Source organism: Podarcis bocagei (genome assembly GCF_964188305.1).
Source record: "Podarcis bocagei genome assembly, chromosome: 4".
Lineage (NCBI taxonomy): Eukaryota > Metazoa > Chordata > Lepidosauria > Squamata > Lacertidae > Podarcis > Podarcis bocagei.
Genome location: NC_138128.1, coordinates 52,292,650 through 52,349,537, shown reverse-complemented (window position 1 = coordinate 52,349,537; position 56,888 = coordinate 52,292,650). Strand labels below are relative to the sequence as shown.

The 56,888-nt window shown below is 39.9% G+C and overlaps 2 protein-coding genes across 3 annotated transcripts; one reads left to right on the top strand and one right to left on the bottom strand.

The window, feature by feature from the left end:
- Positions 1–597: 597 nt before the first annotated feature.
- On the bottom strand, positions 598–31,214 carry NHLRC2 (NHL repeat containing 2). Of its 2 annotated transcripts, none has more exons than XM_081192909.1 (11): positions 31,010–31,214; positions 28,442–28,594; positions 20,829–21,284; positions 20,107–20,228; positions 18,353–18,482; positions 7,350–7,449; positions 6,475–6,706; positions 6,002–6,124; positions 4,531–4,740; positions 2,047–2,272; positions 598–1,316 (listed from the first exon to the last, which is right to left on the bottom strand). In XM_081192909.1, exons 1-11 carry the CDS (start codon positions 31,173–31,175, stop codon positions 1,060–1,062), a joined length of 2,175 nt encoding a protein of 724 aa, XP_081049035.1. In that variant the 5' UTR covers positions 31,176–31,214; the 3' UTR covers positions 598–1,059. The 2 variants fall into 2 exon arrangements, with proteins under 2 accessions (XP_081049035.1, XP_081049036.1); XM_081192910.1 differs by lacking the exon at positions 31,010–31,214 and adding an exon at positions 30,683–30,981.
- A 408-nt stretch (positions 31,215–31,622) lies between these two features.
- DCLRE1A (DNA cross-link repair 1A) lies at positions 31,623–52,120 on the top strand. The gene is made up of 10 exons (XM_081192873.1): positions 31,623–31,738; positions 33,508–34,283; positions 36,082–37,611; positions 38,899–39,032; positions 40,027–40,145; positions 40,301–40,444; positions 41,540–41,685; positions 48,266–48,420; positions 49,507–49,648; positions 51,093–52,120. Exons 2-10 carry the CDS (start codon positions 33,827–33,829, stop codon positions 51,257–51,259), a joined length of 2,994 nt encoding a protein of 997 aa, XP_081048999.1. The 5' UTR covers positions 31,623–31,738; positions 33,508–33,826; the 3' UTR covers positions 51,260–52,120.
- Positions 52,121–56,888: the final 4,768 nt, after the last annotated feature.

Below are 56,888 nucleotides of genomic sequence, written 5' to 3'. Positions count from 1 at the left end.
CTCCAGCAACTAGTAATTTTGGTGAACAATGATTTTAATGGCCTCTTGGAAGAACTTGAGTATTATTAACAAATCAATGATAATGATGCCCCAAGACTTTCAAAGTAACATATAAATCTAAGTGATGCTATCAAAAACTGAAATGCCTTTTGTAAAGCATAAAGGTGCTAAGGAAACATGTCCATAGCTTTGAATAAAGTCTGGCATAGATACAAAGTGTGGTCAATGTCCATTTGGTTTTAACACAGCACTGCCAAAAATCTGAACAAGAAATCTTAATATAAGGAAATAATAAAATAATTAGCCTAAAATAATTAAATACTGAAGCTTTCGCCATTATATGTGAATAGACATGGCAGTTAGCGAAAAAAATACAGAATGCCACTGCTAAGTAGATAGGTAATAGAAAACAAACATGGACCTCTCATAAATTGTTATCCAGAAAACATAAGGCATAAGTTAGTTTTATATAACTGAGCTTATTTGCATAAAAAATATGCCTAGCTCACTTTAGGATCATTTCAGAATACACCAGTTCCTTAAATACAAAATATTATGGGGAAAACATAGTGTTTTTAATCAAGAAAAATATATATCCACATTTCAACCATTTATTCCAGGAGAAAAATACACTTAGGCTTTTGTTTAGCTCCAAATGAATCTGACCATACTTAATAGCAAATTTCTTATATGATATTACAGTATTGGGCTCCTTGTTAAGATTATCCACTATTCACACAATGACCCAAACCCACTTCTGCATTTATTGCTTATGCTGCAAGAAATAAAGGACTAGAATTTTATTACACTTTGCATGATTCAGCACAATGTATTTCTACTTCATCTGATCACACTTATCAGAGTTATTTCCCACAAGCTTTCAAGGTGAACTTGGCACCAAACTACATGTCTAAATTTGTTACACTCTGCTGGAAGACCAGAAGTGAAAAGGTGGGGGAAGGGGAAAATCGCAAATCAACAAACAATTTATTCCTCTTTTAAAAGTAGGCAGTAGTAAATAAAACATAAATAAGTGCTTTTTCATTTGCTTTGGCTTAGTTAAAATGCATATATAAGCTCAATCAGAGATGTTCTACCTTGGCTTGAATTAGCTATGTGGAAAGTCTGGTTGAATGAGACTCCTTTCATCATGCAGGCACTGCTGTCCTTGCTACAGTAATAGAGGCACGCTTTGATTGACAGTACAACTTCAGATGATAGGCAGTTCATGGGTATTCGCAATGGGATTATAGGCTGTTTACAAATGTCCTCAATTTCTCCGTATGTGTCCTGTTCATGAAGCAGCCATTCACTGCCTAGAAAAAAAGGTATCCCGTCACTATGTTACGAGTTTTATCTTAATTTGAATGATGTCTTTTCTTCTTTTGTGAGACCTCAATCATAAAATAATATTTTGGTAAGCAAAATATGTGGGCTGGGATTCAAAGAATCAAGAACAGAAGGGGAGAAAGCACCAGTGCTGTTCTTTTGCACACTTTTTGCAATGGAATATGAGAACATATAAGTGTTACAGTATAAGAAACAGTGAATATGGAAAAGATGGGCTGTGGGGTATAAACCCTAGTGGTCCATAAATGTCTTTATAATGAGCCTGTACAAAGTCTTACAAAAGAATTTAAGCAAATCTAGAAACTCCCCCAGATCTAGGGTCACCTTCCTCACCCAGTGCTCTTCTGCTTTGTCAAAAACGGGGTTTTTTGTGAGCGGGAGAAACTTTCCGCTAGCAGAAGGGCACCATTGGATCCAGTCCTAAACTGGCAATTTATCTGAAACATTAGAAGATAACATTATGGCCCATAACAATTCTGATGATGAAACGACAGCAATTTCATCTTGAATGAAAGCAAATAGGTCTGACCAGAATCTGGTTTTATCCAATACGTATGGGATCTTTTACGTTAAATCTACAAAACTATTACACAGAAAAGCTACATAGTGATTTACCTTTTTTGACATAGCCTACTGATTTCAAAATAAATGTACTGTGATAGATATTTACACTAAAAAGCAACTGAGGCCCCTTACCTTCTGATGTGAGAAACCATGAACTGGGCGCTTCTTCAGTCAGCTTGGTATTTGGAGGAAGGCTGAGTTTCAGTGCAAACTGAAGTGCCTGGCCAGGGCTCACAGTCAGTGAAGGTAGCTGAAGATTTGGAGCAGATTTAGGCAGCTTTGGTAATTTTGTCTTATCAGTCTTTTGCACAGATGGACCATCCTGAATGTCTCCGGTGTTGGCATTCTGGAGAGGTAGCTATCAAAGAAACAGAAAGGAAAGTTCATTTGTTTTGAAGTATAATGTCATATTATAAGACTTGGAAAAGTCACAGCCAACAGTTTGATATTGTTACTGTACAGAAAATATAATAATAACAACCACTGTGAAATCTACCAAACTTCCTCATGCCTGATGCCTTATTTCAGAGAACCAAGGCCAAGAACAGGTGCCACACTCCATTACAACGCCTGGGAAAACTTCTGATAGGCAGTGAGAATGCATAAGTTGAGCTGGATTCCCAACACTATAAAGCAGCCTTTCTCAGTCTTGGGCTCCCAGATGTTGTTGGACCACAATTCCCATCATCCCTGGCTAGCAGGACCAGTGGAAAGGAGGATGGTAACTGTAGTCCAACAACATCTGGAGGCCACCAAGATGGCTACCCCTTCAAATACTGTTTTTTTCTTTATCTTAAGATGACATGAACAATGTTTTAAACAAAAGCTGCTTGTTACAAATTACTATAAAGGAGATTTTAAAGAATCTGGCACAGTTTATACTTTTCCAGTGTATTTGTCAGCTTTCATGTCAAACAAACGAGTAAATAAATATTACTTCTCTTGGCAGTTTTGACTTGTTTAGATGCAAATGCTTTATAGTCTAAACAGATACTTAGCTCCATTAGTTCAAGAAAATTCACTTGAATTTGTTAAGGAATTTGTTAAGGAAGTATCAGTAGCAGCTGATGAGTGTCATATGGATAAATACATTCCTTTGAATAGTTTTACCGTACAAAATTTTATTTATAAAAATATTCATAAACTACTCACTCGTATATCATGACAGTGTACAACAATATATAGAAGTATATAAAACAAAACCCAAATTATCAGAAAAATAACTGGCACAACTTGGAAAAAATACTTGTATGTAAGTAAGGCAGAGTCAAAACCTGAAGGTGGCTGTAATATTGGCTATAGTTCTTTATGTGAAGTACACTGAACAGTGTTATTTGTTTATCTCCCATGTTAAAAGCTGGATTAATTTATTTAAACCAAAGCAAATTGAAATAAGTTTGTCATTGATGCTTCTTCATATGTTTCCTAAACAATGATGGAAATCTGATAACTTTACCAGAGGATAAGGGTTGGAAACCTGATCCTCATCCTAGAAACTATGTGACAAATTCATGCCTATCAGTAATCTTGTAGGACCAGAGTTGTTGTATGGTGTTAATATCCCAGCCCTATGCAAAAGCTGGTATGTGCAAGGCCATCGAGAAATTAATGAAAGTTAAAAGGTGGTAATTAAGTTTAACTCAGAGTAGACCCACTGAAAGTAATGGACCAAACATAGCATGTTCATTCATTTTAATGAGTCTACTCTGAGTAAGCCTTAACTTTCACCCTATGATGACTAATTCTGCCTTGGACAAGTCTTATATTGCTGTTTCTGGGTATCTGTTGTGGTGTCCAGACTTTGGTTCCAGACGGGTTGTACTTCCTATGAAGGAACAAGTGTGCTGCTTTGGAGTTTTGCTAGATCCAGTCTTTTCTTTTTTCTTTGAAGTGGCAAGGAGAGCTGGCAATGTTGAAGACTTTATTCTTAAGTTCCCAGATTTCACTGGGAAAGTGAAGTTCTAGTACTAGATCAAGACCATTATGAGCTGGACATGAATGTCAGTGAGAAAATGGCCTAGTTAGTAATGGGGATGGGAAGGAGCAATTCCTGAGTTCAGTATCATGAGAACTGGTGTAATTCCTATGTTTTTAGAAGAAAGCACCTGATCTGCAGGAGTCTGTTAACTTACTGTGCCAAGCTCAGAAGGCCTATTTATTTGATAAATAGTTTGAAGCACTTTATCTCATTTATTTTCACAAGCGGGACCTATTATTTCCATTTTACTGGGGGAGGAGGCCACAGACATCAAGCAGAGAGAATACATGGTGCTTAATGCTGCTCTTTAGACTGAGACTTGAATCAGGTCTCCTATATCCAAGTTGAACAGTGCAATGAAAGCTGAAGTTTCTGTATCTCTGCTTACTCTAATTGCACTAGTGTCCTTTCCAACCTCTTAAAACAGATGGAACATTTATTTTAAGCCTAACAGGATATCCTTAACACAAAAGCTGTTCAGTTTGCCAGATCATTATAAAACACTATGAGAATGCATTTACTGCTATGCTTTATGCTATCTGGGCAGTAGCATTAGGATATCTGATGAAAGATGACCCAACTATAATAACTTATCCCAAGTTGAAAGTCCCAGATAAAGTTCTATAAAGGTGGCTTACCAGTGAAACAATTTTGGTTTCCAAATCTAGCACTTTAATCTGATGATTGTTTGTGTCTGCAACATAGAGCAAACAACCTCCGTCTTCAACACACAGGCCTCCGGGTTCATTGAAAGTTGAGGAAGTGAAGCTGGAACCGATGACATTGCTTGCTTCTCCTGTACCTGCCAATGTAGCACAATTCTTCATCTTGGGATCTACAAATTTAATCTAGACAAAAGCAAAGCACGAGGAACTTTGTAAATAATAAAACAGAACCGTGTACTTATTTTTACTATACTACTGATGATAAAATTCTGAAGAAAGTAAAGTAGGGAACAGTGTCACAATTAGAGAAAATGCTGCCTGCCTGTCTTGCCTTCACAGAGTGGGAGCTTGTATTTCTAGTATCAAGAAGTGTGGTTTGTTTCACTCCCAACATACTATGATCTGTAGACAAGGTTTATTCTTGACTTACTGACTGTGGCTTGTTGGGACCAAAACAAACAACGACTCCTGGTTCAGACATAATGCTAACTCAGAGTTCATTGTTGTTTCCTCTCAATATGAGCAGGGAGGACCAAAACAACCAAGTCAGGCATGTTCATGGTATACCAGCAACTAACATATACAATGAAGTGTAAACTGGGCCACTGAACAAACTTCTTGCTTGCTACAGCATTACAGGCCAGTAATAATTAAGATATTCAAGTGTTATTTATTAGCAGTATGAGGGATTTGACATACTCATAAAGTCACTGTCTTAAGTGTTTATGAAAAAGATACTATTAATAAGTGACTCCCAAAATTTCTGAAAGAAAAGAAGTGACAAAATGCAAGCCCTTTTCATGTTTCTTGAAGATGTGCCATTTTTTGTCAAACCATTTTTTATCTAAGTGCATATGACTGCGCCAGCTATCTCTGACATGTTTTACAGGGCTTTCTGCAGCCATCATTACCATAGATCTGGATCACCACATCAGTAATATCTACAAGTGACCCATGTTTACAATGACTCAGCAGCTTTTTATTCACAAGACTAAGTACACAGCTGAAAGAGCTTGGGTTTGCATCATCAGGCACACCTAGGGAAGAGGGAATGCATTTTTTCAGTCATCTGTGCAATTGTCCAGAACTTTCTCAGTAAACATTAGAAAATAAATTAGCCAGCCACCTTCTACCACTCTGTCCACGGCTTTATTGCTTTTAGGTGTCACAAATCTGATTCTCGACTTTGGACTTGTCTTGGGGGTCCATATAAGCAAATGGGAATACAGTCTTAGCACCTTTATTGCCTCTCCATATAATCAAAAGCATCTTCCACAAAAAAGCAGAAGTTGACAAAAAATCAACTGTTATAACATACATAAATGAATTATAATTTGTTTCTTAACTCCAACTAACAGTTTACTGAATACCTAAAACTTAACTTTGTAGTAGTGTTGGTGAAATGAAACTCAGGCAGTTTTAAATAATGCACCAGCAGGCTCACCTTATGATTATAGGAATCTGCAACATAAAGGAGATTTCTTTTCTTGTCCCAGGTTACTCCTAAGGGATGCTGTAGCTTTGCATTTATTCCAGCTCCATCAATATCACCAAAGGCAAATAAATTCTTTTTTCAAAAGCATATATATATAAATACAGAGAGAGAATTATACAATTATTAAATTGGTTCAATTAGCGCAAATAAACTTAAGATTTTCGCTGAACATGATGGATCTTCAAACTATCAATTAAAAGCACAATAAAAGCATTAGCAGTTAAATCAGCTATATGAAGTGAACATTTTGGAATGACAGGGAAGGAGCACTATCACAGTGATCAAGTCTATATTAACAATTGCTATAATAACTTTTATAAGACATGAAGAGTCATACAAAATAAGCTTACACACCACATCCCTGCTGGGCATCTTGTTAGATCAAACTTGAGTAGGAACAGGAACAAACAGCAAGAACTTACCATTGGGTCTCTTTCTCCTCCTACAAGGTGTTTCACAGCTCCATCTTTCAGAGAAATGGTGCGCAGAGTGCTGCTTTCACTGTCTGCTACAAAAAGGTAGTTCCAAGGCTCTTCAGCAGCAACAGTCAGACCAGAAGGCTGGGCAAAGCCTGCTTTATGGGGATATGCATTATTTCGGTTCTCTTCATTTCCGCTCCCAGCAAACCGAAGGCAGGTTCCTTTTTTCAAGTCACTAAAGGGGAGAAATGGGCATTTCCATGGGTCTGACCTTGTTAATTGAACAAGCAGCCTGTTTCCCCCCTATACTATCACTTACTGTAAATAACTTGGATACTTAAAGGGGAAAATCTTCATTTTTTGCTTTTTACTCATTTTGAGGTAATCAGTTTTCTTTCCTGCCTCAAATGTTTCATTGGGAAAACAAGCAGGCCTTGTCCCCTTTTACCTCTGGCTATGCTTTTCTAGGTATACTAAGCAAAAAATACTGACCAACAAATACATTTGCTTCGGTGGAAGCAAGAGCGTTTATGAACCAAGTGCTGATTGATCAGAACTGTTTGGATAATGAAGTGAAATGTAAATACAGAAAAGTACAGCAAGATATGATGCCTAATATTTATCGCATTTATATCTCACCTTCTTCTGTAGGAGCTCACGGTTCTCCTCCTCTTCATTTAATCCCTACAATCCTGTTGTTAGACTGAGATGTAGTGACTGGTTCAAGGTCACCCACTGATCTTCATGGTCAACTGAGGATTTGAACCTTCATCTCTCAGGTCTTATTCTGACACTCGAACCGCACCTAGTAAGTCTACACATTCCACCCACCAATTATTGGCCTGGTGTTTCTAAACATGTTTAACATTCTAGCTTACCTTCCTTTTGGTAGTTTTCCACATTCTAACATGAGTGCCCAGATTTGATGTGTTCCTGCCATGGCAATCCACAGAACATCATCTTCATGAGTTGATGAAACTATAAAAAAGGATTAACATTGGATGAGCCCTTGTTGGAAGGTCTTCTCACATTTTTCATTAAAAAACAACAACCACCCAGCCCAATACTTTTCGAATATTCAGCCATTCAGTAAGATAACATAATCATATGTTGGTATTATTGAATGTACAGGGGGAAATGGAATAAATATAAGAATTGAAGGGGAAATGGTAAAAAAAGGTATAAGTTTTGTTCATAAGAGGCTCGTGCTTTTCAGAGGCAAGTCGATAAAAACAACAACTGCCAAAACAAAAACGAGTACACAATGGTATTTAACATTGTGGAAGATGTGGAAAATATATAATGAAAATTAATTTGTAAATCTGTGTGGCATATGGTAAACACTCAGAATTCAGAAATCTTTGCAAACTCTTTGCCACACATTTATTACTTATTAAATTTATACCTCAACCTTCCTCCCAAAAGAGCCCAGGGCTGCAAACACACAAGCAACAAAACAATTCCAATATATAAAAACAATTCCAATACAGAAACCATCTGGAAATGAGCTCTCCTTAAACTCTTGTTGAAGGAGGAAGGTCTTCAGCAGGCACTGAAAAGACAACTGGGATGGTGCCTAATATTCAATGGGAAGGGATTTCAAAATAGGTGTCATGACACTGTATTGGGCAGAATGGGCCTCCTGATAAGATGATATCTGCAGTGACTGATTTGGCATCTAAGATATGAGACAATATTTCACTACAGAAACCTAAATGTTTATGTCACACAGGTTCAAAAGCACAAATATAGAAAGTTCTAGTCAGAAATTGCATCATCTGTCAAAGCTTGGTAAAATGTGTCATTCAATAGCAGAACTAAGAAGAAAACCACTCTTCTTAGAAGCACAATTTCCTTTTCCCCTGTGGGGCGTGTACAGGAAAAGGAAGGGAGAGAAAGTCATTATAATTTCCTCTGGAAACCTAGGTCAAAACCTCCACAGTCTTTCTTGGCCAGTAAAAGCAATGACATGAGCCAATAGGACGAGATACGGAAAGAGAAAGGTACTTTGTACTAACTTAATTCTGTTATGCATAACTTCAAAGTCTTTAAATACAAAAAGTTCTTCTTTGAGTATTACACCTCCAGCACCTATCTGCATTGGACAATGAAGTTCAATATACCCAAAATATTAATCTTTGCTGGATCAATCTCAACTAAAAAAAATCCAATAGATTCTAAAGCCATTTCCCATTGTTTAGGCTATATGAATCATTCTAATTTTCTATTGCACACCTCTATTAAGATCCTGAACTTCTATCTTACAAAGATCCAATAAGCATTTATAAAGAGCAGTTATGGGTTCAGGATCCTTCCTTTCCTGAACAACACAGGATTTCCCCCTGAAAGGTGATGAACACATTTATTTATAATAATGCTTCATTTGAAAGCAGAGTGCATTCTGGTGGACACTTTTAGGAACTAACATTTGGGCTTGATAACTGAAATACTGCTGCATAGTGCTGCAATCCTATGCACCCTGGCTTGAAAATACAGTCCACTAAAAATCAGCACAGCTTTTTTTTCCAAATAAACATGCATAAAGATTGAGATGTCAGTGTATTTTATTTCCCCCCCAAATTTTATTGATGTAAACTTTCTCTTCAAAAGGTCAGTTAGTGCTGTGGTGTCACATGCAAAAGTACAGTAGACACATTTTATGTAAAGTAAGCATGCTTAAAATTCAATGAACATAAAAGAAAACAATTCAGTGGTTTTACTCTTTGATCACATATGGAATGCTAACTAAGATACGCTTTTCTCTTCTTCAACTCTCAGCTAATCAGGCAAAACCAGGGGTGTGCCAACAGAGAAAGATCCATAGCATTGCCGGTTTCGATTCAAACTGGCAATGCAAAGGAACGTATTTCCTTTGTGGGCACAGCGCAAGCTGTGCTTGCAGACGAACAACCTTTGTATTGCCAGCTAGAATTCAAGCTGGAGATGCAAAATAACATTTTTGCTTAAAGCAAGCCCTGCTTTGTGGGGTAGGCAAGAGACATGGTTGCTAAGGAAAAACTGGGAGTCTTAAAAGTGCACTCCCAGCTGTTCCTTGGCAAGCAAGGCTTGCTGTAACTGCCTATCAGCAAGTCTGCTTGGGCAGAGAATGATTGTGCTTTGGAGTTTACGATCAGGAACTTCGTAGCACAGCCGAACCTCACCCCAAATGGAGTTCCCTCTAAGCACTGATCAACTAACTGGTCCTGGCAGCAAGTCTCACTTGCTCCCAACTGATTCTTTCCAGCCATGCCACTTCCTGTACAACACCTGGCATCACAGGTGATGTCAGGAATGGGGCAGGTAGGCATCGTTTGGGGAAAGCGGTCTTACAGACCAAACTGGAATCTGCGCTAGGCCTAATCTGATCTATGGGCCAGAGGTTTTCTATCCTTGGGCTAAACTGAATGCTCTAAATTTTTAATACAACTAAGGCTACCTCAAATTATATTTTATCTTGAATGAGATTTATGGTAACGATATTATATGCAGAAGATATTTACCTACTTGATTTCCCTGTACAGCAGGGATGGTCAATTTTCTATGAAAACGGATGCCACATTATTCCAAACAGCTGTCAGGTCTATAAAAAAGTTGGCAGTTGGAATCTGATAGGTATGCAGCACGTGCACTCAGTCATAACACTGTACTGGACACAAATATGTCATTAAAAACTGCTTGAGGGGCTGTATCTAAGCCACAGACTGCCAGCTGACAATCCCTGCTCTAGAGGAAAAACAAACAAAAGAGAGGAAGACAAACTTGCCAGTTTATAGGCATGATCTAACATCTGTTCCAATTACCAATCAAAATGTCACAGGATCTCGATAAATACAATTATGAGGCTCTATAAACTATATTTGTAAAATAAAGGTGCCTATTTTGCACAATGGAAGATATTTGCGATCTTTACAGAGATTAAAAAAACAAAGTTGCCCCCTTTTTTTGTAAGCACTACACTCAATACAGCACAAAGGTGCCCAGTATTTCATTATTTTATAGCACAACGTAGGATTGCAGTACGTGCTATTCTTCTACCGGTTGCTTTAAAATAAGATAAAAATACTGTCACACAGTCATTATGGGCTGTCTTGCAACTCCTGTAGGTTGTTATTGGTGAACAATATTACCACACACGCAGGTCCCACTTTCTGAACACTTGCTATGTGAAAGTTCACTAATCCAAGCCTCATTATATGCATGGCTGATTCAGATATCTGAACAGCCAGAGTCTGCACACATTTTGTGATTATTTTGTGCTTTGCTCGTTGGTGGCAGCCTTTTTTGGCCAGAAACCATGCAGGGAGGGAGTGGGGAGGTTGGACAAATCAGGGAACAGAAGAGCTGGACAAATCAGTTATTCTTTTGTCTCTACAGTGGACCCTCTGGATATGAATTTAATTTGTTCTGGGGGTCCAAGTGCACACCAAAAGATTTGTATCCAGAGGCACCGCTTCTGCGCACACACACGGTGCGATAGAGCGCTTCTGCGCATGCGAAGTACTTCCGGGTTTGCCACTTTTGCAACTTGAAGTTTATGTTACTCGAGAGTAACGTAACCCGAGGGTCTACTGTATTTTGCTTGTTGGCAGCAGTCATTTAAGGAAGAAACCATGGAGGGACAGGGGAGAGAGATTGGACAAATCAGAGTTTAGAAATGTTTCCATTGTTTACACCTTCCTACAGCTCTCCAAATACAAATCATGGATATTTCTTTTCACTTATAAAAATTCTCCCCCCTCCCTGTAATTTTGGGATTTTTTGCTGTATAGAAATTTATATCTATTGCAATATAGCACTGAGGTACAGAAAATTGTAACATACACCTGGCCTAGGAAGTGTTAAGATAATTAAAAACATTGTTCAGATTTCTAGGCAGATTGTTAAATATGCATGTCAAGATAAAAAATCATTGTATTTTAGATTTTATGGAAGCATTTTAAATACAAAGTAGTGTCTTTCCATAAAAAATGGCTATGTAGTAATAAAAAATTAGTCAGATCTTCCTCTAAGAAAATTACTTCTGCAAGAGATCCTAGAAAGAGTACATTTCCTACTATATTTCCTGAGAGATTTTGGAACAAAAAGGAGTCTTTTGTGACTTAAAACATGCATTCCATCACAAGAAGTGACGCAAATAACATTTTAAAAAATCAAACAGAAAACGGAAACTTGTATGGCTTTTGTCACTGAGCAAAGAAAGAAAAAGAAACTGTATTTAATATGTGCTATATTAAAGGAAGGAATGAAGGAAAAACAATTACTATATATAGCTGTACCTCCTCAAATATTTTATAAAACACTCATTGTATTCCACAGTTCTGAACAGAGTTATATTGAGATTCTCACTGCTTTTATAATCACATGCAGGATATGGCAAAGACTAAGGCCTTACTATATCACAACAGCCATTAATAGTCCAAAAATCCGGGAAATAATTGGTTTTGCTCAATGTCTACAAAACAAGAACTAAAATACATAAGTATTTTATATAGTCTCCCTTAGTTTAAACAATAAGCTTATTACAAAATAGTTTCATCTGGCCCATGAGCAAGGAATGTTATTTTTTAATCTAAAGTGGACATACGGCAGATTTTTTTTTTAATACAACAGATGAGCCTTATTGAAAAATCCCAGAGGAAACCAAAATATTATACTTAAACATGTCTCTCACTATGCTAGTAGAATCCCCAGTTACACTTTACAATCCTTCTATGGATTTACCTAAAGCACTTTTACTATGAAACAGCTACTCTAATAAAAATAATAAAGTAATTCCTTCACTTTTATGCAGTTAAACTCCACATTCCAGCTAAGGAGTAGTTTCAAAGCAACAGCTTATCCTTATTAGGGAATATACATTCTCATTCTCAGTGCTGTTTGCAGTATCAAAGCATTTTATTTTTGCTTTGCGATTACAGCTCCACTGTAAAGATGAAACAACAATAAAATGCAGATAGTGATGGATTAATAGTCCTCTTAACTGCATTCCTTTTACCTTTCCTGTAAAAAAGAGTCATTTTCATTCTATCTAAGAATTCCAAGATAACAATTTCTCTATAAATGGATTGACTCAGGTAGGCAATATATATGCCCAGCTTTCTCCACTATCAATAGTGTGCAGCAGCCCATCCTATTTACCATCCTAGTTACTTGGGGGGCGATCTCCCTAGTAGTCCCAACACAACAGGCCAGGGAAACAAAGGACTGACCTACCTAGTAAACCTATGCCTAGGGCTGTATCACTTTAAACATGATGGAACGCTGCACCATACAAAACATCCCTTGACACAAAAACTAAATTTGGGGAAATGGTTATGGCTTGCAGTATATCTGGCACATTTCACCTGAGTGGAAATCTTTATTTTTTGAACACATAGAGATAACATTCCATTAAGTGAGCCCTAACGATAATCTGAAGTTGTAAATCTGACACAGGTTGCCACCTCAAAGAGAACCGGGCTTGTTTCTCATTCTCCCATCTCTCTTGGGCAACAGATATGGATCACAAACAAGGGAAACTGCAAACTGATAGTGTCTAAATAATAATAGCTGTCACTAAACCTCACTTTTCCTCTAGAGAACCCCAGATGCCATGTGAGGTTGTATTAGCCTCACAACACGTACTGTTGTATTAGCCTCACAACACGTACCTCACCATTACTGGCCCCAACAACATCACACATACCATCTCGGGACTATTTAATTGCTCATCGTCTAACATTGTGTATGCCATCAAATGCCAACAGTGTCCTTCAGCTCTCTATATTGGACAAACAGGCCAAACCTTACGCCAAAGAATAAACGGACATAAATCTGACATCAAGAATCACAAAACAGAGAAACCAGTAGGAGAACACTTCAATCTCCCAGGACATTCTATACAAGATCTCAAAGTAGCTGTTTTACTACAAAGGAATTTCAGAAATAGACTGGAAAGAGAAGCTGCTGAATTACAACTCATTACCAAACTTAAAACCATGGAAAGACCTGGGCTGAACAAAGACATTGGATTCTTATCTCACTATACATGACTAAACCATTTCTCACCTTCTCACCCCTTGCCTTTTCCTGTAAGACCTATTACAGTCGTTAAGAGTCGTCAACAGGCTCTCTCAGCTATCTGCCTACCTCCCATTCCCACCACCCTTCTGAGTAACACCCCTCCCCACCTTCTCACTATATAGAAGGATCTGGCAACTTCTGTTTCAGTGTATCTGAAGAAGTGTGCATGCACACGAAAGCTCATACCAAGAACTAACTTAGTTGGTCTTTAAGGTGCTACTGGAAGGAATTTTTTTATTTTGACTATGGCAGACCAACACGGCTACCTATCTACTACTGAAACACGTAGGTAGTTTAGACTGAGAGACGGTAACTTTCCCAAGGCCGCTCCCTCACTTTATAATTGAGCAGAGATTTGAAGTTGGATTTTTAAAATCCAAAGTTAGTAACAGTGACACCACACATTGACTTTCACACAGGGCTATTGGAAGAGCCAGGTATGTTTCTCTATATTCATTCTTTCCTAGAGAAAGGAACTGCCCTATAAGAGATTTCATTAAAATCTTTCAAGTGTTCAGTTTGCATCCCAAGCTATTCCTCTGTACACAGTGGGTAAACATACTTTCAACAAGTAAAAACATGACCAGAAACAGAAGCTATTTCTACTTATTTGTTTTAAGACTCCAGATTGAATAGCTCTAATGTTAACAAAGTTTATCAACATCCTTCCACTGTTCTCTTTCCACCACATTACAGCCTAAAATTAGGGCCTGGTTACAGTGTGCTTCCCTGCATGAAATAAAATCTAGTGTATTCAACACTGCTGGGGGGTCGGTTGCTTATTTTTATCAATACTGTTGCTTGATTGCTCGAATTGGTCAGTTTTATTTGGTTATAAAGTGCTTTAGTTGAGTTTATGTTAACAAAATGGTGATTAATATATTTGCATTACCTGATTTCTCATTTTGGAAACAAATTCTTTATCAATACAGTGGCACTAATTCAATGAATAAGATCAGCATACATATGAAAGCAAGTTGGATTTAAATTCACCTCCAGGGAAAGTCTTGAAGGATTCTACTCAACTCGGTTTTACAGAAATTTCACAGAAGTGTAATCAACCTGTTTTTACAGAAATGAGGCAGTAATGCTCATTTACATACCGATATGGCACACAATTGCACCATAGCACAATACAGTAACGCTGCAATAAATTACTCTCCTTAAACCTGAAGTATGATGATGCATGGCACTGTCAAGTGATTTACTCATTGTTGACCTTGGCAATGTAGAAACAATTAAAGTCTGCTGAACTTTGCATAGATTTGTTGTTAATTGTAGTGGCACACAGAAAAGTTTTATAACTATTGCAGGAATGGGTTCAATTACCCTTTTACAAGTGAAATGAACCTGAAGTATCGCCATTAAAATGCTGTCTGGTTCAAAGGATCAGCCTCAATTTTCTCCCACGTCCCTGAAGTACTACTTAATGATGAGACAGGTAGGGAACTGAAACCAGGTTTGGCTATGTAGCAACTGTATGTTTCTAAATATTTTTTATTAATAATTGTCTTTTAAAATATTCACATTTCTGTCTGCAGGATACAAGTGCAGGGTGAAAATTATCTTACAGCAAAGTTCAGTTATTTACTTGCAAGCAGAGTGCATACAAATTATGATATTGCAATGAACCAGCCCTTTCTTAACTTTTCTGACAATATGAAGACAAACAAAACCAACACAAATATCTGTGATGAATTTAAATCATACTTCTACCTATGACAGGGATGGGGAGCCTTTTCGCACCTGAGGCTCACGTTCTCTTGTGGGCAACCTTCTGCATAACAGTGGTAGGAGGTGCAAGACACAAAAATTGGTTTATGTGACTCTTAACCTTGTACACTAGGTTACAGTCCAGCTACACAAAAGATCAGTGTTCCCCCTACCACCACCACACATCTCCATTGAAGCAAGCAAGAGACCCTATCACAGTTCAAGGACATCACAGTTCAATATTACAGCTGAGCAAAAGAACTCAAGGAGGCAAAATGCAACTCTCAGATATGCACAACAGGAAGAAAAATCATAATGATAAAAAGTCTTTCCAAAATAGCAAACTGTATACAGTATAGGGAAAAGAGATCAAATGGAGTACAGGTTACCACCACCACCATTTAAGCAGAACTCTTTCGTGCAGTTAAAGAGAGGTCAGGTATGCTTGACAATCCCTGGTCTAATACAGCTCTTTGCATAGAGTGTGCAACAGGCTCACTATCTCTCAATTTCAGCTCAATCTGATACCTGTCTCCTGCCACATACACTTCTAATACATAAATTATCAATGCCACTTAACAAAGCCATTAACAACTTGGAACCAATTTGCCTATGAGATCACCTTACCCCACATGAGCAAATTCTACCATTTCAATCAACATAATTTGTTCTACTACAAGTGCCACACCATACCTATTCCACATCTGCAAGAACTTGGTCATTTACTATGACAGCACCTACATTTCTGAACTCCCTACCTATTGATATCAAGCAGGAGCTTTCACCGAACACTTTTTGGTGCATGTTAAAAACATGTTTTGTTCAGACAAGCCTTCCCAGATGCTTAGGAAGTTGAGGTAATTTTAACATGTTTTAGTATTTTAACTTTTGTATGTTTTGAAGTACAGTTGTAATTTTATTGTTTTATCTTCTTGTAAAACCACAGAGCCTAGGGCTTGCCGATCAGAAGGTCGGCAGTTCGAATCCCCGTAACGGCATGAGCTCCCATTGCTTGGTCCCTGCTCCTGCCCACCTAGCAGTTCGAAAGCACATCAAAGTGCAAGTAGATAAATAGGTACTGCTCCGGCGGGAAGGTAAACGGCAATTCCGTGTGCTGCTCTGGTTCACCAAAAGCGGCTTAGTCATGCTGGCCACATGACCTGGAAGCTGTACGCTGGCTCCCTCGGCCAATAAAGCAAGATGAGCGCTGCAACCCCAGAGTCGGTCACGACTGGACCTAATGGTCAGGGGTCCCTTTCCCCCTTACCTTTAAATCACTTTGAGGTGGTTTTTTTTACACAATCATGCTGTGCATACATTTTAGAAAATAAATATTCACGTATATAGTTCATTAGGACTATATTCCTTGTTCCCTGCTAGTTTCAATATAGTTTACTTAAGACTATGTGTGCTAGCTGATGCTTTTATAAATAGATGTAACTGTGTACCAAAATGCATATATTTTGGAATCTATGTTATACATGCAGATCACAATGCCTGGGTCATAGCTGCCTTCTTTCTGAAAGGCACAGAGCTATCAAGAACATTTCACACTTCAGTCAAAAGTGCATTTAGCACCGCTTGCTTTCAGTGGCACTGAATAAAAATAGAAAAGAATGGTACAGAAAGCTGAAATGTACATGACCATTAATAAAGTGCTAAGACTCCAAAACTATGTATATAAAATTCTGTTCAAGAACTCTAAAGCAGTTAAATTTGCTACTTTAACAAAGCATGATAAAAAAGGGGACATAATTGAAAGTTTGAACAAATTGTTCAATGTTCAAACATCACACTCAACTTAATTTAACATGATGTGAACAAGCCACAGCAAACCTCAAGCTCATGCACACACAACTTGCTTTGTTCCTCCTGTGCACCTGGGAGGAATTTGGACCTCTCTTTCCTCCTTGCTTGCTTTTATGCTTGACTATCTGGGCTTTTGGCATTAGTGTAAAAAAAAAAGAAAAATCCCTTACAAAATAGACAGCTGGCATAGTTAACTGAATTTCACTTGTTATCTCCTTGGGTTAGTAGTCTCAAACAGATGGGGCAAAAGAGCAAATCTTGGGCATAGCCACTGTTATAAAGTAAAAACTCCTTATCTTTAGAAGTATTTCTTTTCTCACAAAATAGACTGAATGAATTCACTACATGTGCAAGAGAGTGAGCATGGCCCAGTACAGGGGAATACTTCCTGTTGTTATTAGACAGCAACAGCAGCTTTGCGAGAAATCAATATTGTGTGATTTCCACAATCAGGATCAGCAAGCCCTCCCATTGTGTGTCTGAGGTATAGACAAAAGACTATGGTACTTGATCAAATGCTTCTATAAAGATACCGTGTTGAAAGTGCGCTGTTCCACAAATGGACAACTTACAGGATCTGTACCAGTCACAATGGGAGTCAAGCAAGGGTGTATTCTAGCCCCGGCACTGTTCAACCTATATAAAAATTATATTGTCCAGTGACTAACATCTCCAGTGTATCATGCCCCTAAATTGGCTACAAAACCCATCTCAATTCTATTATATGCAGCTGATGCCATTTTTCTATCCCATACAAAAGTAGGCCTAAAAAGACTGATGATGGCATTGTCAGGATATTGCCTGAGAGTACAGCTGGTTGTGAATTACTAGAAAGCCAAAGTCATCATTTTCTCAAGAAACTACAGAGCCCATAGATGGCGCACGGATAACCAGCTAATTGAACAGGTCAAAGTTTTCAAATATCTTGGCCTCGTTTTCCAGTCTATGGGGTCATGGGGAGCAAACCAGAATGTGCAAAAAAAAAGCGCCCCAAAGCATCCCAAAATTCTGACATGCTTTTTCTACACAAAAGATGGTAAACATATACCATCAGTCCTGGAATTTTATATAACTGACTTTTTATTTCTATTCTTTGTATATTGTATTTTTTTTTATTGCTATAGCCAATGGCTGACGCAAATAAAGATTCATTCATTCTTTCTGAGCTTGCCTGGAGTCAAGTGTGTCTCTGTACACTCTTTAAATGACAGTACTCTCTTTAAATTAGTATTATGCCACATAACCACAGCAGCCACACTGTGTTACGACATCACATGACAGACATTCATTAAAATACCTGACGTTCCAAAGACTACATCCCATGGCGAACTAATAGGCTGTTCCTCCCCTCTGGCTCCTCCTTCCTTATCTGTGCCTTGTAATCCAACTCCTGCAACAGTGCTCACCATCTCTAACTGGAGGTCAATCTAGAATGAAATCAGAATAATTTTATTTGCTTTTTATGTTACAGTGGTGCCTCGCAAGACGAAATTAATTCGTTCCGCGAGTTTTGTCGTCTTGCGATTTTTTCCGTCTTGCGAAGCACGGTGTCGGGAAAGTTTTGGAAAAGCTTCAAAAATCACCAAAGTCTTTAAAAACCTCAAAAAAGGCTACCACACCGCGTTCTATGAGTTGCTCCTCGAAGTCAAGTCGCAACTGTATTAAAGGTGTTAAGAAAAAGGAAACAAACCTGCAAGACGTTTTCGTCTTGCGAAGCAAGCCCATAGGGAAATTCGTCTTGCGAAGCAGCTCAAAAAACAAAAAACCCTTTCGTCTAGCGAGTTTTTCGTCTTGCGAGGCATTCGTCTTGCGAGGTACCACTGTATTTACCAAGTGTGGAAAAAATATGCTACTCTCTATTGTCTTAATGTGTCTTTATCATATTTTATTGCTTTATAAATATTATAAAAAGCCTGGAGACTTTATTAAATTTTTTATTAAAAAAAGTCTAGTAAATCAAATCAATTGCCTTCCATGTTCTTCAGATTTGAAATACAGTATGATGGGTAGGTAGGGGAAGCTGATTAACTGAATTTGTCTTTTATAGTTCTTCACATGGATCTATCTTTAATTCTTAAAAATATTCTTGAAATATTACTAAAATGTTACTGGTCTTAAGAAAAAGGTAACGGATAAAGTAATGTATTCCCATAAAAATAATAATGGTGTTTATTAGTAAGAGAAATATTACGATGTCACTGAAAAGAACTTCTACAGGTTATTCAACATTCATAGGCCTAATCCACACTGTAAAATTATAATTGATTGAAACATGTACAAACAGTACATGATAACCTGGACAGAAATCAAAAGGTAAATACTAAAATCCTAATTTTACATAATTTAAGTTGTAAGCGGCCTGAATAGCAAGGAGGCATGGTAACAGTTTATATTATTATTATTATTATTATTATTATTATTATTATTATTATTATTATTATTACTACTACTACTACTACTACTACTACTACTATTATTATTATTATTGGAGATTTAGGCCACAAACTTTGACTTGGAGATCTTATGTCCTCTTGCTCATAGCACACTCCAATTCAAAATGATGTGGGCCAAACTATAATGTGCATATTCATTTGTGAGGTGTATATATGGTCTCATGTGAGGAGCCTGGCATTCAAGTGAGCTGAATGAGATAACCAGTTTCATCCCAGCCCTATAATTCCATTGCTCTGCTGAGTAATGATAGTCTCTTGCTTATATTCCTAGATATTTCCTAGAGGGAAGGGAGACAAAACACATGGTTTTGTAGAGCCAAAATGCAATTATTTAAAAATGGAACTGAGAAATCATGGCACACAGCATTATTGCATTCCATTCTCTTTAGGAAAGCATTAAACTGTTGTACCTAATAACTTGCCTTAAAAGCATATGTGAAAAGGAAAACAAGTCTGTTCCAAATACTTTGGAAACATGTTTATAAATATTAGACAAGATTCTACTTTCAGATACATTGCATAGTTACTTTCACATCCATTTTACCATAAGAGAATTTGGCCATTCTCCTATAATTTTTTTCTAGCTAGGAAAGTTTACCTTCCTAATCAGATGGTTTTCTGTATCTGCTACATAAATAATATTGTTCTTTATAGCCACTCCCTGTGGAGAACTGAATAATGCTTCTGAAAATGTCCCATCTTTTCTTCCACTGTTTGGTCCTGAAAAGAAAACAAAACAAAACAAAAAAAGAATTAGAATTTGCATCAAAAGATTAACCGTACGTAAGCGTAAAAGCTGATAGAGTTCAGGAGCAAACCTTTACCCAATTTTAGAAGTCAACCTAAAATTAGAGAGCCCTGCATTGTTTAATTATTTAAGAGTTTGTCATTTATCTTCTTCAAGGAAAATGTATATTATTGTAAAAGAATATTCATATTTAAAATGTACTTGTGCAAATGGTCTTGAAATATGATTTGTACACTTTCCAAATAATATTTTGTAGGCAATACAATAAAAACAAACCAGCTGCAATTACAAGGATTTTCTTTACAGCAAAACCTCAAGTTTCAACTTTTGCAAGGCATTACACAGCTGTAAAAACAGAATTAAAAGCATTTACCGTACCTAGTCGGAAGCTCAGAGCAAGTAACAATTCACTTGTGGCAGACAACTTGCTACACTCTGCACAGAAAACAGTTTTTAAGAAAACTTTTACTAGTACAGTACTAGAAAGGATACCAGCAGCACAGAATTCAAGATCTGCCATGACAGCATAAAAGCTAATATGAAAGGCTTTCCTACATTTAAGTTCTCCTCACCTCCAACAGTGTGCAGAATTTGACCGTTTTTCCTGACAACCACAATCCTGTGATGTCCAGTATCTGCTATTACCAATCTGTCCCCAGAGTTGTCCACTGTAATTTTGCCGGGAAAGAGCAAAGGCGAAGGTGGCAAATAGTCTCTATAGAGCTGTGCTCTAATTTTATTAGCATTGATCTGTCCTTGTTCTCTATAATACTTTAGGGCTATGGATGTAAATAGAAATAATTTGTCCTTGTGTCCTTCACCAACCAGAGTGAACAGCATATTCCCACGAGGTCCAACAATGATCAAGGTTGGCCAGCAGGATACTTCTAGCTCATGCCAAAGAGTTGCATCAGCATCATTTACCACGGGATGAGTGATGTTGTATCTAAGGACAGCACTTTTGATGTTATCCAGAACCTTTTCATTTGGAAATTTTGCTGAATGGACACCAACCACAAGGAGACCATCTGAAAGCACAGATAAAACACACACACATATTAAATGCTACTTAAAGGCAATAAAAAAAAGATTTAAATAAAGTGCAGATAAGGCTGGATCAAAGGCAAGTTCCCTAAATGGTTATATGGAACTCTAGACTAGATCATTTTGTAGTTATTCGGCATATGGGGGAGGGGGGACAGTTCAGAAGCTCAGGTTTTAATCCTCACAGTAGGACTGAGTTCCACTGAACATTATGGAATTTAGTTTAGAGTAGATATGCACAACATTTCACTGTTAGTATTAGGAGAAAGAATTTGCTTTGTACATCTATGACCACAAGGAAGAACATATCAAAGATCCCAACTGAATGAGAAAAAGGGCCATTAATTAAATGAAACCATCAGCTATGGGAGAAGGGGTAAAGAAGGGAATCAAGAATAGGTTTGCAGGAATTGAGCAATCAAAAAAGCATTTGTAACACAATAGTTGAAACTTCCACACAGAAATGGGCACAACCACAACGTATGCGGGCCTTGAAACCCAGAACTGGCTTAGTAAGGGATTTAAAATTAGGAACAAAAATTAAGTGAGCTATATTTGCATCCTTCTCCTTATAAAAAAAATACTGGCTACATTCTCATCCCAAACTGCAATCACAAAAGAGCTTGCAGCAGCCTCCCTTTCTCTGATTTTTTTAACTCCATTGGCTACAGCTCCTGGTTCGCTGGTGCACACAATATGCTAAGACAAACCTTTGCTCAGCACATGGAGCAAAAGAGACAGAAAAAGGGCTTTGTGTCATACTTGCATGAAGATGAAAGCCCATAGGCTTGGATGTGGAGGATGTTTATCTGCAATCATAGAGGGCCTATTATAATGTTTAGTGCTACTGCAATCCAGGCCTGATGGTCAGTCATTTGTCAACAGTTCACATCAATCTTAGAGAACATTCAGCCTTCAATGACCAGAGCAAGCATCAAAACAACATTGTAAAGTTTTTCCTAGTTCGATTGCAGGTATGTTACTACCTCCTCACAATGCCAACATTCCTGGAATTGAGTTTTCCAGAGAGTCACGCTTGTAGTTCTAAAATTCAGTTATCATTATCTGGTTTCATTACTTTTTAAATATATTTATAAATGTAAATATATCACTGAAACCTTGCCAAGCAAACCTAGCATAGAAACAAGCCCAAATTAACATTCTGCATTAAATGTTTCACATATGAATAAATGTTGCATATAATTAACCAGTAATCCGTGAAGCTACTCATCTCTCTAGGAACAGGAACTACTCCACACCAACCTCAATCTACATTTCACCAAAGTGGTTTTTTTTAGCTATGGTTTTATGCTTTGCTAAAATATAGATGCTGATTTCAAAAACAAAAGCTGTTAGCTGCTTTGGAGACTGTAGAAGGAAAGGCAGGGTATAAATATTTTAAATAAATAATGTTGATAAAAACCTATGTTCTCAAGCATTTAAGATAAAATATGAAAAAAGCAATAAACTACACCAGAAAAGTTTCATGTAACTACTCTTTCTACTTTTATAATGTTTTTATATCTATTGACACCTATCAAAAGATATACAAAAGTTCATACCCAATACAAAGTATATTTTTATAATTACCAAAGCAAAAAGAAGAGAGAAAAAAGATGAAAAAAACTTCCGATTCTCTGTCAGTCAGCTAAATATAGTAACTTGTTCAAAGTACAGTGGTACCTCGGGCTACATACACTTCAGGTTACAGACTTCACTAACCCAGAAATATTACCTTGGGTTAAGAACTTTGCTTCAGCATGAGAACAAAAATTATGCAGCGCAGCGGTAGCAGGAAGCCGCATTAGCTAAAGTGGTGCTTCAGGTTAAGAACGGTTTCAGGTTAAGAACGGACCTCCGGAACAAATTAAGTACATAACCCGAGGTACCGCTGTATTCACTCAGTAAAATCTAACTATTCTATTTTCTATAAGCCAATACACATCTTCCAAGGACCATTTGTGTGTCAGCTGTACACCAGTATCTAACGCTCGTTATTTTATCATGTCTTAATGCCCCATGAACTGCTTTCCTAAGGAACTAAACTGACAGTGTGGAATTATGATATGCTGATACTTTTGTGAAATTTCCCATTCTTAAAATACATGCCAATATAAACTCATTACAGGGTGAATAAAAACCAGTAACAAAATATTCCATCTGTCTCCTGCAGAACCAAGTAGACTGCAAGAGTAGGGAAGCCTCCTAATCATTAGGCTGCTGGAGAAGGAATGAAGCTCTTAATACCTCCTCTGGTAAACTAGTAACTTGTAGGTTTATTTGCAAGGCTGTGCTTGGCACAGTAATTAATTACAGAATTCTAGGACTCGGAGTGTAAGGGAATGCCTAATCCCAGGAATGGGACTTGGTTGTAGTTAATCAGTGTTGAGGAAAAGGCTCTTAGCACATTTTTATAGAAATCACATGTCTACTTTGCTGAGCCCTGACATTAAACACAGGTTCTAACTCATTATATGCAGAAATTTAGGCTGCAATACTAACCCCACTTATACCTGGGAGTATGCCCCAATGAATGTAGTAGGACTTCTATGTGAATAGACATGGTTAGGATTGAATTGTTACTTTTATAAAAAAAATTACTGTCCAATCAACTGTGGCATCATCAGTCTTAAATTACTCTAACAGCTTAAACATGATAGCAACCTTGAACTCATTTCATAAGTATTGAAAAATGGTATGAAAAAACTGGCACTGTTAAACGTTAATGAGCAAACATACCACTAGGTAAAGAGACCCCTGACCGTTAGGTCCAGTCACGGATGACTCCGGGATTGCGGCGCTCATCTCTCTTTACTGGCCGAGGGAGCCAGTGTACAGCTTGTATCCGGGTCATGTGGCCAGCATGACTAAGCTGCTTCTGGCAAAACCAGAGCAGTGCACGGAAACGCCGTTTACTTTCCCGCCGGAGCGGTACCTATTTATCTACTTGCACTTCGTGCTTTTGAACTGCTAGGTTGGCAGGAGCAGGGACCGAGCAACGGGAGCTCACCCCGCCGCAGGGATTTGAACAGCCAACCTTCTGATCAGCAAGCCCTAGGCTCTGTGGTTTAACCCACAGCGCCACCCGAGTCCCTAATATACCACTAGTAATGTCTTATCAGTGAATAGTGATGCAAATTTAAGAAGGAGAAAAAAAACACTTCCACCCAGCCCTCCATCTGCAAGCAAATGATATCAATGTTTCAAAGATTTAACCAATCTGCCCTTCCCTTCCCAAAAGAAAAATAATTATTTCAACATTCTAATGACAGCTAATTTATAAAAAAATAGTTATATCACCCTTCCAGCGCCTTAAAACAGAAATTCTCACAAGAATTTCCCCTACCCTTCTGTTATGTAGTGTTGACAGAACATTACCATAAATAAGATTCTAGCAGTCTGCTCTGTTAACAGACAGTACCCTGTGGAAGGTGATAGCTATCTAATTTCAAGGCCTCTTCCCACACATAAGATAAACAATTCCAACTCTTCAAACTGCACTGCATTTAATTACATACCAAGTGGAACAGAGAACTTTAATTTCTTATTGATATTGAATTCAACTGCACCCCTTTTGCTTTCAATAGGGTCTGAAATAGGATAGCAAAACATTTCCATCTTGGATGTAGTCCAGCACTCTTTCATCCAAGCTTGGAACCAATTTTTAAATTCTGAGCTAGGGATTTAGTAAGAATAAGTGCATGATATAATCCTTACAAAACCTGGCAGCTTGTTGTCAGGCTCTGAAGACATGCTCATGACTTCAGGACAAGTTCTGCAATGGAGAGTCTAAATACCATTGCTCTGTCTCTGGAATAAAAAATGGAACCGAAAATGAGATACAGATTTAGTGTGCAGACTAGAGTTCCCAGATCTCTACTATTCCTTCCTGTTCTACTACCTAGACCTGGTGATATGGCAGATGAATACAACTTGGCCTGCACTCACAAGCAAGATGTATCTTAATAATTGTTTTGTCTCCTGATTATAAAGTATGCAAAAGCTATAGTCCTATGCACACTGAAGTCCTTAGTGCTGATTATGCATGCATGGGATCAGTTTTTTAAAAAAAGGAATAGACAACATGTCCATGAAAGCTTTAACAGAAAAGGAAAGGATACCAAACTACAAAATCTCTACAGATCAGATATATAACTGTAGCAGTATGTAGTGCCACTTCAAACATTAACAGAAAGGCTGCTGTTCGAGCACAACATTCACTCTGTATCATGGTTAAAATATTCATGCAAGAAAACATGCAGAAAACATTGTGCAAAGAGCTTGTTCAATGGTAGTTTCTGAGTAGTGTGCTTGCCAAATGCTTTCACAGACCTTCTCTTCACATAATACAGTAGTCAAAGCAGAAATGCACACCAGCACCTTGATCCTAGCACTTCAAACTTGCGTTTCATTTATTTAATTCCAGATCAAACATCAGTCTCAGTAATTTAGGGAAAAAGTAATTCTGATTTGAGAACACTTATATCAACATATATGCTCTAGTTGAGATTCCTGCATTGCGGAGGGTTGGTCTAGATGACTATTGGGGTCCTTTCCAAATATATCAAATGTAAAATTCTACTTTGTGAGGATGCAGTTGGATTCAATCTGCACTGCAAAGATTACACAATAGCAGCAAACTGGCCTTCTACCAAAGTATTTCTGTCAAGAAGCACTTCCTCATACAACAATCCAACAGGCCATTTCTAAACTGTTGATGTGAAATGAATGTGCATTAGGGCTTAAAATAACCTTGTGAATGCCACACTGGATGCAGAAATAGCACTAGCAATGATAAGAGCAAGAACATATCTGATAAACATGCTAACTGGCAACAATTCATGTTCTAAAATACACCTAAAAAATTCCAGATGTACATGTTAATTAAAAAAATGTGATGACCTTGACAATGTCATATAACAACTCATTGGGTTTACGATCTCCTATCACGTAAATATAATAATGGACTTTTGTTTTAAAACAGCTACTTACAAGAGAATATCTGTAGCACAATAATATAAAATATGTACATCAGAATAGCAAGAGCTTATGCTAGAATTCTAAAATTAAGATATGTATTCCAGAAAAAAATGATAAATTTTAATTTTGCAAACTAGAAATTTGTACTTATAGTTTGCTTAAGTAAGACATTAAGGTTCATACAACATGCCTATTATATACTACGCAGTAACAATTTCACACTTAAATATATTGGGTTGTATTTAACATAGCACTCAGGGGATAATTCTGTCAGTGTGAGAATGTTTTCTTCTCCAAATCAACAATAGAATTTGTTGACTAGAAATGTAGCAAGCTACTGGGTCTTTATGTCCAAAATGGAGAGCTCTGGTTTAATAACTAGGAAGAAACCATGAAGGAAGATTCTAGCCCATTTTCGTGGTTTGTTAAGCAATATATATCAAGCTAGCATACCTCAGTTTGCACATAACAGGAAACTTTCACTTAATACAATCCAGGATATTCATGCTGAAGTCAGGACACAATGGGAGGGGGGCAAAGGAGGAGAGCTTGGCTACAACACTTCTTCCTGGCTTCACAAACTATGTTTTATGAAGAAACTAGGTCATTCTCAGTAAAGTGCAGTTGGGATTCCAGTAAACTGTACCCAAGAACGTACATTAATGTGTGTACCTAGAATCCTTCCTATGGAACATTGTCTAAGATGCTCTATATGTCAACCTTAAGAACCTGAATGCAAAATTGCAAATTGTAGACGGAATCAAGATTTCTAATCTATCAGTCACAATCTCAGCCCGTTGGCTGCAAATCAAGCAGTGCTGTTACAAACCCTTTGACAACCAGATCAGGCTTACAGAACAGGTGGCACCCCAGATGCTGTTAAGATTCCAACACCATCATTCCCAGCCCAGCAGGGCACATCAAGCAAGTTCAAAGGTTCTACTTCCCTGCAGTGGACTATGCTTCCCCACCTATGTGCAGTGCCAGAATATGCTTACTTATTGGGGTAAAACCAGTCAAAGCATAGGTTGATGATCACTAAATGGAAGATCATCAAGTAAAAAGGAACAATGTACAGTGGTACTTCAGGATGCAAACAGGATCCGTTCTGGAGTCCCGTTCGCATCTTGAAGTAAACGTAACACACAACTGTGTGTCTGCGCGGGTCGCGTTTTGCCGTTTCCGCGCATGCGCGGGTCGTCATTTTGACCATCTGCGTATGCATGAGCGGCGAAACCCAGAAGTAACGTGCTCTGTTACTTCCGGGTCATCGTGGAGCACAACCCAAAAATACTTATCCTGAAGCGTATTTATCCCGAGGTATGACTGTAGCCTCTTTAAATTATTTACAGTGCAGTCTTATGTATGTGAGTGCCAATGATTTCAGTAGGGTTTAGGTTGCAATCCAACCCCACCACAGCTGTCAACGTTTTCCTTTTTTTAAGGCAAATTCCCTTATTCCAAATAGGATTCCTCGCAAGAAAAGGGAAAAGTTGACAGCTATGAACCCCACTCCCCACTCCCTGACAGTGGGGCTTTGCAGAGGAGCAGAGAAACCATGGCATCTGCAGCCTGGTCATTCACAACAGCTACTGCAGAAGGAAGCAAGTATAATTGGGCTTGATTCCTTAGCCAGCTCTGGTTTGGACTCAATGCTGATGCAAGTGAGACTGTTTTGAGATCCAGTGGATCTGAGATTGGCTCACCCTGCCTCTGGAATGCCCCATTTAAATGTTTTATGCTGATCCTCACCAGCGGGCCAACTGCCTGCCCATTTGGTAGGTGGTAGGAGGAGATTGGCACCTACAGAGTGACATAAGTTTGTTTTTAATTGCTCTGCTATTCCCTAATAAGCACGCATACGATTGCATCCAAAATTCAAACAGGAAGGAACAGAGCCAAAGGTTCTGGAGACTCCAGGGTATTTGTGATCAGATCAGCTTTTTCATTACAAAATTTTAAAAATGTTTCTTCTATAATGACAAATATACAGCAGGACATTACTTGGAACAGGATAGCAGAATACATGAAAATACATTCATTAAAAGAAAGTGTTTAAATTAATTTTTGACAATGCCTATGAGAGCTACTGAATTTATTCAGATCAAATGCTATAAAAGATTTACAGGGTCATCCAGAAAAAAATAAGACTTGTTGATACCTTTCACAGAGTACTTCTGCTCTAACTCATGGAGATCAGGCAGTATGTGAATACAATTGATGCAACAGTAAGTGAAGAAATCTAACACCACCACTTTGCCACAAAGGTCTTTGTACAGAGACAGTGATTCTTCTGTATTCAGCCATTGTAAATCTGAAATCAGAGGGCAAATAACTCCATTAATTTCAAGAAGCAAAAGTGCAAGGAACTATGCAAATTCAAAAATAGCAGATGACTACTGCTACATTCAAATTAAAAAGAAAACTTTTCATACATACATCTACTTAATATTTCATAATCTGTATTTTTTCAGGACTCCCAAGATAACCAACCTAACATAAAACTGGAAAACTACCCTATTTCACATTCAGGCATGCTAACTTTCAAAAACAAACAGCCACACGTCCAAAAGTACCGTATTTTTCATGTTGTTAAAGAATCTTTTTGACAACAAAATAATATTATTCAATTTTGATGTTGACATATATGATATATAACCATACACTAACTTGAAGTGGAGCTAATTCTTAAGCATCCACTTTCATAACTGGCAATTTTAACTCATAAGGAAAAGTAGTTGGCAGTTACTATTCTTTGCAAGGTGAAATAATAGTGGTCGGTTGGATTTTTTTACCCATCTTTCTTGTGGAATACTTCTCTCTCTATATATATACAATTAAGCACAGTTAGTTGGCATTATTACTTTGTTGAAATAACAGGTAATCTGTAGTTTGAACCAATAAATTAGTGGGATGTAATACCAGTGTCGAAGTCTGAAACAATGAGAACAACTTGCATCTGCTACTTATCCAACCACCACATTGTAGTGCCCGCCTAGCCTCACTTCAATGAGTTCCACTGGTGGTAGCTTTCACCTGTCATATGGGTGGATGCACTGGGGTGATCCTCACTGGTGGTGCTAACCTACCAGCAGAGGCGGGCAGGACTGTGTGCAGGGACACTTCAACCAGACCAGAGACTGAGTTTGGGCTTTCAAATTTCAGTGGTCCTTTGCGACACCAAAATCTCTTCCTCCCCTCCCCCCCACATCATCATTGTTGCAGTATACCCACTTGGCTCAGTCTCCAGTGTGGATGAATTGGCTTCACTCCCCTAAATCCACCTTTGTCCAAACCCCCTCCAACACAGATGTGAGGGTTGGGATTGCACTGCTTCTTCTGAAAAGACACATATTGCATTTCAACTGTGCATGGGGCAGAACTCTGCATGCAGAAAGGTAGTACGTTTCCAAGCACAATTCAAAGTGTTGGTGCTGACCTTTAAAGCCCTAAACGGCCTTGGTCCAGTATATCTGAAGGAGCGTCTCCACCCCCATCGTTCTACCCGGACACTGAGGTCCAGCACCGAGGGCCTTCTGGCGGTTCCCTCACTGCGAAAAGCCAAGTTACAGGAACCAGGCAGAGGGCCTTCTCGGTAGTGGCACCCGCCCTGTGAAACGCCCTCCCATCAGATGTCAAAGAGAACAACAACTACCAGGCTTTTAGAAGACATCTGAAGGCAGCCCTGTTTCGGGAAGCTTTTAATGTTTGATGTATTATAGTATTTTAATATTCTTTTGGAAGCCGCCTAGAGTGGCTGGGGAGGCCCAGCCAGATGGGTGGGGTATAAATAAATTATTATTATTATTATTATTATTATAGTCATTGCTTTTTATAGAATCATAGAATTGGAAGGGACCCTGAGGATCATCTAGTCCAACACCCTACAATGCAGCTGTCCCATACAGGGATCGAACCTGCAACCATTGTCTTATCAGCACCATGCTCTAGTCTAACCAACTGAGCTATCTGATCTCAGGCATCGGGCAGCCAAATATCCAATGATTCGGAGTAAGTACAAGTTAAAAAATAACTTTGGAGTAAACATGAATGGAGTTGCAGCTTTGTTTCCCAAGATAGTGAACAAATACAACATAATTACTGCCCCTGGATCTAAGCATCAGATACTGAGATTACAGTTCCCACTTGTACCTTATGTATTTGCTGAAAGGGTGGAGGAAAAGGGAGTTGTCAACACTGATACTATTATTTTTAATCTGGAATGTGTTGCTTAACATTGCTTGCGACCAAAGAAAGAGTTTAAAGTGAATGTGATGGGGGCCAGGACCATCCGTTTAATTCTGGATTATTTTTTAAAGATGTAAGAGAGACCCAGAATGATTTTGCAGGTGCAACTCTTTTCCACTTCTGCATGCAACTCTCTTTTCTATGTAGCTATTACCAATGCAGGTGCCTGTGTCCCCTTTCATTTCTGAAGAGAGGATAAAAACTGGTGTATATACAGGGGGTTGGCGGCGGGGAGAAGAATGCAAAAGAGTTCTCTTAAGTTTCAAGATTGCAAAAACCCATTGCATTAAAAAAAAATCCATTGCAAGCGTCGTTTGCAATATCTAGTTTCCAGCACCCAGAAAGAAAGAGACGATGAGCGGAAAGGGACGACAGGAGGAACACCAATTCGCGCTGCGAGAGCTTGAGGATGCGCGGAAAGGCGGCGTCTCAGCGCTGGGCTTTTGGCGGAGGTCCTTCTCGCCCAATCCTCAAAGCTCACCTGCTCCGAACTCGGGGACTTTCAAATCCTGCTCCCAGGTGTCCACCTTCCGCAGGTGCTGATATACCAGGTTCTCCTTCTCCTGAGCCGCCGTCGCTTCCTCCAGCGCGCAGTCCAGCTGGCTCTGCGCGGGCAGAAGGCCGGCCAAGCCCCCGCCGGCCGCCATCTTGCCCCTCTAACTCCCTCCCGGAGAGAAAGAACTCTGAGAGGAGGACGCTGTTTACTGCTCTTCGCTTTCGCTTTCAGCACTTTCGAGAAACTGCTCTCTGGTCAGTGGAGCAAATCGCCATCACACGTCCTACCGTGGCGGGGGAAATAGGGACGTGGTAACAAAAAAATAAATCGGTATTTCGGACTAAATGGTTTTTGTTTTCCCCTTTTGTATTTCCAAAAAAGCACCCCAAATCGCATATTCGACAAGAAATACACGGTCATCATAATTCCAAGTCAGTCGATTCGGAAGAAAGAAAGAAAAATGGACACACTTGTTAAAAGGAACAATTTTTATTATTTTTATTTTTTTTTAAAAAAAAGTTGAAGGAAATAAGAGGGTGGTGTTGTCAATTTCTTTAAAAGCAAGCAGAATGCCGGGGGTGGACATTGGCGAAAGCGCAGGGCGGTAAACGGCGTTACTTTCCAGAAGCAAAAGTAGGCGGCGCGAGAGAGGCGGCAAAAGCTGAGCAGGAAGGAAAGAATGGGAGGCTTGCCTTTGGCGCTGCTGTCAAACATGTGAGTGTGGACGGAGGTGGGGGGCTGTTTGCTCGGTGTGAGAAGGCGAGGGAGGGCAGTATCCTGCGCTGTTTTCTGGTGCGCCAGGTGCTGAGCTGAGTCAGAATCGTGCCCCTTGAGCAGAGAGGTCATTCATGGCTTACTAGGGAGCCCAAAAGCCAAGGGCGGCGCTTGCCACTGCTGCTTCTTTCCTTCTGACTGAGTAGATGTCAGGGGGTTTCTTCCCCCTCCCCTTTACGTGTAAAACAGGGGCACATATGCAGTCGAGTTAATTTGCATAATTCTGCCTTGGGAAACAGAGTTGTGCTGAGTACACACTCAAAGCACATTTCCCCCGCCTCAAAGAATTCTGGGTGCTGTAATTCACCCCTCGCCCAGTAATGATTTCCCGCAGCCCTTAGCAAACTACAGTGCCCATAATTCTTTTAGGCGTGTTAATGTGCACGCACTTTGATCTGCTGACATCATGAGGTTCTTTTTGTTGGGCCAGGGCTTGAAGCCAAACAGAATAAAACAACAGCAACAACCCTTGAATGGAGAAAGGAAGAAGAAAAATCCTATCTTCTGTTTAGGCTACTGTCTTTTTCGAGTCAGCCTTCAAAGCTGGTGCCCTGTCAAATTTTCAGTTGTGATGGACAGATACAGAATGAGATGTAATAAGTACCGTGAGCTCTCTTCCCTCTTTGGTGGTGGTGTATTGTGCTTAAAACAAGCCCCTGCCTGCAAAACGCTGTAAACAGAAGCTCACAATGAGGTCGAAACATTTGATTATGAGTACCTATTTTCCAAGCGGGGGGGGGGGGAGCTGTGGTCTAAACCCCAGAGCCTAGGGCTTGCCAATCAGAAGGTTGGCGGTTCGAATCCCTGCGACAGGGTAATCTCCCGTTGCTCGGTCCCAACTCCTGCCAACCTAGCAGTTCAAAAGCACGTCAAAGTGCAATTAGATAAATAGGTTCTGCTCAGGCAGGAAGGTAAATGGCGTTTCCGTGCGCTGCTCTGGTTCGCCAGAAGTGGCTTATTCATGCTGGCCACATGACCTGGAAGCTGTCTGCAGACAAATGCCGGCTCCCTTGGCCAGTAAAGCGAGATGAGCGCCGCAACCCCAGAATCAAACACGACTGGACTTAATGGTCAGGGTCCCTTTACCTTTACTTGTTTTCCAAAGGGATAGAAAGGAATAAATGTACATTTTTATTGAAAATTAGTTTAATTGTTCTGTTTAACACAATGAGATTTGCAAACATGCAGCTGAAAATGTGGGTTCATTCTGAAATTTACATGCCGATCCTAAACATGTTCATTTTGATGCAAGATTTGTTGTTCTCCATAGGATATGTATGCAGATAGTATGCTTCAAACTGCAGATAGATTGAAGTGTTGTACCTATTTTTTACTGAACAGGTTTTGAGTTTCTTGACAGTTAGCTGGGTTAAGGTTGCCACAGCAATTTTTATTCACAACTCAAAATGTATACTCAATAGCCAGAATAATCAGTTACAGCAGTAATAATTCTTAGTTTTGCAGTGCTAATTTAACATCTATAAAATCCCTGGTTTCAATTAATATGGAATGAAATTGCCTGATAAATTATAATCCAGCAATTTCATGCTAAAGTTAACTCTAATTTTCAGTTATTGAACTTTAAATAGCCAAAAGACAGTTGGTTTTGCTGATTTAGACATAACATGGCCATTTCTCAGGATATGTCGTACTGTGTTAAGTGAGGGACTAGGCATAATTTTGCCTCTTCTTGTTGTTCTTTATTTCAGAATCATAGAGGGAAACAAAGAAGTCAATTGTACTGTTCCAGAGTACCCTAAGCAAACGTCCCATAAACTGAGATTATGACTTACCTCACAAATAGAAGAGAGAGACTTTCTACTATTCTAAGTGCACTTTAGTTTCATGTTTAAATGTAATTTATTGAACTAAACCTAACCTGAGCTTTTTCACATTGTGTTTGGTTATCTTTGTCATATACAACAAGGAGATAAAATCCAGTGTAGTAGAAGAAAACAATACACATATTTTAAAATGCTACAATACTATTAAATCTGAAGAAGATATTTTGTATGTTGTTGAGCTGTCATGTCTGAAGTTAGCCTGTTGGAGGAAGACATTTGGGAGTACAAATCTATTAGGAAGCTAAAGTCAGTAGACCAGAATTCAGAAGCTATCTGTACAAATGTACATAAAGCAAATGGTGGAAAGTCACAAAGACATGGCAATAGGAAAACATCAGAAGAAAAACAGACTTCGAAGATGACAAAGCAGGGACCAAGGCAAAGAAGTAGCCAAACACCTTTAAAACCAGATCTACATGTCGGTGTTCCTAATAATGACCCTGCTACACAGTCACATGAAGGCATCTCATTGACATCATCAAAGCAAAAGAAAAACTGCAAGAAGCAAACCCCTTCAAAAGCTCGTCCAGTTTATGAAGGACATTGCCCAAGTTGCCAGATGCCGTTTTCTTTGTTGTTGATCCAAACACCTCATTGGCATGTGACAGAATGTTTAGATGGCTCAAGAACTGCTGAAAAAGGTACAGCCATGGTTGGGGAGAAGGTGTCTTTCAAATATATTTGCTACTGTGTTTGTGTGTGTTCTTTTGCCTTTAACAGGAGTCCAAAATTTGGAAACTTCGCAGGTGAAGCCTTTTCTATCACTTACCTCCATGTGAGGGAAACATTTACTTAAATTTCTGCAGCAGGCTGTAGGATGACATGTAAAAATAATAGTAGCCCTTTTTCAAAGTTGAAACAAACTTCCAAAAACTTACATCAGGTTGAAAATTGAAATAACGGGGAAAGTTAGCATTATTTCATAATGTAAAAATGTTTATCTGATTTCAGAGAACAAAATCTTGCAGTTCTGAATTACAGGTTCTGGGCCAGTGGCAAGATATAGTCTTAAATACATAATGCAAACAGAATTCAAATTGTTAGGTTTTTTGTTTTTCTGATAACAATCTACATTAACAAAACATGAATAAAATTGATACAACAAGAAAAATCTTTCCTTTCAAAGAATCAACAAAAAACCAGAAAACATTTCTTGACTTCCTATCATCTCTTTCCATGGTTCCTTTTAACCCCTCTTTTCCTTGTGTTTTCTAAGTTCATCCCGTCTTTCGCAACCATTTTATATACTTTATTTATTTCTTACTCTGCTGAAAATTTTACCATCCTGCTAAGTAAATTGTTTACTTATACTACTTTCCCATATATTCTATAAATAGTATTCAGTCCTCTTTATATCTTTCATCATTTTGGTTTCTTATTCTAGTGGTCATCCTTGCTAACTCCAGATATTCTAACAGTTTAATATGCCAGTCTTCTTTTGTTGGCACTTTTATCTGTTTTCCATTTTTGTGCTAATAATACATGGCCGACCATTGTAGCATATTAAGACAACTTTATTTCTTTATTGTAAACTGCTGTTGTTATTAACCCCAGCAGTAGTGCTTCTGGGTTTTTAGCAAAAGATTTTAAAAACATTTTTTAAAGTTCAATATAAATCATTTCCCAATGCTTTTTAATTATGCTACAGAACCACCACATGTTGTTTTACACTTCCAAAAGTTTCCCTTTATTGATTTTTACATTTTTGCTAATTGGTCGTTGTCTTTGATACCACCCTCATAAAGTTCTCTCTTAACGTATAGCATGCCATAAATCTTATATTTACTTTCCACAGTTGTTCCCATAGTATAAAATAAATATTGTGTCCAACTTAAATGTTGTCTAACTTAAATGTTGCCTGAAATGCTAGGTTTTACATACACAATTTTACAAAGCTAAAGTGCCAGCCTGTGCCTTGTGTTATCTTTTGAGGTCCTTGTCTTAAGGGCATTAATGTTACCATACTTGTTTCTGCCTAAGGAAGCAGATCACAATGTTACATGTTGTTATTTTGTTTTCAGATAGTTGAAAAGTTTTCAGTCAAGACATTGCATGCTGTTCTAATAACAGTTATTTGGATGTGAGACAATTGATTTCCAAGGAACTTTGTTTCTGTGTAAGAAGGGAAGAATGTATTGCCTTTAATTCAGAATAGGCAGGACTTGCTTGTATATCTTCATGCATGCTGAAATTAAAGGCTCTTTTCTTTCAAGTGGTGCTGTCATATGACATCAGGCGTTACAGTGAACTAACATCTTTCATACATGTACTAAATCTGAAACTATAACACTAATGTACAGAAGGTTGACAATTGTTATATATTTTTTGTGGTTTTTAAGAAAACCTTTTGGGGACCATGTTGTTCTGTAAGTATACAGTTGTACTCAAAACACATTTTGTTTTCTTCCACTCCCAACATGTCTTTGTTTCTTTTCTTAGAGTGTCCTGATGGTCTTCTGTGTACTTCAACTATTCCTTCTCATTACAAACGTTATAGCCACACCCTTCTTGCTGCAAGCAGAGCAGGGGAATATATTGCTGAATTTTCCTCATCTAACATAGAAGATGATTTATTTAGTCTTGGTACTGCTTCATCCATCAACTGCAGTGCCTTCAGTGATGGGGTGTTGCAGGATCTGAAAGACTCCCAGAGTGTGGGAAAACCTCCAAGACAGTGCTTTCTGCTGCCAAAAGCTACAAACGTTACAGAAAATGTTAAAGAATCTGAACACAGTACACAGCGTACAGATGAAGTAAAGCTGGCCAAGTGCTGTGGTTCTCTTTATCAAGAAACTGAAAGTGGTGAAGATCTGGACAGTGGCTCTTACCAACGAAGTACGGTAATCTCAGAAGCTGACCTAAGTGACTGTGATATTTCCTACTCTCCACTTAACACAGATGGGGAAGACTTTATAGAGACAGATGACGAGGAGAACATTGAGGTAGAACGTTTTAGAAAAAGGCTATTTGATTTTGGGAGCCTAGAAGACAAAAGTGGAAGGCTTGGAAGTTTTAATAAGACACTAACTGCTTCACAACTAAGTGACCAGGAACACAACAGTGTTAAAATAGAGCATAATTTTACAGCAAGCAGTGAATCCTACAAAACATTAAATGCATTCCAAAGTCTGGATGGCGTTTGTAAGACTCTCCCTCAAAGTAGCATGCTTAGCAAAGTTTGCAGTTCAGCAAGTATTTTGGATCAGTTGAAACATCCCATAGAAGCACCCATTCCCCCTGTTGAATATAAAAAAACTCTGGAGAAACCTGAGGAGCTAAAATTGACTGCTTCAGCTTTTAATGCAGGTGAAAGTGGGTGGGGCAACTCTGATTACTCTAATTGGGCCTCTACAGATTATGCTAAGGGCACATTGCTTTCAGAATTTAGAGAAGAAGGTACTAACTCTCCTCTACCTGGCCTAAGAGATACTGTGGAAGAACCCAGTAGTAGCTTAGTTACTGAAGGTAAAAGTGTTACTGGCATATGTAGAAGCAGGTTGGCTCATAACAATTCATATTCAGTATCAGAAAAAGTGGGAAGGCTTTGTAATAACATAGCTATGCCTGTTTTCCCAAGTACAGTCTCTAAAGCACTGCCATATGTTTCTGCTGCTAATGCTGAAGTCAAAACCACTCCTGCCAAGGAACTAAAACAAATGGATATTGGTGTTTTCTTTGGGTTGCAACCGAAAGCCAAAATGGAGAGTAACCAAAAGAAAAATCTCTGTGAAAGTACACAGACTTTGAGTCCACCGGCTGCTGCAGGAAGGCGGCCCGGATCTCGAAAGAGGAAAGCCGAAGGATCAGTGGGAGAGTCTGATACTATCAGAGAAAGTTCAAGCAAAAATGTCATCTCTGCCGATCCAACATCTGGTGGACAGAAAAGGTGGACAAAGAGGTTTAGGGAGTCCTGTCCTGCTGAAGAGGGAACAAGAAAAAAACAGTGTCCCTTCTATAAGAAGATACCAGGTAGCAGGCTCTATTTTGTTTTAGAACTGTAATTCTCCTTCCATTGTGTTGCTGCTCTGTCTTCTCCTTAAGTATAAAACTTCTTTTCATCTTTTGTGCTATGTGAAATTCCTCTTTGAAGCACTTCTTCGTCTCTTTTTGAAGACCACAGTTCTGCTCTTAAGATGGGAGGGAGCCTTTAACAATCACCAAAATATAAGTAAAAGAGTGAGCATTGCTATGAGTTCCCATTAAAAACCTTATTTTGTGGAGAAGTGCGAAACTATACAGTAGTAATCGTAATAAGAGTTACTTTATTTTGTTGAAGAATAGGACTAAATACTCTTAATTTTTTAAAAAGAGTATTTAGGAAAATAAGTGCTATTAACATTTAATTATGTTTCTAAATCTGAAGCTCACTAAATTCTGTAACATTTTTCATATATTATTTAAAGCTTTCTATGAAATTGATCCTTTCATATGAAATTTCTTTCTCTTCTACTACACATTTGATAAATTGTTCATGGAGCCTCATCCTGGGCATATTTCTTTGGAAATAAGCCTTACTGATTTCATGGGGCTTACTCCCAAGTAATTATGCATAGAATTGCAGCCTCAAAGCTCTTACAAGCATGTATAGTTTTACTCAGAAGTAAGTCCCATGGTATTCCCAGATAAGTGTGCCCAGGATTGCAGCCATAGTATGTTGAATTACACTAACCCACAAAAGAATGTAGCAACTCACTTTTTCAAGATTGCTTATTTGAAATGCTTCATGGGCTGCATTTCATGCTGAACAATGTTAAATTTCCTGGGTATTACACCCAGAACTGGAAACCATTCTATGCATCCCTTGAGTTTTCTTAGTCCTTGCTCTTTCAGGTTGCAGTCTCCTGAATTTCCAACCAATATTTCTGATGTTCACCTCCTCTGTGGCTCTTGAACCCTATGCACAGGCAATCTGGGATTCTGTGCTAAAATAATTAACTAGGTTAAATTATTCTAACTGTGTATTTGCATATTTAATTGTTTAAAAGTTTTCATATGGAAGTTTGTGGCGTTTTGCGATGACTGGCCAAGAAAGAGAGGGACTTTGATCAAAAATGTAAAAAATTAATAAATACACAAGATGTGTTGAGAGACCTGGTACAGATTATATTTGCTCTGGCAGTTAACCTCTTTGTCTTGTGTCACTTAAACCCTTCCCTTTATTTTCACTCACTTTTTAAATTGCTAGTGGTAGTTGTTGACCTTGGCAATTCCAGTGTACGTTAGCTGATTGGCTGTTCTTGTATTAATTTGTTACAGGTACAGGTTTTGTAGTAGATGCATTCCAGTATGGAGAAATTGAAGGATGCAAGGCTTATTTTCTTACACACTTCCATTCTGATCATTATGGTGGCCTAACTAAAAAGTTTACATTCCCAATATATTGCAATAAGGTAGGTTTGGGCTCAAGGGTGATGTGTACAATAAGATTTATGCCATCTATGCAAATGTTACTGATGCACAGCTGGTACATTTAATTTTAAAGCTGACTTGAATAAAACTGTCATTTACTTCTGGGATTTATCTTTCTTGGGTTAGCACAAATGGTGGTCAGGAGCTTCTAGAATAGCTAACCTGACCTTCACTTAGTTTTTTAAAGTCATCCTTGCCACTACTGTCCTTTTTGCAGAACTGTAAGTTGTAATATTGAAGCGAACAGAGCACATGCCAAAATCACAACGTTCAAGAGTCTCTAGTGCGGAGGAGACAAAAATCAATACCAGTGCTCCAAGCCTGTAAGATACATGTTTGGAAAGAGTTTATCTGTTATTTATTATTGAAAAGGAGGCGGGGTTGAGCTATTTACAGGAGAAGAATCTCTTTCTCCATTCTGAATTATAAAACTGGCGATAGATGACCTATATCAATAAGTTTGTCTCCACCAATTCCCTCGCCTCAGGTCAGTGATGTGTATCATGCTCTGTTTCTTTAAAGTTACATACTAGACATTTTACAATTCTAGCTTGCACACACATCAATTTTCCTATTCTGTAATATATAAAGAAGAAAATAGGGAAAGAGACAGACAGACAGAAACAGAGAAAGAAAGAAAATAACAAGAACAAAAAAACCATGGGGTAGTGGGGTGAGTAGTTTAACCGGAATAGAGTTCTAAAGAAATATTCTGCCAGATATTCTGACATTTATTTTCCTGTATTTTCATGTAAATATTTGTTCGTAAATGGTGATATTTTGGAAATCAGTCACAGTTACTGTAGCAAGCCTTGTTATTTAGTGGGCTTCAGAAGCCTTGAGCTCCTCTTCCTCTGTGTCATCTAAAGTAGTAGATGGTTCATTTGGGTGGGGGTTTTTTTGCGTCAGCTACAAACGAAATCTTGATTAATTGATAAAACAGAAACATAGTGATGTTAAACACTTTCTGTTCAGATAACTGGAAATCTGGTGAAGAGCAAACTTCGAGTGCAAGAACAGTACATCCATGTCCTGCCAATGAATAGCGAATGCATAATAGATGGCATCAAAGTGGTGTTGCTCGATGCTAATCAGTAGGTATCTTTGACAGAAGCAAGGTCAATACCAAAGGAGTTAAAATGATGGACTTGACCTGCTTTCAAAAACTGTAGTTCATGTTCAAAACCATGTGGATCCCAAATAAAAAATGGAATGTCTTTCTCTTCTTCCCCCTTCTCTTCTCCGGCAGTTGTCCTGGTGCTGCAATGATCCTATTCCTATTTCCGAATGGGACTAATATGTTACACACGGGAGACTTCAGGGCAGATCCTTCTATGGAGCGCTGCCCTTTTCTTGTCGGTCAGAAAGTTCACACTGTCTACTTAGATACAACGTAAGTTGCATTTCAGTGATATGCTCTTATCCTTGCTATGTAAAAAAACCAAAAACCAAAAAACACCACAACCTGCTTAGTCTAGACTACCTTGAGCCAGTTTGGACGATTACACACTGGTTTATTAAACTGAGATATGAACAATTGTTACTTACATGGTTCTTTGCCTCTTCTATTCACTCTGGGAAGCGTAGCAGTTGGAAACACCATAGCAGACATCATTGTTGGGAATCCACCTTTGAACCTGGATTTTGAGAGGATAGTTCCCTAGAAACAAGTATAGAACCTTTAGCCAAAACCTACGGACTTGACTTTGGCCAGTGAAAAGTAACTTTTACAGTCTTGGAAAAGCCCAGTGTACCTTCTCACATATACATTGTGATGTAGAGGAACTCATAACAATGTCGTTTATGGTGAGAGCTTTAAAAGGAGACATTTTATCTCCTGCATCAGGTGCAGGTGCTTCTGCCACTATTAAGAGTCTCCTTGGCAATGGGCACCTAGCCTGAAAGAAGGACAGCATTTGCACGAACTTCCAAGTCTGCTTTTTTGGGTCAGGAACTTTCTCTCTCACAGATGCACCCTTCCCACTGCTCTCTCCCTTTCTCCCAGCAGTGCAGTATAACCACTCTACTGTGCAGTATATGCCGGAGAGCTGGGGACCAGGTTCTAACAACTCAGGCAGATCATAGAATGTTAGAGATTATCTGCTCCAACCCCATAATTGATGTGGGTTTTACAAGATAGGATCCAACTAAAACATCCCTAATAGGTAAATACCTCTGTCAAAGAAGAACCCACTATTTTCCGAGGCATTCTATCCCACTGTTAAATGGCCCTTACAGTGTGGAAGATCCTTCTACTATTTAGCTGAAATCTAATGTACTAAGTTGTCCTTTGCACTGATGGTGAATTACATATCCCAGGAACTGCTGTCTGTCTCAGCACACCATTGTAACTTCCAATATGCTGCTTCTGCTAAGTTAGTCATTGTTATATCTCTGTAGAGCTTGATCTTTCATTGCTATATCTGGTGTAGGCCAACTGACAAAGCAATGTGATTTTTAAAATGTGTCTTCTCTTTGCTTTTCTTAGATACTGTAGTCCTGAATACACTTTCCCTTCCCAGCAAGAAGTGATTCAATTTGCTGTCAATGTGGCCTTTGAGACAGTGACTTTAAACCCACGGACTTTGGTTGTTTGCGGCACATATTCTGTTGGAAAAGAAAAGGTCTTTCTAGGTATGTGAGTGAACATTCCACAAGAATTGCAAAGATCCTTTTTAAGAGTTAATATTTTCTTAGGGAAGAACATTCAATGGAATCTATTCTGAAACTTCTACTAATAACATGGTTGTGTTTTTTTAAGCATTACAGCATTTCTGTAAAAGTACTTAAATTCGGAGCACAATAGGCCTCTTGGCATGGTGCACAGAGAAGAAATAGTCTATGACATGAACCGTTTGCTGATGGCTGCCCCTTTTAGTAATGCTGCAATTTTAAAACACTCTAGCTGTATTAATAGTCCTGTAAATGTAACGCATTTTTTAAACTTTTAACCTCAGCTTCTTGGTATGTGCATTAACTTTTCAAATGCAATGTAATTTATTTCCATGCTATGATGGGATGATTAGCTGCTTGTGCGTAAAATCGTGCTCCCTCAGAGTTTGTGCGGCTCCACAAACCTCTGTGTGTGACAGAGCTCCTCAGACATGTCTGCTCTAGTCACTAGTAGAGTCTGACAGTGGCTGCCTGCGGAAGCGCTTCCAGCAAAGAAGCTCCTTAACGGAAACGCGTCTCCTGGATTCACGGCGTGACAGTTTCCGGCGAGGCGTGGGTCTCCCCATGGGCGCCTCAGATACCTCCCCACTGTTCTCGCTGGAAGCGTCTCTGAGCCCTCCCTCCTGCTCGCATTCCCTCAGAGATCCACTCCTCCCCCTGCTGGTTCCTGCTTCAGCTGTTGAGTCTCTTTCTTCCTCCCTGAGCCCCTCCACCTGTTCCTCCGATGGCAGTTCCCTGACATCCACCTCCCCTCCAGGGCCCCCCTCACCCCCTCCCATTTCCTCTCCTCTGGGAGGTGAAGGGTTAAAACCCCGAAAAGAATCTTCTTCATCTTCAGACGTCTCGAACAATTCCCTCCATCGATCGCCGTCTTGGCTCGCTGAATCCTCCTCCTCCTCGGAATCTGTGAACCCCTCCAACTCCTCTTCTTCGTCGGTGGTGGCAAAGTATTTCCTCCGGAACCTCGCTACGGGCTGAGGTTTACGTGGGAACCTCTGATGAAAAGTTTCTATTAAAACTTCGTCATTGACATCCTCTGCCCTAACCCAGGTGTTTTCCGACTCCGGTTCCCCTTCCCACATTACCAAATACTCTACTTGATCTCCCTTCCACCTGGAATCGAGGATCTCCGCAACATGGTAGCTGTGTTCCTTCTCCTCCATTGCTGGCCCCCTAGTGACCCTCCCTTCTCTGTCTCCTTTATACGGTGACAGCAACGACCTGTGGAAAACTGGGTGCAGCTTCATGTGGTTCGGTAACCGGAGTCTGAAAGCCACTGGGTTGACCTGCTGCGTGACTTCAAATGGGCCCAGCCTTTTGGGTCTTAACTTCTTACAACCCCCTTTGAATGGTAACCCTTGGGTTGACAGCCACACCTGGTCCCCCACCCTAATGCTTTCACCTTCCCTTCTGTTTTTGTCTGCCTGCCTCTTATATTCCTCCTTAGCCCTGTTTAAGTTAAGTTGGAGCTGGCGATGGATCGCTTCCATTTCTTCAACGAACTGTTCTGCAGCTGGAACGCTCCAGTTCTCCCCTTTCCCCCCTGGGAAGGCTCGGGGATGGCACCCGTGATTAGCCAAAAAGGGGCTCATCCCCGTGGACACGTTCTCTGCATTGTTGTAGGCAAATTCTGCCAACGCCAGCTTCTCCACCCAATCATTCTCTCTGTCATTCACATAACACCTCAAATATTGCTGGAGGACACCATTAGCTCTTTCCGCCTGCCCGTTGGTTTCTGGATGACGGGCAGTTGAGAAATTAACCTCTACATGCAGTAAGCTCATGAGCTTCCTCCAGAACCTGGAAGTAAATTGTTTCCCTCGGTCTGAAACCACCCTCAAGGGGGCGCCATGCAACCTAAACACATTTTCTACAAACAATTTAGCGGTTTCTTCTGCTGTGACCGCATGTGAGCAGGCTATAAAATGGGCCATTTTAGTTAACAGGTCTACCACAACCATGATGGCTGTTTTCCCTCTAGACCTTGGCAGATCAGTCATGAAATCTATTGCCACTGTTTCCCATGGTCTTTCAGGTGTGGGTAGTGGTTCTAATAAACCTGCCGGTGCCCGCCTCTCCCCCTTGGCTCGTTGGCATTGGTCACACCCTCTCACATACTCCCGCACATCTTCCCTGACCTTGGGCCACCAAAATTCCCTGGTAACCAGCCACATGGTTTTATGTTGCCCAAAATGCCCTGCTGTGGGGCTATCGTGCAGTTGCTTGAGTACCTTCTCCCTTAATTCCCCTTCAGGTATATATAACGCTCCCTTGTAGTACAACGCCCCGTTTCTCTCCTCAAAACCCCCGGGTTTGTCTCCCTCCCTCCTGAGACCCCTGAGTTTGTCCTGGGCGTATTCATCATGCACCGTTCCCTCTACCAATTCCCTTTGCCCCACCAATGCCGCCCCACACACCCAGCGGTCCTCTGGAATGACATGGGTCTCTTCGGGTGCCCCCTCCCCCTCCAAATATTCGGGTTTGCGTGAGAGAGCGTCCGCCCTAACGTTCTCTGGGCCTGGCACGTAACAAATCTCAAAGTTAAATTTGGAGAACTCCTGGGCCCATCTCAACTGCCGTTGGTTGAGCACTCGCGCAGTTCTCCAATACTCTAGATTCTTATGGTCCGTGCACACTTGCACCTTATGTTGTGCACCAATTAGCAGGTGCCTCCATCTCCGGAAAGCCTCATGAATAGCAAGAAGTTCCCGGTCGTACACCGTGTAGTTCCTCTCGGATTTGTTCAGCTTTCGCGAAAAGAAGGCACACGGTCGCCACTCTGACTCCTCCTTCCCCGGCTGCAGAAGAAGCACCGCCCCTATGGCTCTGTCAGATGCGTCTGTTTCGACCCTCAGCTTCTTTTGTAAATCCACATGCAGAAGTTGTTCTTCAGAGGCGAAGGCCCTTTTCAGTTCCTCAAACGCTCGCTCCGCCTCCGCCGTCCAAACAAACTTCTTTTTACTGCTGAGACAGTCCGTAATGGGCGCCGTCAGGTGGGCGAAGTTTCGGATGAACTTACGATAAAAGTTCCCAAACCCTAGGAACCTCTGCACATCCTTCTTGGTTTTGGGTGTTTTCCATTCCAGCACTGCCTGAACCTTGCCGGGATCCATGGCCAATCCCTTGTCTGACAGGCGGTACCCCAGGAATTCCACCTCCTTGGTATGAAACTGACACTTCTCCAGTTTCACCCACAGCCTGTTGGCTTGCAGCCTGCTCAACACTTCTCTGACGTCTCTCACATGTTGCTCCTCATTCTCCGAATACACCAACACATCATCTAGGAAGGCGACGCAATTCTTGTAGAGCAAAGGACCCAGTACGTGGTTCATAAACGATTGAAAACACGCTGAGCCTGCTTGTAATCCAAAAGGCATAACGAGATATTCAAATGCCCCCAAAGGGGTGAACATGGTGGTTTTCCATTCATCCCCTTTCCTTATACGTATCAGGTTGTACGCCCCCCTTAGATCCAGCTTTGTAAAAATCTTTCCCTTCCGCACCCTGGTCAAAATATCATCAATCCTGGGCATAGGGAAAGCCACTGGTTCTGTCACTGCATTTAACCGCCTGAAATCACATACAAGTCTCGGCTTGTCCGTGTGCTTTTTATCCACAAAAAACACTGGGCTACCCCCCGCTGCTTTGGACTCTCTGATGAAGCCTCTCTTCAGGTTCTTGTCAATGAACTCTCGCAACTCCTGCATTTCTCTGTCTGACATGGCATACAACTTGCCTACAGGAAGCTGTGCTCCAGGGAGTAAATTGATCTGGCAATCAAAGGGCCTATGCGGGGGTAGTTGGTCAGCTTCCTTCTCACTGAACACGTCGCTGAGATCTGCATACTGTGGTGGTACCTTCACCTTCTCCATTACTTCAGTCCCTGCTAGGGTGGCTTGGGCCCCTGCTGAACCCTTTTCCCCTTTGCAGTGTTCTAAGCAATGTGCTGAACCAAAGGAAACCACTCTTTGATGCCAGCCCACCAGCGGATCATGTAGCGCTAGCCAGCTCATTCCCAAAATAATGGGAGCGCCTCCCAAGGTGGCCACATTAAACGCTATCAGTTCTGTGTGCCTTGCCACCCTCATTATCATTGGGAAGGTCTGCAAGCTGACTCCTCCTCCCAACAACTCCCTGCCATCGATCGTGGTCACCTGCAGGGGGTTGCTTAAAGGGATAGTCTGTATCTGGTGTTCAGCAGCAAACTCCTTGCTCATAAAATTGCAGGAGCTGCCTGAGTCCAACAGCGCCTTTATTTTTAGGGGGTGTCCATTTTGCAGCTCTAGCGACACTTCAATCACTAGAGCAGGTTGAGGAGCTTCTGGCACGGGCACTTTCACTGCTCTTTGGCCTGGCTGCAGTGCCCCGACTGTGGCAACCAGGCGTTGGCTTTTACCTGCTCTGTTTCTCCCTGCTCTCCTCCCTCAACAGCTCCCACCATCCCTTGCCATTCCTTCCTCTGGGGGCAGACTCTGGCAAAGTGGCCTGGCTGTTGGCAGAGATAGCATTTCCGGGCGCCCTTTCCCTCCTTCTTAGCCCCCTCACTGGGCTTTGAAAATGCGCGCGCGCGCGCTGTTCCGATTTCCATCGGCTCTGCCGGCGGGAAAGCTGGCTCAGGAATGTCTGGAATGCGGAACTCCTTCCAACGTTCCCCTCTCCCTTCCCGCCTCTCCAAGGCTCTTGCCTCCTGGCGCGCTCCTATGGTCAGCGCAGATTTGGTCAGCTGATCCATAGACACCGCCCTGGGGCTCCGGGACAGTTCATCTTTCACAGCCGAAGAAAGACCTTCTTCAAATAGCATCTGAATGGGTGCCGCCGATAAATCCCAACCCAATCTGTGAACCAGCATGGTAAATTCAGTCCAGTACTCACGGACAGATCGGCTTCCCTGCTTGCAAGCCATTAGCTGTCTGCGCACCACCCCTTCCTCAATATCGCTGGAAAACATGATATCCATTGCACCATGATATCCATTCATCGTGTCCTTTAGGACGTCATTGTGCGTTGCCATTAGGGGTCGAACCCAGTCCCGCGCCCCTTTCTCAAGGTGCCCAATTACGAAAGCAACTCGCGATTCCTCATCAGGGAACTCATCAAACTGCACATTAAGGGCATATTGCATCTCTGTCCTAAAGGCATGGTAATCCTTGGGGTCCCCCCCAAACTTCTGCACCAATCCTGGTACCTTTCTGGGGAACTGAGTGGCTCTCCCCTTCTGGTCTGCATCCTGAGCCCTCCTCTCCTCAAGCCTCGCCGTCTGCAACGCAAGTTGGACTTCCAACGCTCGGTATCTTTCTTCCAAGCTTGGACCAGTCCCAACCCCTGCTCCTCCGGTTCCGGCTGGGTCGCTCATGATGCTTTCTCCTGCACAGGCAGCGTACAGAGACTGTCAGACTGCTATGATGGGATGATTAGCTGCTTGTGCGTAAAATCATGCTCCCTCAGAGTTTGTGCGGCTCCACAAACCTCTGTGTGTGACAGAGCTCCTCAGACATGTCTGCTCTAGTCACTAGTAGAGTCTGACAGTGGCTGCCTGCGGAAGCGCTTCCAGCAAAGAAGCTCCTTAACGGAAACGCGTCTCCTGGATTCACGGCGTGACAGTTTCCGGCGAGGCGTGGGTCTCCCCATGGGCGCCTCAGATACCTCCCCACTGTTCTCGCTGGAAGCGTCTCTGAGCCCTCCCTCCTGCTCGCATTCCCTCAGAGATCCACTCCTCCCCCTGCTGGTTCCTGCTTCAGCTGTTGAGTCTCTTTCTTCCTCCCTGAGCCCCTCCACCTGTTCCTCCGATGGCAGTTCCCTGACACATGCCAAATTGGAAACAGTTGAAGCGTGCATGTCAACGCTTCCTGAAATCCACCCACCACCCACTTGTAACTAAGCGAATCTTTCAACCGCTTCAAACCTTTCATGGCCTATGCTTAAATCACTACCCTTCTAAATTGTACAGACCTATTAGCTGGATGTTTTTAATCAGACAACAGATACTGCTTTTGATGGTTCTTTTTGAAAGGAATTAGTGGGTGCCACTGGGTTACTCCCAAGGGGGGCCACCACAAAAGGGTTGTCCTTCTCCTTTAAAACAACATGTACAGGCTGCCAGCTCCTAAATGAAATATTCCTTCATTTCCTTGAATAAGAACCTTTAATCACTGTAGCTATTACTTCTCCTAGGTAAACCGCAAAAGTACATTAATATAAAGACTCAAGCATGTAAAAATCAGACTTGGTCAATGTTTATAAAAAATGCACTTCTTTAAAGCAGGATGGCAGACAGTGAGAGAAGCTGGTAGGCATGTTTTTCTAACTTAGGCCAATTCCTTGTGAGTCTTTATCGTAAACACTATTGGATGACCTGGTGTCTTCCAGTTTTTAATCTGCCACAAGCCAAAAGCAGAAGTGACTTGGTTTAAAAAAAACAACCTTGGACATGCCTCTGTGATGGTAACTGAGCATTAAATCGATTTTTTTAAACACTGAAATTTTATTTTCCTTGCCCACTTCTGTTTCCATCATGTTGTAATCCTTCCTCCCCTTTCTGTAGCTATTGCTGAAGTTCTAGGTTCAAGAGTGAGCATGTCCCAAGACAAATACAAAACACTGCAGTGCCTGGAATCAGCAACAATCAATTCCCTCATCACCCTGGACTGGAATAACACTTTGCTTCACCTTCTACCCATGATGCAAATTAATTTTAAGGTAAGTATTAAAACTGTCACTTGTACTCATCTGGCTAAGCTTAAATTGGTGGGGAGAGACAGAAGTCGGTCATCTTGTTCCTAACATAATTAAAATTAAGGAACAAACCACCTCTCAGTACATCTCAATCTAAGAGTTTATTTTCAGTGCCAGAACTGAACAGTGCCAGTCCTTTCACACATATACCCAATCCTGGTTTTTTCCCAAGTTTTCTTCATTTTAGCAGCCTAATTTTTTTGATGGGGTGTGTGTGAAATTGTTAAACATTTGAGAGTCCAGCTGTTCAGCACCACAGACACCTGTGCAGTTGCCTTAAAGTTATTTCTAGTGGCTGTGCTTTTATTTCATTACTAAAGAGTATACATATTTAATTTTCAATTTTGTTCTTTATATAGACATTTCTGACTTAATAATTTATATTCAAATTGTGTTTGATTTGGTCTGTGTCACTGCTAGTCTTTGCTTTCTATTTTATGTATTTGTAGAATCTAATTTCCCTTTACTTTCTTGGCTGCATTTATTTGTTGATGTTTCTTTTCCTGCTTCTGATTTCATACAATTTTCTGAATACTAATCTACCAGGTATTTTCAAATGGATGCTCTTTGTACAATGACTGAACATACTTGAAACAGATCTTGACATAAAAAGCATTGATTATATTTTAAATCCACACTAAGTTTATTATGCTTTCCATGGACGAAAACAAAGTCTATGCTAAAAAATTTCATCATTTTCACTTTTTAGTGTTGGACTAGCATAAAGTCTCCATTGAGAATCCTTAGTCTATGTCAGATATATTTATTTTTTACCAATCTGACAAGTGGAAATTTCAAATTTTGTTGCTACATATTATGTAAATTAAGTGAATGTTTTTTCTACTACTAATTGGCATTCGCTGTTGACAGAATGGGCACTGAAAGTCTATAAAATGCCACAGCTTCCATTCTTATCTAATTTGATTATTTGACAAGACTCTGAGAACTCTTGCCATCTGTAGTCTGTTTTGCTTTGATCAGAAGACTATCAATTTTTTTGCAATGAATGTTTTAAATCCTTAATAACCAACTGTTCTTTTCTATCAACAGAATTTGAAGAATCACCTGAACAAATTCTCTGATAATTTTGATCAAATTTTGGCTTTTAAACCCACTGGGTGGACTTATTCAGACGGGTGTGGCTCTTTGAGTGATATTAAACCTCAGACCAAAGGAAATATCACCATATATGGTAACATAATTTCAAATGTTTTACTATCTTTATTTCTTTTCTGATAGCCTTTTCACATACTGTATTATTTCTTCTTGTGGTTAATGGATGTACCTTAACAGAAATGAAATTATTTATTAATGAACATCATATTTCATTGTTAACTATTGCTGGTCCTGCTCCTATGGACTTGTAGACAGCAACTGTGGATACAGCTTGTTGTTACCAACTTTGGGAAAACTGTGACCCTCCAGGAATTGCTGGACTACAACTCCCATCAACCCTGACCATTGGACATTGGAAATGTTTAATGGCACTGAACATCTGGAAGCCCTGGACCAGTGCCTGGACTTGGTGATGGACTGCATGAGGGCCAATAAACTGAGCCTGAATGCTGGCAAGACGAAGGCCCTGTGGTTTGGTGATTCTTGAGTCCAGATAAATGGTCAGTCTGTTCTGGATAGGGCAGTATTCTCTCTGAAAGAGCAGGTTTATAGTCTGGGGGGTCTCCTGGATCCATCTTTGTCACTAGAGACCCAGGTGACCTCAGTGGCTAGGAGGACCAGGATAGTCATGTGCTGGTAACCTCCAGACAAGATTGCTGCGGTGTGCTTTCTGTGGGACTGCTCTTGAGGTTGGTTCAGAAGCTGCAGCTGATGCAAAATGTACCAGCTTAAATGCCCATTGAGGGAGGATTTCACCAGCAGGCTACCTCTATGTTGAAAGAATTGCACTGGCTACCAATTACTTACTGGGCTAAGTTCAAGGTGCTGCTTTTGGTCTATAAAGCCTGATATACAGCTTGGGATCAGGATACTTGAATGTTGTTGTTGTTGTTTAGTCGTTTAGTCGTGTCCGACTCTTCGTGACCCCATGGACCAGAGCACGCCAGGCACTCCTGTCTTCCACTGCCTCCCGCAGTTGGGTCAGACTCATGTTTGTAGCTTTGAGAACACTGTCCAACCATCTCGTCCTCTGTCGTCCCCTTCTCCTTGTGCCCTCCATCTTTCCCAGCATCAGGGTCTTTTCCAGGGATGAAAGGTTGTATCATCCCTTATACACCCGATTGATCACTGCACTCTGCAGGTAAAGTTCTCCTGCATATACTATCTTATCAGGAGGTCTTTTCTGCAGAGTGTAGACTTTGGGCCTTTCATGACATCTACCTTTTGGAATTCCCTCCCATTGAATATTAGACAGGCACCGTCTCTGTTGACTTTTTGGCACCTCCCTCTTTCAACAAGCCTTTTAAGTCGAGATCTTTCTCAGTCTGCATCTGTACTGGAATTGTTTTTAAGATGTTTAAAAAATGTTTTATAGTTTCAGAACTTGTTTGCCACCCTGGGCTCCTTTGGGACGAAGGGCGGGATATAAACTTAATTATTAAATAAACAAATGCTATTTCATACAAGTCCATTGTGCTAAACACATTGGCTAAATTCATTCTGTGTTGTTTCATTTGCAGGAATACCTTACAGTGAGCACAGCAGCTTCCTTGAAATGAAACGCTTCATCCAGTGGTTGAAACCTCAGAAAATTATCCCTACTGTAAATGTGGGAAACTGGAAAGCCAGAAATGAAATGGAGAAGCATTTCAGAGCCTGGAAGATGGAGGCTGCAGGATGGAACTAGGAAGAAGAGTGGAGTTTGCAGCTGTATGCCTTACATTCCCTTTCTGTTTTTTTCTGTCCTTTTCTTTGGCTCTGACCTTTGCAGAAGCAATAATACAGTGATGGATTCCTTCATTTGCTAATTATAAAGATACCGTTTGTTATCTGTAGCTGTAACTGGTAGAAACTTTGTCAACGGAGGTATGCCCTGAAAAGCACTTTAAAGAAATGCAAAATGTTAAGCACCTCTATTACAAATCCAGGCTCCTTAGATGGCATAGACAAATCCCTCCTGATAGGTAAGAAAGTGATGGCTACTGATAAATCCCTGTCATACTGAAGTATCTATTTGGGTCCCAGGGGGACAAACAAGTATGCAAATATTTTACTGCGGGATTTCATGCTACTTGCTTTGTGGTCTCACCACATGTTAAGTGACAAGCATCCAAATTTAAGGTTTTTGTTTCTAAGACAGTTGGCAGCCTTGCCAGTCTTAAATTGTTTAAGCGGGGGGGGGGGTCCTGAAATTTTAATGACCAAGAGTCTTCTGAACAACCATTTTTATATGATGAATTTGGTGGGCTAACATCTAGGTCATGTCTCTCCCCCCCCCCCCGCCCCGACAGTCAAAAATATATTATATGGATCCAAGTTGTCCTGCAAGATGGTAGTATGAATCTGCATAGCAATTAGCATCTCAGAGCTAGGAGTCTTAACACTAATTTTGTAACTTATTTGCAGAGTTTAAATCATTATTGCACGCTCCGCACAGGTACGGAGTAGAACAATTAATGTCAAGGAAAATGTATGAATGAGAATATTTTACATATTTTTATAAAAGAAATACATTTTTAATAAACAACCTAAATATATTTATGCTTTATTTATATTTTGCATGGAGGTTTTGAAATAACTAATATGATGCACTGAAGGTTCCCATGGCATTGGAGCAACTTCTGTCTCATACGTTCCATTGAAGCGATGCTTCAGTTCTGTTTATATCCTGATCTTTGATCTTACAGTTCTATGTGTGTTAAGAACATAAGGAGAGCCTTGTGGGATTGGATCAAGGGTCCCTCAATCCAGGAGCAGGGAGCCAGAAGTTTCTAGATTACAACTCCCATCATCCTTGACCATTGGCCATGCAGACTGGAGCCAACAGATGTTGGAACCCAACAACATCTGGAAGGGCCGCGATTCCCCATCCCTGTTATAGCCCATTTAGTTATTGTGACTAATAGCAGGTTACTTAATTCCCTTTTAAACCAGTAGCCATTACCATATTTTGTTACACCAGATCCCACATAAATTATTTCTAAGTTGTGTGAGTAAGCATTTGCCTTTTGATCTTTACGTTTGCCCTTTTATCTTCTGCACCATTGCACAAGTAGAAGTCCTTACACAGGGCTTTCTTAGGTGACTCCTGCCCTCTGTTGGCTACCTCCAGTTCTCTGGTGTGGAGGCCAGTTTAATGACATGATTGGCTTTTTTTGTTTGTTTGTTTTAAGCATTTCCACATTTGGGAACTTTTACTTAAGTGTATGCTACCATCACCAGGTTACTTATTTCATTTTTAAACGTGTCACTTAAGCTATAAAACTTTTGTCACCTCTGTGATTGCTGACATCCTTGTACTTGAGGGATGGCTGGTATAGCTATGCAAAGAATTCATTTTGAAATGGGGACAGTCAGCCTTAATGACAAACACATTTAACTGCACTAGCATGTAGTTAGATAACAAAATTCAGCAGGAGGGAGACTAATTACACTTGCTCACATCTTATTCAGTATTGCAAGAGGAGAAAGCCTTCTCCATCTTGCTGAGTTTTGAAAGGATTGTGCTGCCGAGAATGAACAAGCCACAAAAGCAGCTGTCTAGACACTGGGAAATCTTGGAAAACTCTTGTTGTGATTGGCCGGAGTCAGCATGACCACGTCATTTTTTAGCCAATTAATTTGATCTTGATTAAAGCCTGATTCCAACAGTGGTTATCTACTCACCAAGTCAGGAGGGAGTGGTTTCTACCTAGATTTCCCCTTTGTCAGTAAAGTGTTCTGGTTTGAGCGTGATGTTCCAAACATGCCTGTGCACGAGTCTTATGCCTGTTCCCATCCCTGTACTTGTATCCTTGCCATGGTTTTGTGTTCATTGACTACAGCTTTTCAGCACATCATCAACATTTCATGCTCAACAGCATCCCACTTCTTTATAACTTGGCCACATTCTGGTGGAAAAAATTACTAGTATGATCTTAAACTCAGAATGACATTATTTATCTTCATTCAACTGGAACTGACAAAGTAAAATGATTAATAATGGAAATGGGTACATAGATTACAGAACTGGAGTTGCAAAAAGCTATGGAAAACCACTTAGTAATAAGAGATTCTACTTTTTTCTACTTCTGTCTGGTTGGTGCCTTTGGTGGTTTCTTGATCAAGGGAAGGAGCTGGGTTGGGGGTTGTGAAGCAAAATTCCCAATTGAAATTAATAAAAATTATAGAGGAAGGGAGAGAATATAAAGTCTGAAAGAAAATATACAAAGGTAAATACCAAATATCTTTTTGTAAAAGATAAACTAATCTAAATAAAAACATAAACCAAAAGGAGAGAAAAAGAAAGAAAACTTCCAATTCTTCATTATTTGAAAATTATTCAAAACACCCACTCCAAAATAACACCTAACAGTTCTACTTTCTATAAACCAATATTTTCTTCAATCCTCAAACCCAGATATCATAAGCTCATTTTCTTTTTCACGCAAAAAGACTATAAGGGGTTTCTAATCTTTAGTAAATATCAATGATATTTTCTGATTACCAATGGAAATTATATTCATAAGTAAATGTCTCACACACAAATGTGACTACACAACTATATAGGATTCATGTAAAAATAAATAATCAACATTTTATTTTATTGTTGGAAATTGCAGAAGTCCCAAATTAAATGGGAATTACAAAATAGGAATATCGTCTCCTTTTCAATAAAATCAATATGGCAGCTATACTAAGCACCTATATCAAGGGAAAACAAGATGGCGCCCTCCAGATGTTTTGGAAAAGACAGGGCGCCATTTGCCTTTCGCTTGGCTTGAAATACAGAAACAACGTGATTGCTATTTTTGGATCAATTAATATGGAGTAGACAAGTGATTTTGTGACCCACTAAAAAGGTAAACCAACACTCCATTTTGTCCAATATATTCTTTGGAACCTGCAGACAGTCACTTCCATCTGACATCAGAACATTACAGACGGATTAAAAAAATTATGTGGAATATGTGCTACTCCCTGGTATATTTACTGTTCATCTGCTTTTTGTCTGAAACTTGAAGCAGAAATATACTTTTTCTTTAGGCCCAGAAAGAGCTGCCAAAAGGTTAATTGGCAGAAGGACATGGTCCTTTATGTAACTTAAATAAACATCCTGCATTTCCAAGAGACAAATTTTTGGCTGACAGGTAACTTCAGCAACAGACTCAATGGGCTGTCTAAACTGCAGTGAATCCAGAGTATCTCTTTCAAACTCACATGCTATTAATCTCCAATATGACTATAAATATGCATTATAAATGTCTAGATTCTAGAGTGGACAAAGTTGAGATTCAAATGCTATCTTTCACCTTAATGATTTTAAGGCTGTATGAATTTTGGGTGATCCTATTCCTTGGCAACAGCAGTGACTTTTATTAATTTTTATTAATTCTAAGAACTTCCAAATATCCTGATCAAGCCAATCCTTATCCACCCAGTTCTGATGTGAAAAAATAGACATACATGATGGGAACAGAAGGTGCTTTCAAACTGTCTCAACTTAGTTCCCTCCCCCCGCTCCCAAGTTACGTATGTTCTTTGTTATTAAGAAAATTACTTTACATAACATTACATCACATCATTACAACATAAACAAGATAAAAGTAAAATTTTACAGTGATTCATATTAAATGTACTGAAGGTTGATTAACATGTTAAGAAGTGAGGTGTTAATCATAGAAGGCTAATCATACCTTGCCCATTCCTGGCCAGAAAACCAACACAAATTTGGTCCTAGAGTCAGGATTCAAATTTGTTCAGTAGAAACCCAGTGAGTTTATTGGTGTGCTATGCTTCAATTAAGACATATAGAAGATAATGACGTTTTAAAATCAAACGGAAAATGAAGCAACTTATAGGAATGTAACATAGTTGAATATAACAGCAATTGCAGTGGTTTACTAAAGTCATAAACTAATAATTGCATTGACAAAGCAATCAGAGTGTGTAACATGGTTAATATAGTTTCCTCGTAACTTCCTCCAGCAGACCAAATTTTTAAACAGAAGTTATACATTTCTTACCATTTTAGCATTTTGGAAGAAAGTACAGTTAACCAATCTAGGTTCTAGCCACAGAAAAGTTGACTTTGTTGTAAAAATGGCGGGGGGTGATTTTGAGAGCAGAATAGCTTTTGGAATAGATCTGGAAGATGCTTTAATGTCTGAAACATTTCAGTGAGTTGCACTGAAAAAACCCACTGCATGCTCCTCTAATGGCAATGGGACAGTTGAAGTGACCTGAAATGCCTTTTCTGCTTCTCATGTCTTTGGTCCTTTAACCATCATTATACAATGCCATCTTCTTATCGAGTCTCTCTGATGAGTACCTTGGCACCAGCCGAACTTTTCCACTCTGTCAGATCTGCATGAGCTGTGGTATCATTGAGCTGATAGAAACTGGCACAAACAAAAACCTAAAATAAACCCTTATGTAAAACAGAATTAAATGTGGGGAAATATCTCCCTACTATATACTGCAGGGATTAGAGAGGTTTTGCAAAGCGGCAGAGAGTCCTTTGCGTCCCAGACATTAAAATGTATACCATTCAAAGGCTCATTTTTCAATTACTACTTCCCAGAAATGACAGAAAAAGGGAGTAGGATCAAAGATAATGTCACAATTATCACCGCTGTGAGCTACTTTCCAACAGTGGTAGTAATTTCATCTCATAAGTTAGCACCAGCAATGCCTTTTGTGAATTAGAAAATAGGTCATTGAGGAACCCAGCAGTCCTGTGTGGTCACTTCTACATAACCAAACAGGGGTCAAAAGAGGACACAGATTTGCATTAAATGGTTACATATGTGTCTGCCCAGACTACTGTCCAGGTGATACCTCTTGATGGACAGCTTCAAGGTCTCTGCTCTCCCTTCTCATGGTTCTTTATCTTTAAACGGGACTTTGGAGAGCATAGCCCTTCAAAGATAGGATGCCTTTAAATAGAGGGTTGTCTTCTGACTGCCTTCTGTAAAGTAGGACACATGACCAACCAAGTGGTCCACCATACAGAAATAGCAAGCCCTTAATTCACTTCAACCTATGATTTGTTTATTTGTTCAAGGTGTGAATATGAGGTTCAAGTGAGAGTGCAGAGACAGGATGGCAAGATCAATTAGCACTGGCAAGTAAAAAGGGTTTTCAAGGGTTTCAGAGTTGACACAAAGTGATTCCTATTTCCCTGATCTCTTTCCATTGTTTCCCTGGTCAATTTTGCCCAGTAGAGCTTAAATTTCATAGCTTCCTCCTCCTACCAGGCCAGCTTCAAGCTTGGGTACTAATCAGGACATGAGAAATGTAGATGAGACAGATGGGAATAGGAAAGTTTCTGAAAA

Coding starts and splice junctions, on each gene's coding strand:
- NHLRC2 (XM_081192909.1), bottom strand. CDS start 31,175: ATGGCGGCCGGCGGGGGCTTGGCCGGCCTTCTGCCCGCGCAGAGCCAG. Junction 7,450..18,352: donor TGTAGTCTTTGGAACGTCAG/GTATTTTAATGA, acceptor CCTTTTTTATAG/TTTCATCAACTCATGAAGAT. Junction 6,707..7,349: donor GGAAAACTACCAAAAGGAAG/GTAAGCTAGAAT, acceptor TCTCCCCTTTAG/TGACTTGAAAAAAGGAACCT.
- DCLRE1A (XM_081192873.1), top strand. CDS start 33,827: ATGTCTGAAGTTAGCCTGTTGGAGGAAGACATTTGGGAGTACAAATCT. Junction 37,612..38,898: donor CTTCTATAAGAAGATACCAG/GTAGCAGGCTCT, acceptor AATTTGTTACAG/GTACAGGTTTTGTAGTAGAT. Junction 48,421..49,506: donor TGATGCAAATTAATTTTAAG/GTAAGTATTAAA, acceptor TTCTATCAACAG/AATTTGAAGAATCACCTGAA.